The 64,216-nt window shown below is 43.9% G+C and overlaps 4 protein-coding genes across 8 annotated transcripts; 3 read left to right on the forward strand and 1 right to left on the reverse strand.

The window, feature by feature from the left end:
- Positions 1-2,414: 2,414 nt before the first annotated feature.
- LOC307254464 (uncharacterized protein) lies at positions 2,415-4,457 on the forward strand (the record flags this gene model as incomplete). The annotated part of the gene is made up of 2 exons (XM_080032858.1): positions 2,415-2,731; positions 4,220-4,457. The coding sequence occupies 2 exons, from the start codon at positions 2,415-2,417 to the stop codon at positions 4,455-4,457; spliced, it is 555 nt and encodes a 184-aa protein (XP_079888984.1).
- Positions 4,458-8,331: 3,874 nt separating this feature from the next.
- On the forward strand, positions 8,332-11,925 carry LOC307254283 (uncharacterized protein). 2 transcript variants are annotated; one of them, XM_080032590.1, is made up of 3 exons: positions 8,332-8,738; positions 9,014-9,370; positions 11,245-11,925. In XM_080032590.1, the coding sequence occupies exons 2-3, from the start codon at positions 9,126-9,128 to the stop codon at positions 11,402-11,404; spliced, it is 405 nt and encodes a 134-aa protein (XP_079888716.1). In that variant the 5' UTR covers positions 8,332-8,738; positions 9,014-9,125; the 3' UTR covers positions 11,405-11,925. The 2 variants fall into 2 exon arrangements, with proteins under 2 accessions (XP_079888716.1, XP_079888715.1); XM_080032589.1 differs by having other exon boundaries at positions 9,055-9,370.
- Positions 11,926-16,596: 4,671 nt separating this feature from the next.
- usp24 (ubiquitin specific peptidase 24) lies at positions 16,597-49,680 on the reverse strand. Of its 4 annotated transcripts, none has more exons than XM_080032720.1 (67): positions 49,325-49,680; positions 46,461-46,629; positions 46,139-46,206; positions 45,892-46,035; positions 45,438-45,563; positions 45,134-45,169; positions 44,962-45,027; positions 42,245-42,310; positions 41,444-41,518; positions 40,945-41,103; positions 40,717-40,831; positions 40,481-40,584; positions 40,189-40,296; positions 40,001-40,096; positions 39,616-39,777; positions 38,825-38,917; positions 38,048-38,155; positions 37,810-37,959; positions 37,030-37,161; positions 36,352-36,463; positions 36,169-36,245; positions 35,937-36,077; positions 35,663-35,716; positions 35,239-35,354; positions 35,010-35,076; positions 34,774-34,884; positions 34,415-34,513; positions 33,536-33,709; positions 33,351-33,436; positions 32,901-33,009; positions 32,624-32,779; positions 32,401-32,498; positions 32,159-32,254; positions 31,794-32,016; positions 31,539-31,701; positions 31,165-31,326; positions 30,931-31,001; positions 30,665-30,825; positions 30,516-30,577; positions 29,837-30,028; positions 28,908-29,022; positions 28,530-28,674; positions 28,246-28,365; positions 27,993-28,118; positions 27,412-27,510; positions 27,210-27,292; positions 26,970-27,111; positions 26,764-26,883; positions 26,443-26,657; positions 25,264-25,388; positions 25,000-25,141; positions 24,406-24,556; positions 23,954-24,049; positions 23,379-23,482; positions 23,174-23,287; positions 22,051-22,258; positions 21,855-21,944; positions 21,414-21,516; positions 21,091-21,209; positions 20,877-20,990; positions 20,711-20,776; positions 20,552-20,618; positions 20,320-20,398; positions 20,134-20,209; positions 19,897-19,983; positions 19,656-19,766; positions 16,597-19,320 (listed from the first exon to the last, which is right to left on the reverse strand). In XM_080032720.1, exons 1-67 carry the CDS (start codon positions 49,601-49,603, stop codon positions 19,258-19,260), a joined length of 7,866 nt encoding a protein of 2,621 aa, XP_079888846.1. In that variant the 5' UTR covers positions 49,604-49,680; the 3' UTR covers positions 16,597-19,257. The 4 variants fall into 4 exon arrangements, with proteins under 4 accessions (XP_079888846.1, XP_079888845.1, XP_079888848.1 ...); XM_080032719.1 differs by having other exon boundaries at positions 35,221-35,354; XM_080032722.1 differs by lacking the exon at positions 38,825-38,917.
- Positions 49,681-50,932: 1,252 nt separating this feature from the next.
- Positions 50,933-53,449, forward strand: bloc1s2 (biogenesis of lysosomal organelles complex-1, subunit 2). Its single transcript, XM_080033312.1, has 5 exons — positions 50,933-51,116; positions 51,307-51,423; positions 51,572-51,691; positions 51,823-51,927; positions 52,644-53,449. The coding sequence occupies exons 1-5, from the start codon at positions 50,951-50,953 to the stop codon at positions 52,673-52,675; spliced, it is 540 nt and encodes a 179-aa protein (XP_079889438.1). The 5' UTR covers positions 50,933-50,950; the 3' UTR covers positions 52,676-53,449.
- The last annotated feature ends 10,767 nt before the right edge of the window (positions 53,450-64,216 follow it).

The raw sequence follows: 64,216 nt of genomic DNA on the forward strand, positions 1-64,216 counted from the left end.
TTTGGTTAGTATGCGAACGGCTGCAAAGAAGACCAAGAATATTTTGACCAAAGGAATTCCCTAGAATTGAAAGTCTGATGTTCAGGTGACATCATCAGCTGAGATCAAAGGATCTTCAGAGAATAAAGGAATAATGTACCTGAAGCTCCGCCCCTCAAACCAGCCAGCTCAAAAATCAAAGGATTCTGTTCCAGAAGCTCCGCCCCTCAAAACAATGAAAAAAAAAAAAAAAAAAGCTGCAGCCTAGCAACAGTTGCTAAGCTGCAGCTCTTTTTTTCAGCTTAATTTTCATGGGAGTTCGATGGAAACATTGTATTAGCCCCAGTGATAGCTGTCATTTAAAGGTGGGGTAAGCTTGAAACATTTCGGCTCTCGAACTGCACGGCTGCGGCTGCTGTCCATTTTCAAACAGTCCCTCGCATTTCCGTCATGACGTCACATCCTTACGCTAAGGTGCTGGGAAAGTGTAACATAGCAACATAGCACTCATAAACTTAGCTACAACATGTCAACATTCAGCTCGAGTAAACAAAAGATTATAAACAGGGAATGGATAATAGGCCTACATGTGCCCGCAACTGTTCCTCCCCCTAATAAGACAACAAACAAAATATACAAAGATTGTTTCTGATTTTTCTTTCTCCCCCCGCCCTTTTCTGCTTTTATGATTTTTATTTTTTATTTTTTTTATTTTCACAAACCTCCACCTAAAGCCTAAAGTTATTTATAAAACCGTTTGTCCCTTTCGTTTAGACCCAAAACCACGAGTTGTCAACTGGGTATTACATTCAAAACTCTAACCTCCCTCTCTTTAGTGCACTGATAAATGAAAACTCAGAAGAGACACGTATTCATGTGCCTATGGCTGCTAATAAAAAGCACTGAACTGTTGTCTGCATGATTAATAAATGTTGAACATGTGAAGAGCTGTGAATACTTTCCGTATGAACTGTACATAACCATTTGTTTACTGGTTTTAGTAACATTCTTAAGTAATATTTTAATAGTCCAACTAACAAAATATTAATATAGCCTATACTGAAATAGGCCTAGGCTATTATAAATTAACTAGGTGTAATATAGTCAATTTAGGACTAAATACATTGCTACAGACTCTCTCACACACACACACACACACACACACACACACACACACACACACACACACACACACACACACACACACACACACACACACACACACACACACACACAATAATAATAAAAAAATACATGTTGATATCCTACATCAACAAATGATATACTGATCTTTTAACAATGAGTTATTCATGATTAGTTATAGTTAACCAATACAACGCAATTGTGAAATATCAGCATAATGCTTTTAGTCATATACAAATAGCCTATATTAGGTTTCTTGTTGTTTGTTTGCTGTTATTATACATTGTTCATAAAACTTAATAAAGACGATGATATTCAAGAATATGAGAATGCAGGATTTTACATGTTGAAACTGTTGTATGCCAATATAGTAACTACTACATAGTTTTTTTTAGTAATGCAGTAACTACTATGCCAATATAGTAGGCCTAACTACTACATAGTAATGCAGTAACTAATAGGCTATATGCCAATATAGTAACTACTTTTTTTGTAACTAGCCTACTACAAAGTTATGCAGTACAATAACTAGTAGTTAGGCCTACTATATCGGCATATAATAGTAGTAACTATAATTAGGCCTATGTGTACCTTTATGTAAAGTGTTACCATTGTGTATTATATTTTGTACAAATGTGTTGTGTATTGATAGGCTATATTGTTTATTGTGATGGTTGTTTGAGAGCTGTGCCTCTGCCAAACATCCAACAGAGTGATGTTACAGAAGCATCTTATTTTGTTAAAGGACACAGGCCTAAATCACTCAAATCCAATATGTCCATTTAGGTTTAGAGAAATGTATGTCTGTCAACCACGCGCACGCGCGCACACGGGGCTAAAGTGGTACCCTTCAGACACATTAGACAGAGGGAGGGTGGGGCGCCAGTAAAGATTTCTTAATGGGCTCTGCCGTCCTCTCTCCATCTGCCCTGATGATAAACGCTGCGACTCCACATAAACCTGATGCGCACCAGAGCCTCGCCGGGTTTTTTTGCTTTGTATTTAGCTATAAACCGGTCATTTGAGCACTTTTACAGCAGTTTGAGACCGACAGAGGGACGACTGACACTTTGACTTGATGATCAGCAGTTTTTTAACAGTATGGGATATATCTGGGAACCAAATAAGTGAGATTCAGTGAGCTTGTAGCCGGTGTAACTGTGGAGACTTGGATGTGTGGTCAGCATCAGAGCGCATGGGGAGCGCACTCCGTGGGACAGCTTGTGTTTGAGTGACACCATCCAGCCGACAAAATAGCCTAACCCCAGGAACAGTGACGGTCCCACACGAGGATGCCTTCCCTGCACCACGGAGCAATATTCGTCGGATCCTTCCTCATTGTGACCGGGGGCTCCACCGCCTTCCTGGCCTCGTCCCAGAGCCGCCTGCAGGCGTTCTCGCTGTGCTGCGTGGTGCTGGGGGTGGTCTTGCTCATCCTGGGTCTATTCTGGGCCATGAGCAGCAAAAGTGCCACGAACTACAACCACCGGGACTTCGAACCCGATTGTCCACATTATCCATACAACGACTACCCCAACTTCGGCAGCCACGCGCTCTTCACACCCGCAGGGGGCCGTTTCCCAGAGTCACAGTCCGTGTTCCTGCCCAGGTGGGTGAAGGCAAAACATTCTAAATATGCGTCTCTTTTACACAGATACATTTTTAGGCTATTTGTATTTGACCAATTGCATCCTGAAGCCAGAAAATAAGACTTCAACGAATGGAAGAAGTGTACTGAATATTCAGTTAATTTTAAGGCCTAGAGATTGTATGACGATTTTATGAATAACACTGGGCCATATTGTCCAATCCATTCTTCCTGTTGTAGCCCTGTAGGCTATTTGATGATTTGATCAGCCCCTTCTGAGATGGGGCTTTTCGTATCTCTGGCACAAACACTGCAACAGCTGTAGGCCTACGTACATTGTCAAAATAAAATGCCCATTTACACTTTATTTTTCATTACTTTTGGCCTATTAATGAACCCTCAAACTTGTGATAAAAAAAGGACACCTTGCCTTCAACAGGCCATGCTCAGCCCTGGATGACATAGGCTTTGATGGATTGTAGATTATTAACACTGTCCACAGGAAGACACACAGTTAATTGCATATCGTCACCACAGGAAGTGCAGGAAATAGATTGAAATGTTAGGAAACACTTGTATTGGCTTTCTTGGCAAAAGTTGGATGAGAAACACAACTTGATATGCTCAATAAGAAACCAATGCCAGCATGCAGCTATTATAACTTAGCATAATGACTGGCGGAACTATTCCTTTAAAGGTCACATTATGCTCGCTTTCAGTTTCAAAATTGTAATGTGGGATACTGCTAGGAACTGTTTTCATAGTGTGTAGAGTAAAAACAAACGTTATATTTCTAACAGTGCCGATGCTGAATCTCCTCTTTTCAAATTCTGTCTGAAATGCTCCGTTTTAGAGCCTGTCTCTTTAAGCCCCACCTTCCAGAAAGCCCAGTCTTCTCTGAATGGACCTGAATCTAACTGCTTGTTTGAATCTAACTGCCGGTTGGATTCACCGGTATTCGGGGGGGTGCTTTTCACTGGTAGACGTAGTGCCAAGTTAGTTTGTAATGTCGGGGTTTTGCGTCATAGGGAAGAGAAATCTGATTGGTGGTTTTATAGTAAAGGTTTTCAGAAAGGCGGAGTTGGAGAAAAATAGTGTTTTTTTTTCTCATACTTCGGAAGTCTCAAGCGACACCCATATGAATGTTGAAAAACCATAAAAAATGCATTTTATAGGCTATAATAGGCGTCCTTATAACCACATGAGCTCCTCATGTGGTTATCCAAAGACTCTGCAGGCTTTATTTGCACCCAAACAACTGATTAGCTCCTGCTGTTTAGTCAGAGGTGTTAAAAAAACTATTTGGAAAGAGACCCTGCCTTTTTATCACCATGCACAGCTGAAATTTCCATTGTATCTTTGTGGAAAACAATCCCTGTGTTTGGCAGTAAACTCACAGAACATGATCCGATCTCTACAACCTCAGAACTTCACTGTGCAGCATAACCATTAGTGTTTGTCCTGGCATTGGAAAGTGTTTTGACGGGATTTCTTTCTGCCACTGTGTAGGACAATGGAACGCCACCGGCACGGAGCTCGCGGTGAGGAATTCGACTACCCTCCCATGGAGCCCGGTGGGTTTAGTCCGACGCCTCACCCTCCTCCGTGGATGGAGCCCCCGCCTCCCTATGAGGTCGCCATCAAGACCACGTGCAGCTCCACACACCTGCGGCGGGCATACTCTGACTCACACCTGGCCTCAGAGCCTCTGTTCGGACAATCCAGAGAGATCAGCTTTGAGGTGTAATGCTGTGGACCCCCCCATCCCCTGTACTACGTCCCGCTAGAGACTGAGACTCTGCGATAGCTGTCTTTGGACGGCAACAAACTTGATCAAAAGCGTGAAGCATGCTCCTTTCAGATATGGGACCAGTGGGTTTCTAGCATGTTGTCTGTAGTTAATCTAAATATATGGTGAAATTAAAGGTCGATCACACTGAATTCAGCCTTATCAGACCAAAATAAAGCACAGAGACACTTAAAGTGTGTGTAAAGAGTGCGGCCCGCTGCGAGCCACCATTTCACTGTGTCCTGATGGACATTATACAGTTAGTGATGTACACTGTCCTGAGGAGGTGTGATGACATCTCTCCATCACCCACAAACTGCTGATATTATACACAGGAGCAGTTTGACCTATTGGGAAATTTCCCAGTTCATCCACAGTAGATTGACAACACTCTCACGCCTGTAAATTAAAGCTATAGTGCATAACTTCTGTCGCCCCCTTGAGGAATTCTGACTAATCACAACAACAACACTGTCTGCGCATTTACATGAGGTAGTACTTCGGTGATTGCGCCTGGATTTTTTACCTTCTGCTGTACGTCCAGGTTTTTTTCTTTGCAGTAGAATCTACAACTGAAACATTTCTTGGGCGCTTCTTGGGATTTTTCCGAGCTCCTGTGCCAGTGTCAGGGGGCGACACCAGTTTGTAAATGCTGCCATACTGAAAAATACAGAGAGAGTTAATGGAGCAGATACAGTAGGCTTTATCAACGTTGTGTTAACTTGTTTGGCGATGACTTGAATGTAACCGTCATTCAAGATGTGAAAAATGTACGCACTACAGCTTTAAATATGAATTCACATGAGAGTTAGCTTAGCTTAGCACAATGACTAGAAACAGGGGGAAAGAGGTATAGTCCAGTTGATCTCTTTTGAAGATAACAACCCTACTCGTAACCCTAAAGCTCACTTACAAACAGATAAGTTTATCTTGTGTGTGCTCAAATCTAAAAAGTTGTGGTTTTACGTTCGGGACTTTCTTTTTTTTGCAAATTGCAGTGACTTCCAGCTTTATTCTACAGTAAGCTAAGACGGACCAGAAACGTCCAGCACAGGTCACATCTATTTGCACCAAAGAATATTGATAAACAGCTGCAAGAAGACAATCAGGAGATCAGCCATGTCTGCTTTTATAACCTTCTCAGTTCCTAAGCCCTGAACCTTTTTTCGCTGCTGAGATCAAATCCCAGTAAACATCTTTGAAGTATAGCTTAGAATGTGTTTCTTTACACGCATTAAGTCAATTAGTTTATGTCTGGTGGTGACACACTTGATTTCAAATGTTGGAAAAACTGTGTAAATATCATTCAGATTTGCTCCCTAGAACATCTCCTTTCATGTCCTGTGACAGCGTCCTCTTTTTTAAAATTCTTTGATCGTACTTTTGCCGACATGGTGTTTGCAAAGAGACAAACTGATGCAGAGACAGAAACAAATCTTCTAGTGCAGTGAGTAGGTGGTCTCTAAGCTTGAACCCAGTACTCTTTTAATTACAGCTCAACAAATCTGGATCACTGCGTATCCCTCCTCTCTGGGATTCCCCTGGTGAGAGCAGAGGACAGTCCACTCTTTGTTTGCTTCTCCCTTTAAACAGTGCCGTGCTGCAGATTTTTTTTCCCCATCTGGATGAATGTGCTTCATCATCACCAGATGGATGTGATGATGATCCTCTGTAGGAAAAGTAGCGCCCGTCTTTGAGTCTGTGCTCCTCACACGGACTGTCAGCTTGTTGAAAGCAGGGGATCGATGAGTTATTCCCTCTGCGGCTCACTGGCAGCGCTGCCGGAGCTTAAAATATCCCAACCTGACCTGTAACCATAGAACCCCTTCGTCTTTTAAAGGACAATACCGGTGTTTTTGCACATGTCAAGATGCGCAAAGATATCGAGATGTTTACGATGTTGCAAGATTGTTTTTTTTTCCCTTCCTTGAAGACATCTGTTCTTACTCATACATTACAATGCAATGTGCAATTCATCCTGCAGAGACCCCTAGACTTGTCAAAGGGGAAAGAAATGTATCACATTTAAATTATTCATTGTTTCTAGAACTCCTTTGGCATGAGGCATTCTGCTGCTGGTGGGAAGCTCACAGCAAATGCATTTTTTTTTTAAATCAAGTGTGAAAAGTCAAACATGGAGGCTGTGGAATATGATTCACACATGGAAACATGAATCGGACAACAGATCGCTTGAAATGTAAATCACATGTACATGCGCACAAACATGCGCCGAATGAATGAAGTGAAACATACTGTATAATGAATCTGTGTTGATTGTGAATAGTTAAGATATAAAGGACAATGTGATGATGATGGTTTACCAAATAATAATATTAATAAAAGGATTAGAAAATGTGGAAACAATTATGTCATTTAATGTTAATGACTCATGAGAGAGAGAGAGGCCAGCAGCCTTCATGACCTCCAAAATAAGAATCTGCACCGAGCGCCGCGCCACAACCACACACACACACACACACGCACGCACACACACACACACACACACACGCACACGCACACACACACACACACACACACACACACACACACACAGCTGCTTATATGAATCATCCTTTCAAACCTCTGGATATGCCAGCTTCTATGCTTGATGTGGTTAACTCTGGGGAAAAAGCAACTCAAAAGAGAAATATGTTTTTAATGTGTGTCTGAATATCAAGGATATAGTGTTTTGCCACAGGCTACTAACATTAGCATATTTTACCATGTGATGAATGCATCCATGGTGTTTTAATTTCTCACTCTATACCATATAGCTTTCAACTTTTAGCCATGCATGCGTGAGAACATGCAGAGAGAATGTGATCTCTCTCTCTACGAGGTCCATTTAGTAGCCCATGATCTTCAGAATATGGAGTTTTCTTCCAGAGCAATGTGGTGAGACCGTTTCCAAGGTCAAAAAACAAACTGTGAGCCTCAGCTTTTTAACCCGAACCGGCACCAGGACTTCTTAGCATTTGTTTCCCCGACAACTGGAAAAACCCATGTGGTGTGATTGAAAGGTCCAGAACAAACCTATAATGGTGAGACAGAAATATTTATACAGATTTACAGTTTTTCTTTAATTGTGATTTTCCATTTGCACTATGCTCTATGATGGAGCAGGATAGGCCTGTTCTGGTGTAAAATGAGGACCAGTGGCCAGTGCTTTTGCTTTCTACTGTCACTGTTAATAATGGACGCAGGTACAGTTCATGGTTCATGACATTTGTGACAACATTTTGACAAGTGTAGGGGGAGAATATGGAGGAACAGGTGAGGCTGAAACACAATAAAGCTATGTTGTAGGCCTATTTCTAAGGGAGAGGCAGAAGCTTTGACACCATCTCTGTTTTACAGCCAACAGCAACCTGGAGATGTTAGGAGACAGATGCTCATAAAATGTGAAAAAATGCAATGAAGTAAAGAAATCACACCTTTTTTTCACCTAATGTTTTTACATATAAGGAATCAATAGGCTAAGTGTTTTTATGCCCAGAGGCAACATAATTATATTTGGATGCTGTGGAGAGTGATCAATTATTTTTATTGATTGCCTATTAATTAAGATAATTTTCAGAAGATATACTGTAGGGGAGAGGATTAGCAACAGTAGAGTGTTAAAGTGACATTCAACAAGATGGTAGGCTATATCTGATCGGTAAACTGTCAGAGAAATAAGACTCCCTATTACAGATGTGCTGAAGTCCCTCCTCTCCAGCTGATTTACAATCAATACAGTAACATTACGCATGAAGTCATTTTCCCTCCCTGCAAATACTCCTCCTGCTCCACCTCCCCAGCAGAGCTCCACCTCAGCTCAACAACAAGCGGACTTTCATGGATAACTGTGACCAGAGAAGTCTTGCTGCTTGCGGCGAAGTGACAATGTTCGGGGCGCCCTGCCCTCCGATCCTCGTCATTGAAACCCTTCCTCATAAAAACCACTTCCTCTGCGCAGCCAAATGAAAACCACACAGCAGGCAACATCAACCCATACCCTTCACACTGAGAGCCGTAATCACCCCGAACCCGGATATACTCCTTCTGCGGGGAGAAAAGGCGAAGAGCAGCGGATAATGAGAGAGGCGCGGCGGGGACAGAGGACTACCGGACCGACGGGGGTTTCGCCGCCGCGCGTACACCGCGAGCAGACCGAAAGTTAATGAAGAGCAAAAGGAGATGGTTACGCTTCCAGTGCGCGCATCAGCTGAACAGCTCCTCGCCACGACTTCCTATCAGGTAAAAAGGGGATCGATGTCTATCACAACGCGCACACGCAGATCATGAATAACGTGTTGCATAGCTTAGAGTTTTATTCTCACTGAGGTCAGTCTCCTTTTGCTGCTGCTCGACTCGATCCTCTTCTTCCATCGATATCACTCACGCTCTCACGCTCTCTCTCTCTCTCTCTCACACACACACACACACACACACACACACACACACACACACACACACACACACACACACACACACACACACACACACACACACACACACACACACACTCGTAGTGGATGCTGTCTCTGAGTGAGTCGTCTCCTCTCCCCTGCAGACTGGCTGTTGCTGTTGAGGTGTCGCTGGAAGTAGTCGGTTCCCAGCAGAAGGCATAGGGGCTCTCCGGAGATGCCGCTCCCCCAGGGCATGCTGCTCTGTCTGGGCATGCTGCTGATGACCGCAGGGGGGGTCATGCTGCTGTCTGCCCATCTGTCTGGAGTGGGGCTGTTCCTGGGCTTGGGGGGCGTCGGCCTGCTGGTCAGTGGACTCTGCATGGGCATGAAGAATCTCCAGGTGGCAGTGCCTGGACACTTCCTCCTGCACCCGCGCACAGGCACGCGCTTCAGCCCACAGCAGGCCCTGGCTATACAAAGGTACATGTGCAGTGCAGAGAAACATGCGCATAGCCTGTATAGGATATAAGAAGGGGGTATGCTTTAGAAGTTTAGATGCAGAGTTTTGTGGCAAAGCAGTGAGTGGGGGACCAACCAGGGATGGGGGACCCCCAACAGGTTAAAGGGATAGTGACAAAAGAGAAAACCCTATTCTGTTCTTCTACACTATTACATTAACTTTTTTTTTTCCTTTCTTTAATCTTTGTTTTTCTCTATCATGAAATAGTGGCTAGATTCTCCGGCCTCAAACAAACTCTCTAAATAGACACTTGACAACTCCCCCATCACCAAATGATATTACATTCTATCCGGAGGGGAACACAAATTAGTTTGTGGTGATTCATCCAATAGTTGTAGAGTTATTTCACCCAGCAGACCACAAGTCAGGGGAACACCACATTCTTCCTCTGGGGACCATCTGTTGAAATGCGCGGCCATATTTCTGTTTGACCGACTGAGCCACAGCTCATTAGGTCGGAAACCCCGCTGTACAGAGGACGAGGAACTTAGGAAAGCCCGTGTTTTTCCTGTAAATAAGCTGATGCTGCTGGCTTTTAAACATTGGAAGCGAAGTGCGTTTCAGGCTTCCCTTGTGCCGTTCAAGATAAATACACACACATACAGACAAAGGCCAGACCACACCATCCAGGGGGAGAGGAGCTGAGCATTATTGTAGAACAGATCACCACATATTAATCATAGTAGAGCGCACAGAGCAATGAAGCACATTTGGAACTTCTTGTGACACCGAGAAATGGAAAGCAACACATCTTGCGATCACGGACTGATTATAGAAGTAGGCCGCTTTGTGGAGTAAACAGCAGAAAACACACACACAATCGCATGTGGCAGACACACACTGGCCTGAGGTATTCTACGATAGCCTGCACATTTACACAAGACGTGCTCTGCTCATTGTCCAGCAGTGAGGGAGGGGGGTGGGGGGGGGGGGTCGCCAGCAGCACAGTTTCCATCATCAGGGGTTTTTTCTACTCCCAGACACTGACAGAGCTCAGACAACTCAGTGTTTCTAAACTTGAACTTCCCTTTTTTTAAAAACAGGAGACTCTATGTTCAGATAACGTGTTTGTTCGAGGGATTAGAGAATGAGGAAATGAAATCATCGGAAGGGAAATATTGTGCAAACAACAGAAAGCATTTCCTAGAGGAAAGGTGGAGTGAATGCAATGCACTGAAACGAGAGAGGAGGTGAAGGAGTGCGAAGAGTGACAGGGGGCTCTGAAATAATGGAAGGATTTAAAGAAAGACTTTACTAAAATGATCTGAAGTGAAGGGGACGGGTATTGGCAAGGACTTCGCGATACGATACGCATCACGACACATGGGTCACGATTCAATATTAATTTTATTGATACATTTGTGGACAAATATAGTCAAGACAATTTCATTCAAAACTTTTTAGAATAGCCCTGCTAAAGTAGCCTGGTCCTACCAGACCATCGAACTTCATTTCATTTGTACAGAAGGTCTGGAATCACTCAATTGACAAACAAATACTCGCTTGAAGGCGGGTGTCTGTTGAAGTTTAAAACTATTGGATCTGCCCAGTGCCACTCTGGATCTGCCAACCATTCGCATAACGTTTGGTTGTGGCGTATGTCATGCACCGGCTTCTGAGCAACTCGCTCTGTTCGCTGATTGGACCTGCAAAAATCTGGCCGGAGAAAACCTAAGAATATACCGCAGGCCCAGACTGACTACTGAAGGGAAATGAAAATTGAGTGGATGTGCGTACTTAGGCGGGTGGCGCCAGGCTACTGCTTAAATGCAATAACTGAAACACTGAAATAGTTTTAAGACAACCTCTCGTCTAACACTCTTTATCCCTTCAGGAGGTTGGACCGGATCCGTCGGGAGATATCGGAGGACTCGGTCAACAGGAGACCGGAGCCTGAACCCTCCCTTCCTTCCACCCCACCACCCTGGACCATGGAGCCTCCTCCCTCCTACGACACGGTGATGAAGAGCCAGGAGCACAGCGAGCAGCTTTAACCTCTCTCACACCACTGGACAGTTTTCAACTCGTGGTAGTGCCTTTTGTCCTGGAACAGAACAGTTGGTTCTATTGACTATACTCGCTGCAGGAGGGGGGTGGAGGGGACACCTCTTCTGTGCCTTAAGAACCCCAACACACACACCCACAAGCCAGGGAACAGGAAGAGACTGCAGCTGGTTAAAGACTTGATATTTGTACAGACTGAGCCCCAGTGAGGCCTCCGTGTCTACTAAATGTGTGTTTTTGAAATGATTACTACAACCGTGCCGCCACTTCCTACACTATGGGCCTTTCATGAGAACAGCATTATGTAACCTTTAACAACAAAGTGAAGGGATCGGTGTCAACAGATTTGACTTGCGAGCGTATTGACTGAACAGCTCCTCCATACCTGCACTGTTTTCCTGTGATAAATTTGCACGAGATTCGTCGACAGCTCCCTACTCCCACGCAAAGTGCCTTAACCAGTGACATCAGAATGTCAACAGTACAGTGTTGTTTATCTTCCAGCTTTGCATCCCGTGTTTGCAGAATGTCCGCTGTGAGTTCTGTGTTGTGAAGTGACTATATAAACGTGTGTTAATGAAAAGCTGGCTCTCTGTTGGTGATGTCGCTCCCAGAAAGAATGGATTGTATATTCTGGGAACGGCTGTGGGGAAGAGAAATGGCTTCTTATTTGAATACCGTGTCCAAACCGAGAAAACACAAACACTTAATCATCTGAGTGCTGCTCAGAGCAATGGTATGTTAAAGCTCCTTTTTTTTTGCCAGCAGCTTGAGGCAAGGTGACCCATCACACACACACACACACACACACACACACACACACACACACACACACACACACACACACACACACACACACACACACACACACACACACACACACACACACACACACCTGCAATGTTATACCTGACTTGGCAAGGCTGTCTGCAGGCTGTAATAACCAGCAGAGTGGAACCCTGATTTAGCTGTCTCCACCCTCACCTTCAGAGTAAGGTCTTTTCTCGCTACACACCGGCTTCATGGGTTTTAAGTTCCCACTTCAGAGCGTTCATCAGCCCAGCAACAGGTGCAGTAATGGTGGAGGGGAAACCGTATCGGTACGGGCTGATAGCAGCAGGCCTGTGTGTGGCAGCCCTCGGCCTCTTCATCATGACTCAAGAGCGGCCGCACATCTATGCCACCATGTGCGTCCTGGGTGTTACCATGGTGTGTGTCGGGACTGTGTGGAGCCTCTGTCAATGTTATCCAAAGGTACATTACACTGACTGACACAGGATATAATATGTGGTGGTGGTGGCAGAAATGGATCTGGTAACGGAGAGCGTGTGTTTGTCAGGTCATTTTGGCTCCTGAGATTCAGGGGGGAAGTCTGGAGGGTCTAGTATGTACTGCGGTCGGAGCAAAAGATGAAAGGTACTGTCACACACACACACACACACACACACACACACACACACACACACACACACACACACACACACACACACACATTCTTGTACTTCTATCTTTGTGAGGAAACTCATTGACATAATGCGTATACTAGCCCCTAACCCTAACCTTAACCATCAATACTATGCCCAACTTAAACCCTTACACTAACACAAACCCTTACCTAAACCTTATTCTAACATCAACCTTAAAACCAAGTCTTAACCCTCAAACAGACCTTTGAATAAGTGAAACAAGAAATGTCCTCATTTTCCAAAAATGTCCTTACGTCGATGGTTAACAGCTCAAACTGGTCCTCACAAAGACGCCTGTACAAGTACACAAAAAACATGCACAATTACACACAGACAGTCCTAATAGCCCACAGACTGGTGGGTCTCCATTCAGGCCTAAATGATTCCCTGTGGTCCGTATGTATCTCAGGATGCTAAGCGACCATCGTCTGGTGGGCGAGATGCTGACAGCAGCGTGTAATGTGTCTGAGGGGAGGAAGTATTCTGCACTAATACACTGCAGATACTAATGTTATTACCTTTAAGTTGATAGCGATGTAATGGGGTTGCTATGGCAGCAGAACAGAGGAGGGAGGAAAAGGAAAAATGGAATAGCAGAAAGAGGTGATTGCCTGAAGGTTGTGGCTGAAAGGGGCAGAGTAGTTGAAAACAATAGAGCAGAGGCAGTGAATGAGTAACCCCCCCTCGCCCCACCTCCCTAATAAGGGCCATTAATGTTCCCTTGATTAAAGCACTTGGGCCTCTCCGTCAGTATCGTGGCCCGCAGAGTGTTTGTAACACCATGAATGTTCAGCAGCCAGATAAAGACATGCTCAGCAATACAACCCCCAAACAGATTAATGAAAGTAAAAAAATTAAAAATTAGGACAAAATGTCAGAAGGAGAACTTCTATTGCTGTGTCCCCCCCCCTTCTGATTTCATTGTAGGCATGCTGAAGCTCTGCCAGGTTTCTGTGGCCAAACGTTGAGCAGCAGCAGACGGCTGCAGCTTCATCCAGAAGCCCTGAAGCACCACAGCTGTCCCACGCTGCACCTGGTCTGAGGGAGACCACATCTCTGTTCCAGTACCCATTCGCAATACTATTCAACATGCCTGAAAAAGATGTTGGATGACAAATGCAGTATGCCTAAAATACCCAGATGCCCTAATACAGGGGTTCTAATAATGCCCACATTTGAAGTATGTGAGAGTACAGGACAAGGCCCAATCAGAACAGTGATCTCCGGTCTTTCAACAAATGACAAGATGCTGGTTACCTTCTTTTTTTTTAAAAAGCTAATGGAAGTGACTATGTATCATAACAGTTTTAATGAAGGGGAATATGCAGTGCATGGTAGCTCCACAAGGTGGCACTATCTATCACATGAGAAATAGTGAGAAGTGGGATACAACCAGGGAACAGTGAGACACATGGCACAACCATAGTATATAGAGGGTTTTTATAGACACACATTTTCGTCTTCATTATGTGAATAAAGGGATATTCCAGCAATTTATTTTTTGCTCTCTCGGAGTTGAGAAATAGCACAATGTAGGTTTCTTACACAGAAAGAATACACATAACAGCAAAACAATGACAACAAATCACCAATATCCGATTACACAAATAAAAGTGTCTATATTCAAGTCTAGTTTGTTTCTGTAAGTTTTAAAATAAATATTAAATGGATATACATTGAGTGGATGATTACGTGCAGCTTGTGTATCGTTCAGCCTGCATGCTTTATATGGACAGTGAGAGTGCAATGTTGATTTGTACAAATGTAAAAACAATGCATTTTAAACTGCTTAAATCTAACCTACAATAGTATACTGTGTGTAAGGTCAAAGTCCAATGTAGTTGAATTTCTTAATCCTGAAAGTCTATCTCAATTGAAGATAAGGCCCACGTCATTTTGGTGGAACCTCATCAGACCTCCTGCTGCATTGTAGCATGACAACGTTTGACAGAGATTTTGAATCTTTGGGGTCTGTAGCTCTAACTTCTGGAGCCCAAAGAAGCCCTGACTGCAAGGAGAAAGAATGAAGACAAATCTGAGCTGAACGTGAATCTTGAATCACAAGAATCACTTGTTCGATTATTTCCTTTTTGAAAATTTGATTTCAAAAATCAGAAAAAGTTGCTTGGTGTCATCACAGAGGGCGCACGGAGACACCAACGATCAGGATGAGCAGGAGCCAGGACTGAGATAAAGAATGCATACAAGTATCATAGGAGGCTACGTGTCATTATAGTGACCCCGATTATTTTTTTTAACTTTTTTTTTATCTCCTACTGTAAACATGTTTGAGGTTTGCACAATGCGTCGCACCGCTGGCTGGTTCTGCTTCTGGACGCTGCGTTTGTGCGCATGTGACGGTTTGACGTCACATGCCGTGTGCTGCCACGCTCCGTCTCTGCAGTGTCACCTGGTGGAGAAGACGTCGGCTGATGTTCAGGTAGGCTAAATATGTTTGATAAATCTACAAAGACATGTCAGAACCTATCCCTGTACCATTAGCTGCTGTCCTCTGCTCCGGCAGGTGGAGGTGTCCTGTCCCTCCGGCTGGACTCTGACTGACTGTAGCGCCGTCTCTCAGGACCCTGCTGCTGCTATCCTGGAGCCAGTTGCTAGTGGCCACAGTTGCCGTGTGCGCGTTGCCACAGGAGCCGATGGGGCAGCAGGCGTCGCTGTCTGCTGTCGGGTCAAACCACCAGAGCACACCAACACAGACCCTCACTGATCCGGTATATCACACCAGTTTGGAATTGGAATTTGGAAACGAATGATTGAATTCCGAAGTTCCTTGAGTTATAAGGAATAGCATTTTTTTTTATATTCGTATTTGTACATTATGTGTGATCAAACTATTATTCACAATAAGGGTGGTGGGGAGGGGGGCAAATCCGGCTAAGGGGCTCTTAAATGTTTGGGGCCGGCCCTACAGCAGCACACATACAGTATTAACTCCTCAGATTTACATGTTTACTTCTTAGACCTTTTTAAAGCGTACACAGATTGTAAAATGTAACCAAATATTTTTGTATCTATTACAAAACAATTAAAATAAAAAGAGATTATAATATATAATTATATTTGTCCATTTTGAATTGTAATATTTACACTTGGATACCCCTTCTGAGCACACGCAACTCACCACAAACCTTTCTATGAATGTGTGTGTGTAAGAGTGTGTGTCCACACTGCTATGGAATTAGCCTGATTTAAAAAAAAAAAACAGTTACTTTGTGCTGACATTTTTGAATTGCAATCTGGAACTGCAGCTGCCTAGGTGCACACAAAGCAAGTTTAACGGCGATATTCAAGCTGCATCTTTCACTCTATGGTCTCTGGTTGGAATAAAATACAAACATTGATCAAACTTAAATCCTAACCCCTTGAATGGAACTCAGCCAAATGTTATCATTTACACCTCTGATTCTCCTACTTGACATGTCAAAGCCCTGTTCACTGTCTGTAGAATGAAATATTAATTAATAAACCAACATATTAAAAACAAAAACAATGTTTACAAAAGGTTGTGCATTCCAGTTTATTTTATATCAAATTTCCCCTTAATCAAACTCTGTTGTACAAATTAAAACTGAGTTTTAACATGCATTACAGAATCCTGCAGATGGCAGAAGTGAATTTTCAAAATTGAATGACAGTAAAAACCTGTACAGATGCCCAACCCCCCCGCCCCCCTCACTTCCCCGTCCCTCCCTCCCCGCATCCCAGGATTAAAACTAAAGAGGTGGAAGTTTTTTAATTTTTTTCGCTTGAAGTCGTTGAGGTGATGACGATGTAGCAGGTGGGGCGAAACCGAGGAGAGACTCTTGGCTGAATGTAACTCATGTTGTGTCACTTGGCACCAGACTACACGCAGCTCCATCAGAAAAGCATGTCACCAGCCGGAGTAAGGGACCGCATGTCTTACAGGTAGTGCTTAAAACCAAATTACACAGCAAACAACACATGGGGGATAGGGGGGCTGTTCCTTTTTTTCTCTGTCACACAGAAAAGACAAACTTCACCACCACTTTCTGCCACACATGCAAACGTGCCTTGAGAGCACAAAGTGACATTCACATCTAGTGAGAGGGGAAAATGGGCAGGGCAGGGGAGGGGGGTGTGTGGACTGAAACATTAGCCTCGTTCGACTAGGAGCCGTCTTGCTCAGACCTGCGCAACTATGACGCGCGTCTTTCTGAGCGCACAACAAAAATGCTGCATAAATGCTGTGCGCTCAGCGAGCCGCACATCATAATTGCGCAGGTCTGAGCCAGACGGCTCCTACTGAAACGAGTCAAGTGTCTTCCATCTTCTCAGGCTTTGAGGAAGCAGATGAGCCCCAGGTGGATTGATCGCATGACGACTCCCAAAAGAAAAAAGCATTTTTGCATGATTGCTTCAGAGGTCCTCACGCTGTAAACATTTACCTGTTAAAGCTGAGGGCTAAATAAGTACTAAGCTAGTTTAGGCTCTTGTCTTCAGAAAATCTTTGACAGGAGGTGTGGATTCCTTTAAAACTATCATAGCATAAATCAGTATCTACAAAGAGTGTAGAGTGAAAAGAAGCAGCATTTTACCATCACCCAAAACACCCATCCTGTCCCTTAAACCCTGTTTTATTAGGGTAAAACTTACCCCCCTCCCCCCGTACACACACACACACACACACACAGAATCAACAACCAACAGTTACATTCCTACAATTCTTTGTCACAACACACAGAGGACATTTTTTCCGTGTTCTAAATGGGGATGAAGAAGCCCTGTTGCTTTCCTACAGTGAAACTATTACCACCACGGGCGGAGCGGACGTGAAACCCACCTCCACTGCAGATGTGAGCGTGTCAGAGGTGGGGACAGGGTCGGGAGGTTAAGGCACTTCAAGTCTCCCGACGACTGGGGGTGTAACTAGGAACAATGGACGCACACTGTGGAATCAGATGAAACTATAGAGCTACATTTGGGCTGAGCTCCTCTGTGTGTGTGTTTCCAAAAAGGTAGACACAAGTAAAATGGCAAAGCAAAAAAAAAACTCAAACCTGATAAAGCAGAGGTAACAGTGTGGGCGAGGAGGACCGGTCCTGTGTGTTTGTGAGCAAAGTGATTGAGTGACACACGTTTACATGTTTTTCACAAGTTCTATCATAGTGTACTATTGTGTGTGTGTGTGTGTGTGTGTGTGTGTGTATGAGCGTGTGTGTGTGTAACCTTGGCACCTAAACATAAAACATGCTCCTGAGCTCTCCCCCCCGCCCCCCTCAGTCGGCACTGACGGCCCACCTTGACTGATCTGTGCACTTCCAGATCAGCCTATATTCTTGCATAAGGCTTGAGTCCCTAAACCTCCTCTCCGATAGTCAATCCATCCAAAGAAAAAAAAATTGGCAACGAAAATAATTCACAGCGACAAAGAGAATAAAAATCCAGGACATGAGGCTGCCTGACAGCGAGGAGAAGAAGAAGAAGAAGAAATAGTAGAAGAGGTCTTGGGAGAGCACTGACCATGGCACTGCTTGTTTCAGATTTGATGGATGCGGGGCCGGGACTGAGTGCCCTCCTGCCCCGTACTGCTTCCCCCCTCTCCCCCATGTGGCTACACTGCGGTCACCGGTTAAGTCACAGGCAGAGTGGCTTGCTTATCAGGGCTTCCATGTGTCTGCATAAGTGGCACTGAAAAATATAAGTTGATAAAAAGCAAAAAAAGAAGAAGAGGCCACGATGGCGCTGCGGCTCTAGAGGAACTGAGCAGTGGACTGGGCTGGACTATAAAGTGCATACTTAACCCCAAACCCCCTCCCAGGTGCTCCTTTGAGTGTGTGTGTGGAGGTGTTCCCTTGTACAAGGTCGCACGCTCCTCTAGAGCAGCTCACGTGACCTCTTCCCTAGTTTGCGATGGCTGCGGAGACGAGCTTTAAAATATTATCTCACACTGGAAATTACACCTATGGAACAAGTCTTTACAATATGAATATGTCTATGTAGATACGTTGGCAAATATGAGCAGAAAATTGTTAAAACACAACCCAAACCCATCCTCCACCTTGCTGTCATTCTGAGTGAATGAATGAATAAAAAGGATAAACTTGGGAGTCATCCGCGATTTTTGGGGGAAGGTTTTTTCTGCCCTTCCCACCGTAATCAACTTCTGCTGCCCCCTTTAATGATAATGCATCTCCATCAGCGCCTCGGCTGCTCTGAAAGGAAGTAATTCATGATTTATTCATAGCTCCTTCGTTGCCGTGGCCACCGAGACAATAAGTGTTCTGATTGGCTTTGCTCGTGGAGTCCTAAATGTCCCAACCAATCGGAGGCAAAGTACGGCCCCATTACGACTTGGAGCGGTGTTGCCTCTCCTTTCTTCTGCTGGCCGCAGAGAGGGGCTACGGGTCCACGTCTTCTAGATCGCTCTTCGAATCGCCGAGCATCATGGGAGACTCCGAACCCTGGGAGAGGGACAGAGAGTGTTCATTTAAAATGAGAACAAGGAAATGTGGTGTGAAGAGGAACAAATGGTGGAACATTGATGTGCTTAGCAGTGGCAGTGGGTCTGTGTGTAGTGTTGGTGCCTGTGCTTTTACAGGTCAGCCCTGTGCTGTGTGTGGGCTTCCAGTCAGGCCCAGCAGGAGAACAGAGTGTGTGAGGGAACAAACTGCCTCTATGGCTTTGACAAGACGCCTGTGAGATGTTCCATTTTGGTTCCATTCTTCTGGTTTTGTGAGTCATGTAAGAAGCCTGCTGTGCTGATTAGTAGGCTTGGTGGGGCAGAGGGAGGCCATACCTGTCTGAGGGAGCGTTCTGCGTTCTCATTGGCTGGGCTGCCGTCGGAGCCGTTGCTGCTGCCAGACGCTTCCTTCTCATTCAAAAGCGCTGTGGCGTAGGCCAAAGTGTCCTGTAGAGGTTTAAAGACAGTGAACAATAAGTGAGTGTTTGTGTAGCGGTTGAGGGGCCATACCATGCTAACTTGTAGTAGCGATATTTGAGTGTTGGGAGTGTGTGTGCATGTGTGTGTGAGTGCGTACCTGTGCAGAGATAGTACGCTGGAAGGTTTTGTTGGTTGATGTCTCATTGGAGACGTTGCTCTGCGGAGTCCAGTAATGTTCTGTCATCTGAAGGAACATGAAGCAAAAACCCAATGAACATACAGGAGGACTGAAAAGTATTCTTCACAAAGTATCAAATATGTTCCTCTGTAGAATGTGTTTATGTGGGGACAGTTAAATATTGGAACAATGGCGGCTTGTATTTTGACAGCTTGCCTTTTTCTGCAGCCACTGTACGGCCCAGCTCCAGTGACCAGACAAGTCCTTGAAGTAGTCCTTGGCTGGAGCGCACCTGTGAAAAACATGAAGTGAAGCTCAGGATTCATGTTGCCCAGTTCATCTGTCAAACCATCTTCCTGTACAACCCACTGTTGATATTTCCACTCTAACAGCTGTACTCACTTCTGGGCCAGTGTGACCAGGAACTTGACACACTGGTAGCAGCGTCTGCTATCCACATTGTTGCTCTGGTGCATCAAAGCTGGGGAAGAAAAGCTTGAATTAGAAAACTTTTTTTTATGCACTCAGTGAATCCATGACTACGACGACGTGGTCAAGTGACATGGCAGTCAGAGAAGAGCACAACAGCTTATGTGAGAGAAAAAAAAAAAAGAAAAAAAAAAAAGTCACTTACCCAGAAGGCCTTTCTCTGACTCGAAGGCGTGCTTCAGTCTCTGGGTTTGCAGAGGGTCTTCCATTACCTGATGTTAAAGGTTTCCATGATGTTAGCAAAGCAGATCCTACTAGTGATCAGATTGAACAAAGAGTGAAGGAGTTAACGGTTGTCACTCACCAGGAGCTCCTGCAGCATCTGGAAAATGTTCTTCAGCTCATGAGGTGGAGCCGACTCCAGCTGGGTCTGTGAGAGACAAAAGCATTCAGAAGGGTAAGACTACTAATAGATTGAGAAAAATAATGACTAAATGTCTGTCCACTCTCTCCTTTTCTTTTAAATATACCTTGAGTAGCTGCAGCACACCCAGGGAGAAGGGCTCGTTACAGTAGGAACAGTAGGTCACCATCTCTATGAGGACAGACAGGGCGCCGGAGAGCTCACGCATGGCAAACATCACCTGGTGGACATTCACAATAAAGAGGGTGAGAACATAAGAGTCAATGGATGGACTTGATCCATTATGTCCCCTATATGGTGGACAATGACTGTGAGCTTACCTCCAGCAGGTACGGCTGTCCCTCTGGAGTGAAGAGCGAGGCCAGGACGTCTGAGTGGAGGGGGAGCAGCTGGGTGGAGGCCGGCACGTTGCTCACACACAGTTTGAACCCTTCTGGAGCTACGCAGAAATAAAAACAGGATCAGACCCCAGTGCCTTTTTAACATGGTGGGTCCAGGGGACTACAGATGAAAAAAAAGTAGTCTTTCCGCCTATTCTGGCATTTTTTTAACCCATGTATATTTCATGTGATTTATTCATTTGCACTGCCCCCTTCTCTAATAAACTGAATTTGATATAATATTTGATTGGAGAGTGTCTCACCGTGTGTCCGCTGGGGGCCGATTTCAGAGTGCAGAGTGATGAGAGCCAGAGTGCTGTGGAGGTGAAGGAACTCCCGAGCCTGAGCCGGACTCCAGCGTCGGTTCTGCACAGACACAGAAACATCCGAGTGAGCTACAGTCACAACAATAAGTACTGCTGTGGGCAATACAAGCTAGATATTTGTCAAGCTCGCATGTATAATTAACATTTAGCAATTTTTGAATGCAGACCATATTCAAAATATATCTCAAAGAGTTCACAATTTAAAACTAAATTTGTGTTTTTTTGGATGCTTATCAAGTGACACGAAATGAGAGGGAAGAAAAGTCTTACATTTGAAAATGTTCTTCTTTTGTCTTTGTTGTGTGTTTGTTTTGTTAGTATAATGTTAGCATGCATTTGTTTAGTTAATAATATTAATGATATATACTGCAGTGCTACCTGGTTGTTTTGCCTGTTGGGTCCCAGCAGGAAGATGAGCATCCTCCTGTAAGCCGAGTGTTTCAACAACAACTGGCAAGGGCCGTATCCCTGAGGGAGTGACCAGAGAGACAGTGAACAGACAGACACAGCAGTGTGACGTTTGTACTACAAACACAAAAGGAGTGCAGGAAAAGTCTAAATCATTTATCATTACCCTTTGAGCCAAGTTGCTGAAGAGGCCAAAGTACTGTGCACAGTTTTTCACATTCTCTGGGACATCTTTGTCCAATAGGGAAAGCAGGGCGTCGGTCAGGTTGTCCAATCCCGGGTCTCCAAAGTGAAGCGCGCTCTCCAGAGTCTTTTCAAGGATGGACGCGACCACCACCCTCACCTCCCTCACACTGCACTCCAACAGACAGACCCTGAGGAGGAGAGAGAAAAACAATCAATGTCAATGTTGCAGAGAGAACTGAACATGTGACTATGAGAGGTACATGATACCCTCAGGGTGATAGGACAGAGAATTAGAAGAGCAGCCTAAAACACTATATTTGTTAATGTTATAAAGAAACACTTTGCTGTTGTGTAGGTGGCTTTGGCCTTTAAAGACACACAGCTGAGTGTGACAATCCTCCAATATCTGGTCCCCCAATGCCTAAAACAACCCTCTTCTCTGGCTATTACATTCAAGAAAGTGACTGGTGCTTTCAGCCAATCAGCATCCAGTTATTGATGAACATGTACGCAGGTGTCTTTAATATGGCTGCTGTCAGTGTAGCTTGTCCAACAGTTTCCAGAGGATCGGATGGTGTGTGTGTGTGAGTGATAAGTTAAAACTCTAAATTCTATAGAGCTCTAAGAAGGTACCATATTGAAAGCTAGTGAGTGAGTGAGTGAAGCTGTAGTGGCTGCAGCAGCATCACCACCAGGGAGGGATAATTTGACCCTGGACAGAGAGTTGAATGTGTATTGATTAGAATGAGGGAGCAACGCTGTAAGCTGCCAAGTCTGTAGTATAGCACATCACAAGGACAGCTACAAAAATGCTGCAGTGATTAAACCCTGGCTCTGGCACCTGCACGCATACAGTATTGACCAGGCCTGATGTTTCATGAAGAGACTCAAATTTTTGCTGCAAAGTTAAGATTATAAACGTCTGATACTCTGCACGAATGTCAGGGCACTCGCTCGGTAGGTGACAAATTAATTCCAATTACATTCTAATCAGAACATATTTATGAAGATTCTAATCCAATTCCACCAAGTCTGTTCTGAGAAAAACACCAATTCCCTTTTACACACTGCACCTTTAAGCAGCCGGGCCAACGAGCACTAACCTGGTGATCTCTCGTCCCTCTGGTCCGACCAGGTACTGCACCATCCACTGGCAGGCTTCACAGCTCTTGGACAGCAGCACGTCCACTGTGGCCATCCACTCCTCTGTGTCCACCCTGCAGGAGGTACAGGTGTTATGTTACAGCGCTGCTTGTGAGGGCTGTCGGTTATTGACAGGTGTGGATGTGAGTGTGTGTGTGGACATACCGCAGTTTCTTTTTGGTGTGCAAGTAGGTGTGAAGGAGAAAGTGAACAGCCAGCTGCAGACTCTCTTTGGCCATGGGCTGGTAGACCGGATGCTTCAGCTTTGTCTGTAATGTTAGGCACAAAGTTCATCACTGACTATCACACTGTATGTGCATATGAATAAGTCCCAGTGTGGTGTTCTCTGTACACATCACCATTCAAAAGGTTTAAATGATATAGGGCACTTCATCATTTTAGTATTAAGGTGAATTGAATTTTTTATTTATATTTAAGGTGTGGGAAAAAAAGAACTGAAAGAACCATCGCATACAATGTGAGTAAATATTGGGAGCACAGATTGTAGTTTTGCATATAAGTAGGAAAGACTAAATTCTTTAAAATAACATAATAAAAGTTACTATGAGATATAGATATATTGGTCGAAAACAAGGAGTATATTGCATGTATTACAAAAAGTACTGTACAGAAGGGAAATGAGTTGAATCAATATGATGTGTACTACAATATATGCTTCCTGAAATCTGAGAGAAATACATTTCCCTTGCATGCCTAACACAAACAGTAGAAGCACTTACTGCATTGACCGAGGCCAGGGACAGGGTGAAGTTGAAGTAGTCGCTGTTGTAGACGTCTCTGTTCCTCATGAACTTGAGATTCTCGTCCCTCACCATCTACACAGAACAACAGAAGAATATGTCACTTTGGATATCAGGGAAAGCAGACAAATCTAAGCAGATATAGCAGCCTTTCCTGGACTATAAAGTGACCTTCATGACACCTTTTTGACTTTTTATGTTTCGCTTAACATTTACCATTAGTTTAAACAATGTCTTTAGAAACCTGTTAAGTAGAGTAGGCCATGAGAGTTGTTATTTTATTTTGTTTTGTTTGGGTGTTCACTTTTACAGTTGTATGTTTGTATTCTATTTATTTTTTATCCAAAAATGAAGTATAAAAAAAAAAAAAAAAGGAGCCTATTCTTTCTGGGTAAGTCCCTCGCCGGCAGTTTGACGGTGCAGCTTCCTACCTGGTAGATGCTGGCGGGCATCTTCTCCACAAACAGACCCTTCTTCTCCCCCTTGCGGACCAGGCGGGTGAGCAGGGTGAGCCGGTCGTTGTTGGCCCTGGGCGGGCGAGGAGAGGACTGCGGTGAAACGTCAGGAGAGGACGGGGCAGACCTGGGGAACAGAAGAGACACACGGGCTAGATAAGAGAATGGCTTGTTGGTGATGTTTTCTGGAGGATGGTCCTGAATGCTGTTTTTTTTCCAAACACACAATTAAAAGGTGGAGTCAGTGATTCTGGAGAAAGTTTGTTGTCAAAATCACTTTGTCAAAATCAGTTAATAACTCCTTGTGTATCTGCTACCTGTACGTACTGTTTGCTGAAAAAAATATCCAGTGTTAATACACAGCCTAGGCTCTGTAAACTGGTTTGTTAACAAAGGGTGTGTAAACAAAAGGGGCCAGCGCAGCTAGCGTCATACCCTCTGATGTCTGATGTATAATACCGGTTCCAAACAGAACATCAGGTCGGAACCGTCAACGGCATATAGACGACCTACAGAGCTATTAATCTGCTGGTGGGGGAGGTTGTTGTGACTGATGTGTGGTTGACTCACAGTGTAAGGTCTTCAGCCTCCTGCCTCATGATGCTGACTCTGCTTTTCTTGGGCAGGACAGGCGAGTTCTGGTCGCTGATCTTCTGATAGAACAACATGTAGGCGTTCCAGTACCTCCTCCGCACATCAGGGTATGGGTTGGCTACACACACAAACACACACACACACACACACACACCAAAGTGACTTATGGGAAAACACTGTGTGAGCGACTGTACAAACAGTGTTACAGTTAAGCCAGAGTCTGTGCAGTTTGTCACTTACATTGGTCGTAAACTTTGGGACGGTACTCTCCACCGAAGCACTCGTACTCCAAAGTTTCATCGTTCATGTCAAACTCCTCCACCACGTTGTCGTTGAACTTGTACCAGCGTCCTCGGGCGCTGCCACTGAGAGCAGAGGACAAGAGGAGGAACAAGGAGAACGTCAGATTACAATCACTTTACCAGCGAGACCACGTGGAAGTTTGTGCTAAATATGACAAGAATCCCTCAATGCATTCTTCAAACATTGTGCTCACAAGATTCGAGGTCAGAGTGACGTTGACCTTTGATGAATTGATTGACCTTCATGTAAAAGTGAATCAATTCATCCTTGAGTCAGAGAGGACATTTCTGCCGAGTCATGAGATATAGGGTTAACAAGAATGACCCTACGTTGACGGACCACAGGAAAAAATAATGCTTCAGGCCTCTGGCTATTGCTGGCATGGAGGCAAAGCAAATATTCCAAGGCCCAAAAACACACAGATCTTTTACTGACATAAAGGATAAGCAGCTCCACAATGTGTCAACGCCTCGGGAACAAACTTTCTTTGTTGTACTCTTAAGCTTTGGATTTGAACAAACGAGTGAGTGAGAGAAGGAAGGGGGGCCAGATATTAGCTCCTGTGGTCTTTTTACATTCCACATCTTCAGTGATCATTGCTGCCTCCCAGAGCCAGACATCTGGAGATGCTTACAAACTCAACCCGGGACAAACCACACAAAGTCTGAGGCTGCATTTGTGTGCCCCGAGGAGGTCCTCTGAAATCTGCCTGGAAAACTAAAACCTGAAGCATTAATGTGCTCCACTAATCACCGGTTATGTGCTTCTAATGTGGAGTAGGAGCAGGAAAATACAACAACTTCTCAGCACGTACCTCTGGCTCACACATGAAACTATAAATGTTTTGGATTTTTTAGAACGCCATGTTCACACTAGAGGCGACAAACTGAACTGCTGCCTCTGGCACCCTTTTGTGTTCACACTGCACGCGTCATCTGTCGCGGCACTGGAACTGCAAGGCCTATATTCATTGACTTTGTCAATGCAAAGACACGCGAGCAGTATGAACAGTCTCACCCGTTAACATGGGAACCTAAATAAAAAAGACGCACACCACACTCATGCGACCAGTCTAGTCTGAACAAGGCCTGAGGGCGGGTGGGGTGTGACTCTTACCGTCTGTCTTTGATGAAGGAGTAATAGTGTCCGGCGTGTGCCTGGCCGCTGTGGACTACAACTCCCACCAGTTCGTAGTTCTCGGAGATGGTGACTTTCTTCCTGGGAGACCCTCCGGAGGTGCCGTCTCCCCGCCCCTCGCCACCTTCTCCGCTGTTGTCCTGACGAGCCATTCCGGCAACGGTGTAGGGCTCCATGTTCAGCACCCATGGGAACTGTATAACATGAAAAAATATATGATAAATCAGATTTATGTTTCTGCAATATGAGGTGATGTAACAATATAGAGTCGTGATCTCGGTAATAGAAAAAACATTGTACCTTTATCTGTTCGTCGTATTTGATGGAGCGTCCGCTTTCCCAGTCGAAGCCGAAGCGCATGAGGTGAATGCAGAGAACGCTGGGCAGGGATTTGATACATGTCCTCTTCACCGTGGTTCTCTGTGTGCATGGACACATTGTTAAGTACCCTGGATGTCAGTGTAGTAAGCAGTATAAACACACGCAGAGCTCTTGTCTATACACACCTTCTCCTTGCATTTCTCACAGTAGTAGGCGTTGCTGCCCTCCAGCACCTCTCCTCTCACAAACTGGTCCAGAGAGATCTCCAAACTCTGACAAGATGTCACCCCGAGGTTCAGAGCCATGAAGGTTTCTTCACGCTCGTACCTGTATGAGAGAAGAAGGTGAGGAGGTTGAACATTGTTAGTGATGAGTCTCGAAAAAGGAAACTTGAACGTTTTGAGGAGGAGCTTCTTATTGCTTACCGGTGAGGACAGTCTTTACAAATCTTCTGGTCGGAGAAGATTCCCTGAAATGTGTTTTTGAAGATCTGTTCTCGACCCATTTTCTGTCGGAGAGGAGTTTCATAATTTATCAAGACATCAGAAGCAATAAGTTATAATACACACTGTGAAGACTGGTGTGTGTGTGTGTGTGTGTGTGTGTGTGTGGGTGGGAGGTTTTTACCTTGAGATGTTCGTCCAGCTGGTCCACCAGGCTGGTGAAGAACTCATAAGCATCCTGCTGTTCTCTGACATACAACTCCTTGTTCCACATCTTGAAGATCTGCAACAGACATGACAGATTTCCCCGTGGATACCATGTTATAGTCTATACATTGGGTCATGCTGATCATACACTGGACATCTTTATGGCAAAAAGAAACCAGATTACTTTTTGATTGTCTGCTCAGAGACTCAAGAGATCATGGACTTCTTTGATGTTGCAGATAACGATTGTAGTTACGGAAGGGGTGGATGTATATGTAGAATGATGTTACTGGTGTGTGTGTGTGTATGAGTGAGTGAGTGAGTGAGTGAGTGAGAGAGAGAAAGAAAGTCTAAAAAAAAAAAAAAGAACGTGACAGCTAAGAAAGTTTGTGTATGTGTTGTTTAGAGCTTGAAGGCATAATGTACAGCCCAACATATTGAATCCACACCTTTTTGGTTCTTCATAAAAATGAACATTATTACTTTGCAACTGAAGGACAATGCCAATACGTGTGCATTAGGTTACAGTATGAAGTTGAATGGTTGAGTGTCTGTTACCTTCCAGAAGTTCTCAGGTATGTAGTACTGCAGCTTGCTCTCCATCAGGTGGCCAAACAAAGACTGGACCTGGTAGAAGACACTCTCTTCTGGCTGATCGGTGTCATCCTCAATGGACAGGAAAGCCTTAACAAACAAACACATGTAATCAATGATACAGGATTCAGTGTAGGGCTTAAAGAAACAATGCCCTCTGGTGGCTACAGAAGAAAACAGCACATGGAAAAAAAAAGAAGAAAATAAATGATTGTACCTCTGGCAGGCCAGGCTGCATGTAGAGCTGCTGAAACACAGCGTTCATGTAACACGTGGCTCCACCGTTCTTCAAGCCAACGAAACCTGAGACGGACCGGCTCTCTACGGGGGGCAGATACTGACACACACACAGACACACAGACACACAGACACACAGACACACAGACACACATACACACACACACACACACACACACACACACACACACACACACACAGTCAGTTTCACAGATAAATCATTATGATGGTAAAGGGATATTTGGTTTATAATTAGAAGCTTACATCGAACTCCTTGCAGAGGGAAGGATCAGACTGGTGGTGCATGGACATGAGCTCTCTGGTGATCAGTTTGAGGTTTGAGACGGAGCTGTCTGCCAGCATCACCAGCACCTCATAGGCTGCCAGTCTGCTGCTGGCTGTGCTGCACCTGGACACACAGACAGACAGACAGACAGACAGACAGACAGACAGACAGACAGACAGACAGACAGACAGACAGACAGACAGACAGACAGACAGACAGACACATAAACGATTAAAAAGGTTTGCAGTGGTGTTTCTATTCCAACAAAAAACAGCAAATGGCAGAAATTGTATTAATTTTATCCATGTGAAAAAAAAATCAAATGCAAGTGATGGATCAGGAGCAAGGTGCTGTACTTTGGGTGGAAGTCATGGCTGGGGGCCGGGGAAGGCGTCGGGTTGGAGCTGTTGATGATGATGCGCGAGGCTCGAAACAGAAAGTCATCCAACAACTGCTGGATCAGAGATGGACCTGGAGAAAGAGAGAGAGTTACACATCCCTCACATTACATATAAAGTGTACTCAACTAGTGATGCAACCATCATAGATTATTGTGAGAGGAATAATCCCGGTTTTATGGTTTTCACAATTTTAATGCATTCATTCATTTATTATACGACACCATGGATGTATAAAATCCCAAACGTATTTTAAATGAGGCATGATTGTTTTTGTTTGCTCATTTCTTTATCGGCTTTTTCATATTTAAAATATAGTCCTTTTAATTATCGTTCAATATTAATATAAGATAAAAGATTTACTTTATGATTCTGTGGTGGGAAATATTGCTAATGTGGGTGATAAAGTGATTTATTATGATTAACTATCATCCATCCATGCCCATTTTTAATTATCTAGTGTAAATAACCTTTTTTGTTTTGTTTTATCATTGTCCCTGCTGCACATTAATGTTTACTTCCTTTCAAACCCAGTGCTACAAAATGAATGATCTTTTATGGTTTTATAACTTGGTGTATTACTTTCATTTGAGCATGTGCTGCTGGACAGTGATCCTGATTGGGCTGCAATATATTGAAAGTGTTGGATGTTTTGGAAGCGACTTTCTTCCTGCACATTTGTCATACTGGATGCCTGTTTTTATAATTGATGGCTTGGCCATTCTTTGGTACCCAAAATGCTCACACCAACGACTTTATAATGTTTTGGGTAGGAAACAACGCTTCGGTGTTGGGTCCATTGTCAGCCATTGTTGATCTAATAGTAGATGCCTTCAATTAGCGCACGTCAATCGGCAGACTTGCACGTATCCTTTGCGTGTGCTCACCCAGATGTTCCTTCTCACTGCCACAGAGTGACAGCAGGGTCTTGATGAGTCGGAGGTGCCCTGCCAGGAGCACGTTGTCTGCCTCGCTGGTCTCCATCTCAGAGCTCCAGCTGGGCTCAAAGTTATCCAGCCAGGAGATCTCATCCTCCAGCATGGTGGCTGCACTCACTTTGCTCACCTCCATCTCTGACGCTGGGGGAGGTGGAGAGAAAGGAAGGGGCTTTATGATATTATGACTTTAAAGGTTGACACAGGAGGCCTTAACCTCTGCATCACAGCAATTCTTACATCTGGGTCAATAATTGATATCCACAGGGGCGTCTCAAATGTTTGAATATCAATGCAAAGTTAATTTTTTCCCGTAATTTAATTCAAAAAGTGGAACTTTCATATATTCTAGATTGATTAAACATAAAGGGAAACTAATTTAGAATAAACATACTTTTCAGAAGGTTGACATTTCTGTATTATGAAACCTTTTTTTATTCCATGATTCATACGCCGTAATCATCAAAATGAAAACAAAAGAAGGGCCAGACATATTTCACTTTGTGTAATGAATCTAGACATTTACGAAAGTTTGACTTGTTGAATTAACTTTTTAAATGACATTTACATTTTTTGAGATGCACCTGTAGGCATTGAAAGAAGTGAGTGAAAAGGGAATTTGTCGGCTTACTGGTGAGGTCATCCAGAAGCTGGCATCTCAGGTCAAAGTACTCTGTGCACTGGGACAGCAACCTGACAACAACAACAACAACATCAACACGAGACCTCTGCTACAGTTTCATTGCTGTACACATGTCATGTGTGTTCTCTCCTGTGTACCTCTGGTTGACTCCTCTCATGACGGATGTGGGACTCCACAGGGGCAGCTGGGCAGTGAGAATGACTGAGAGCAGGAACAGGTTGGGTTTCTGGACTTCAGGGAAGCCTGAAGTGTCAGACTGGCTCAGGGTGTAGAACTGATCACAGGCCACACGGCGGATCTGACAGAGGGCAGGGACAGAGGGAGAGTGTAAACAGGCACACTGCAACACTTGGGATAGATTTATTATGTCCACTGTATCAAAGCAGAAGTCTGTGTTGTTTACCTCTCCACTGGAAGAGCCCAGCAGAACATCAATGATGAAATCATTGACCGAGGGAAGGTTGTAAAAAGAACCTGAAGAGAAATAAAGTGTCACTGCGGGGCTCTGGCAAAGACAGCAATTACACAAACTACATACTAAAGTCAATCTATACATTGCAGTATTATACCAATGCATAGAGAGGCTTAATTATCAACACAGTCGAGTAGTTTGCTTCTTCTCAGGTATGGATCTTACATAGCTGCTGACAGCGTAACTGCAGACAGGTGACCAGCAATGACAGAGCCTCGCGGGCGATGATAGTATCCTTGATGGAGACACTCTGCTGCCTGACGCATATCCCAGCATGCAACGCTGTTGGCGGGCTCTCGCCCTCACTGCTGGAGCTGCAGTTACTTCCTGCAAAACAAACACAGGGCATGTTTCACTTTTTTACTTTTGTTTAGGCATCAGACAGGCTTCGACCATGCTGTAAGATACAAATGAGGAATTAAGTTTTTCAGGGTAATTGACACACCTACTGATCATGAAGAATCCAGCTGTCACCACGAAAACTTCTTAGCCAGTAAACTAGTACAACAGCAATTAATAAGTGTGTGTTTCAGTGTCACCTGTACTGCTGACTCTGGTGCGAACTCCCTGTGGCAAAAGGGAGCTCTGGGTCTCTCTGATTGGCTGAGGGCTGCCCACCAGATCCAACCGGCCTGCTGCGGCCGCCCAGGTCAGACGCATGAAGCAGGCCACGGTGGAGGTGAAGTCACCCACCTCCATGGTCTGGAAAAGAGACGGAGCAAACATTGTACTTAAGTATTCTACACCTAAAGATGAATGTGGTGCAGAGGGTGAAGTGTGTGTGAGAGCATCACCTGAATAGCTACGCGAGCAGCAGGTATGATCTCCTCCACTCTGATGGAGGAGCGCTCTGACAGGGACATCTGTCTGTAAGAAGACTTCTCTGGAGTCCCACACAGAGACAGCTGCCGCCCGGCCCGACCCGCGTTACGGAACGGACGAGAAGACAGCGACTCCCCGTCCCTGATGACATCATCATCCAGCGACGCGGGCATGCTCTGGCCGACCAGGAGAAATCTGAAAAACACAGAAAATTTAGTCAGATGTCTTAAATAGGTACGTCTACCTGTGTGTGTGTGCGCGCGTGTGTGTGTGTGTGTGTGTGTGTGTGAACAGATGAGAGAGTGTGTGTGAGAGAGTGAGAGAGGCATTTAATCACCTGGCCAATTGAAGGCAGATTGAGTAGACTCCTTGTCTGGTCTCATAGTCCACCTCTGGTGGGATGGAATCTCTCTGCATAACATTCACCACCAGACTGCAGAGAGAAACACAGAAACACTGTTAAAACTCAAACAGAAACAGTAAAGCATAGAAAGCTTATGCTGAAGGCTCTTCCAGTGCGTGGTGATGACAACAAAACAAAACCCCTTTCCTCTAGCAGGTGTGTGTGCTCTCTGTTACCTGAGGCCTCCTGCTTTAAGGAAGTTCTCACAGAAGGACTTGCTGCTGGTTTTGGCCATCTCATCGTCCGACGTGGGCATGAGCTTTGAACTCAACACCTGACACAGAGGAGAGAGAGGGAAACAGACATCAGAGTCACTAATCTGCTTTTAAAGTGTGAGAATAGGTGTTGTATGTTGGGGGGGGGGGGAAATTTGTGCGTTCACAAGTGTGCATGCCATACCTCCAGGTTGTACAGCACTCTGAAGGTGGACATGCCCGGGGCTGAGGATCTAAAGAGGGACTCCAGGATGGATGCGGCGCTGGGCTGGTGCTGCTGCTTGGAGGCCGTCGACGGAGAGCGTGAGCCTGAACCCTGGCCCAGGGTGAACAGCGTCTTCTACGGGGAAAAACAAACACATAGGGAGAGGATGTGTAAGACCAGGGAGTAACGTTCATGTAGACTTCAACAATCAATCCGTGTGCACTTTGACCAGAAGGTATCACAGAGGCTGGTGTACCTGGTGGCTCCACACGCTGGATTCTTTGGGAACAAAGTTGTCGAGAGCGTCCTGCACTTCTGGATCGGTCGGGATCAGCAGCAGCAGCTTGCGGACACGGAGAGTGATCCTGGAGAGTTGGAAAACGTTAATAAAATAAAATAAAACTGATTTCAAAAAGGCTACCAGTCACTTTGTTACATTTAGCTTAAATGGTTTAACTCAGGAGCTAAAAAACATATGCAATCAAAGCATTCACTATGTAATATTTCTGTCAACACAATTGCTCTCAGACAGGAGCTGAGTAGCATGAATATGAGCTGTATCTTATGTCATAAAGACAATTATAGCTGTTCCTGGGAAAAGGCAAAAACTGGTGTAGGGAAGCCTGTCTGGGTAGCAGTGTTTTTATATACAAATGTTGTCAAAAAAGATGTATGAATCTTAAACTTGTAGATTCTTGTATCCTACCTGGATTCATCTAGGTTAGCCAGCTGGTAGAGCATCTCAAACACATTACACACCAAAGCCATCACCACACCGGGCAGGGACTTCTCCTGCAGAGAGAGGAACATGGGGACAGTGTGTCAGAGCCCATGTATGCCAGAGGGGGTTCACACTTTAGTTAAGCGTTCAGTCACAGTCAGAACTGTTACCTGCTCCAGGGCGTAGGCAGAGTTGAAGACAGCAGAGCTTGAACTGCTAGAGGCAGAAGCAGAGGACTCGGAGCTGCCAGAGGGCGTGCCGGTGCCGGAGCTCTTCACAGTCAGACTCTGCTCATCACTGAAGCCCAGCTGGGACAGCAGCTTCTGGTCCCGATTCATGGTCATCTAACACACAGAGAAGGGACGGTGAGTGAGAGACTAAATGGGGAGTGAGGTATGTTGAAGCTGTGTTTCCCCTGGATGCAGCCGGGCCAATCCAACAACTTTAAGGCAGTGGGTCAAAGTACCCCTCCAGGGAGTTACATTTAAGACTTTTTAATACCTTGTTAATGCCACTTGAAATGAAATGTAATGCTAACTTCAGGCCACACTGGGAAAGGTAGGAAGGATTTAATTGAAATTCTAACGCATTTGAGGTATTTTTAATAAAGAAAATGTGTGATAAACTCACATTAATATACTCACATTGACACACTGTAACAATAGCTTGACGTAAGTGTATGCTCTTAATAACAAAACAAAAATGTGCTTATTTGTCACATGACGACCCCTCTCCAAGTATTTAAAAGAGCAATCAAAAATTGTAAGACCTTTGCAGAGGAAGTTTAATCATTTGCAGTAAATTCAATACTGTTAAGGCCTTATTTTGAGAATATTAAATTCAATGCTTTTTTTTTTAAAAGCTTTAAAAGACCCTGTGGGTGGCACGCTGCCTACAAGACTTTACTGAGCGGTTATTGTAGTGGAAACACATTATTGGGCAAAGGGGTAAAATACTTTGATGAGGGAAAGACAGGAACAATTGTATTTTGAGGGAAACCAGTAGGGGAACACAGAGTCCCAATCCCATACAGATGCTTTAACACTTACCACGCTGTCATTGGCAAAGATCTGAACGTTATCCACCGGGCAGCTCAAGTGCTCAGCAATCTTCCAGCGGATACTCCCTATCGTCTCATTACTGTGGGTCTGCAGGACACACACACACACACACACACACACACACACACACACACACACACACACACACACACACACACACACACACACACACACACACACACACACACACACACACACACACACACACACACACACACACACACACACACACACACACACACACACACACACACACACACACACACACACAGAGCAGGGTTACTTCATCTGGAGAGGTGACTGTGTTACACTGATGTATTACAGGCCACTTGGTAGGCTTACAGTACCTCTAAGGTGAAGGTGTCTTTGGTTGACTCATAGGTGATGTGGAGAGTGACTGGGTGTCCATTGTACGACGCCCCGTGAGGTAGAATAGTGCGAGGAACTGAGTACATATCCTAGTACAAAGGCACACACGAAAAATAAAAATATTTATAAAAATTTGTTTTTTTAAGACAAATTGTGTCCTTTTTCCTCATGTATTGAAAACTGACTCACTGTCAGTGAAAAGGACAGGGCCTACCTCTATAGTGATTACGTAGCGTTCGGCCAATAGCAGCAGTCTTTCGATTATCACCAGCTTAGTGGATCTAAAGATGAGCATACACAGAACAATTTAACATTTTTATTTGACTTTTTTCATTATTCAGTATAAAGATACTTTCTATGTGTTAGTAAAGGGCTCAGACAGGCACTGATACATGTTTTGATAGGTTTAGTAACCATGTTCTTACCCAAACCCCCCTCTGTACCTGGATGGTGATTGTACAGATGTGGCCACGGTCGGCATGGCAGTGGCCGTCAGCATCTTGGTTGCCCTAGTAACAGCATGTGTCAGAGTAGGTCCGCCCAGGGCCGAGCTGGCCGCCTGAGAGAGAAAGAGAAAACAGAAGTGAACTTTTCAGGGGTGGATTTCTGTGTAATGGCATAATCCCTCCCAACTAGGGCTGAAACAATTCATTGATTAACTTGATTATTAAAAATCCTCTAAGCCTAGTTTGGAATAACTTTTATTAGTTTTATTAACATGTTTTGGACTAAATATTTTACTGAACTGGATCATGTGGGTCTTTGCAAAAGTGAGCAGGGCGTTTCTGTCAGGGTGTTCTCAATCGATGGATTACTATAAGGCTTCATAGGCGAGTAGTAAAATAATGGACATCTGCAGCTGCTTACCTCTAGTCGCTTGTAACAATCAGCAATGAACTTCTTGTGCAAAGACACAGAGTCCTGTGAAGAAGAACATTTATTATATGTGGTTTACAGTTTCAAAAGGGGACACAAATGATATACATTGTTCTTTTGCTGTTTTCAAACACAAGTAAACTCAGAGCAATATGAAGCTATGTATGAACCAACCTTTCACTGGCAACATGTCAGGTAACACTCAAGAAAGTCACACACACACACACACGGCTAGAAGAGTACGTGTGCGCAGAAATGTACTGACCTTCTTCATTTTGGGATTGAGGTTGGTGTAGCTGTATGTGATAATGAGCCCGATTGCTTCATTAGCTATCTCTTCATCAGGGGTTTCCATGGCGATGCGCCAGATAAAATCCATCCCTGCCAGGTCAAGGCGTTCCACACACTGAAATCAGATCATATGATGCAATGAATATAAAAAAAAAAACGGCAACCACTTTTACCAACATTACGGTACAATAAGAGTGAGGACTGACCAGCTGAGTTCCCTGGCGTTTGAGACGATGGTCGCACAGGTTAACGTTCTCAAAGAAGGTCTTAAACAGATTGAAACCTGGAAGACACCATAAACCATATTAACTGCTGCATCATATCCATAAACTAGCGCTGAAAGGCTGTAAAAGCTGTCAGTGGTGCACGTCCTCCTCTGTGTCTCTCACCGTTCATGGTGATCTCATAGGGTTCCAGTTTAAGGATCTTCTCCTTGAAGAGCTGCTGCTGGACATCACTCTCCAGGTCGTGTTGTCCTTTGGTGAACCACTCAAAACACAACTGCACCACATCATGGAACACAGAACATGTTTCAGCAAAACAATCAAATTGAACTACACATACACTGAACTAGGCAGAGAACAGATTCCAGACAGGGACAGAGGAACACTTCATGCTTCCTTGTGTTTTCTTAAATGTTTTCGTTTTGACACTTAAGAACACTGTAACTTTATTATTGAGAAGTGCTATAAATCTTGACTAATTAAACAATCTTCTCAAACTATAGTATGGAGGATCGACGTATAACAATAACTGAAACTCTAGCATACTTATCAACTACTTCAAATGTATTTTAATGCCCTATTCAGGGAAAAATCCTTAACCAGTATCTTAAACCTACATATGAATCCAATGTGCCACCGTTTGGTCAAAGTTCTCATTTTGAACTCATTTGAATGTTATGTTTTTGTACCGGCCTTGAACACTGATCTAAAAAAGAAAAAATGTGGAAAACAGAGGGCCAACATTATCAGCAGTGTTCAGCCTTTGTTTGCTCCAGGCTACTGCAAATCGCAAACAAACGGCTGACGACAAAGTAGGTTTCATTTGCACAAGTGTTTTCATACCTCGCGGTCCTGTTCGCAGACGTCGGGGCCCGACACCAGGCACTCCCACAGCTCCTTGGCCCTGTTCCACACCAGGTAGAGGCTGGCCTCCTGGAGGAAGAAGGCCAGGAAGCGCAGGTGGCTGTCCAGATACTAAACACACATCCACAGAGAGACACGCGTCATTTTCACCCTCAAGCACGCACTGATGTGATTATTAAATCAATCAATCAATCAATCAATCAATCAATCAATCAATCAATCATAATTAATCGTTAAGCCAAATGTTACACAACAAATGCCTCCAAGGGCTTTACGACATAAGCAAAATACAAATATAATAACACAACAAACCATAGTAAACAAGATAATTACTTTCTAAGAAGCAATATGAACAAGAAATGATATACATAGGGCCATACTATAAAATGCATGAGCATGAGCAAACCCCTAATATTCACAGTGACTTATTACATTTTTGGTAACTTTAGTGAGGTATAAGGACAGAAATTAAGCGATGTGAAAGGTAGATGCAGAGATGGGTTTTTAGTTTGCTTTTAAAAGAATGGACTGAGCTATTTTCACGGATTTTAATGGGAAGACCCTTACATAGGAAAAGGAGCTTGGTAGAAAAAGGCTCTGCCAGAGCCAAATAGTGATGATTTATTAATTCTTGGGACTGAAAGTAGACTGACATAATGGGATGGTGGATTACTTCCTGTTTCCTGTGTAAACCGACTCCCGATACAACAATGACATTACAGCGTCTCAATGTCAATTCTGATGATGTAACTGGCTGACCTCCTGGTATGTGTATCGTCCGTCCACCAGCGTGGAGCCCGACAGGCCGTTGTTCCCCGAGGCGGTCACAGCCAGGCGGTGGCAGCACACCAGGGAACCAGTGACCAGTTTGACTATCTCAAAGTTCTTCTTCAGGTCCTGGATGATGCTCTGCACAGAGAGAGAGGGGGGAGGTTACATCACACCAACTGCACAGTGGGTCATATGGCTGACGTGGCTGGTGCCCTGTTTGCGTTACCTTGTCCTGTTTCTGATAGGTCTGCTTGATGAAGGAACGGGTGATCTCGTGCAGCTGGCGGAGGGCGGGAACAACCCACACCGCCTGAGGACTGCTCTGCTGGGACGCCTGTTATGTTACACACACACACACACACACACACACACACGACAATGACGTCAACTAAAGCGGTGTGTGCACGGAAAAACACGTGCTGCAAAAACAGAGGTCTGTGATGGTGTTTGCTAATCAGATTTGATGATTACAATGATAACATTGCTTTGTCCTCACAGACACACTGTTCTTGTAGTTGTGTAAACACTAAGAGGGGAAAACTTCAGAGCCAGGGATATAAAACCTTAGGCTAGAGAGTCTAAATGCGGCTCCAGTTTATATTATGTTCCCTTACAACAACTTTAATAGTCCAAATCAAATATGAATCCAGGCCTTCTTCTTATGTATCCATGGCTCTGATCGAATCCCCCTTTGCATGAGTAAGTGTGCGAGCACTTCCACCAAAGCTGAAACATTCATCCAGCAGCTCTCAACCCAATGGACAAGATCAACACCGCTGTGTAATTATTAGTCAGTGCCAAGGCCCTCTTAGCGAGGCAAGCAGAGGATTAACACACACCTGGTTTGAGTACCCGATAGTTCAATCGAGTGTGAAATTATCAACGCGTGACCAATGAAACCCCCCTTTCGATTGTTTGGCAGGCGTGAAGCAGCAAGATTGGATACACAGATTTCTCAGTGGAAGTATATATATATACACATGAGGAGGGCTTCTGCTCTTACTTTGAACAGAGAGTTAGCTTTCTTCTTGCCCCAAGTGCCCGTAAGAAACGAGCTCTGACTGTCGCTGCCTTTACTGTCCTCCTGAGTGTGAGTCTAGAAACATACATTTGATTTGAGGGTGGGACATTTTGGGACACACATCCCCATTAGACACCCAATAACAGAGAGAGATGTGTGGCTACAGTTAAAACAAACTATATCATCATGTAGGTGTACACTAAAAACCTGGACGATCGCTCTGTTGTACCGGCTGGTCTTTCCTTCTATATAAGTGGAGTCCATTTCCTTCACCTTTATCTGTGACTATATATATATATATATATATATATATATATATATATATATATATATATATATATATATATATATATATAGTGCGCACACTAATATGACAGCATTATGTTTGGGAGCGTTTTCATAAATGATCTCCAGTTAACACTGAGGCAGAGCTATGGAACAACAAAAAGAAGAAGAGGGAAAGAGTACAAAGGGAGCAATGGGCGAAGACAGTTTCAATTTACCCACAGAGGAATTTCAACCTTTTACTTGACTTTGTAGAAAAAAATAATGATGTTTGAAAATCAAACTCAACGCAGCTCCATGGATGCTATGCTGGGGCCCATTGATGGAAACAAACTAAAGCTGAGGGTTAACACGCAGCACTAACAAGGCCATGCTAACTGCAGAACAAATCTGTCACAGCAAACAGAGAACACGCTTTCTTTAGACGTGTGTGAATGGTCAAGTCTGGACAATACGGACAGGACAATACTGCAGCACGTCCGTCTCACCTTCTTAATGTCCTCAATACATTTAATGATGTAACTGCGTTTCACGGTCTCCTTGACAGCGTAGGCGTCGCTCAGAATCCCCAGGTGCTCCTCCAGCGCCTGCTGAACGAGACTGGTGGGCAGGCTGGGGAGGTGGGCCAGCTCCCACAGCACCTCCAGCACCTAAACACACACACACACACACACACACACACACACACACACACACACACACACACACACACACACACACACACACACACACACACACACACACACACACACACACACACACACACACACACACACACACACACACACACACACACACACACACACACAATTATGAAACCTTTAACACACCATTGACTTTATTGTGTGTTATCCTACTGATACTCCTACAAACCTTTCCGGTGGTGGTTTCGGAGCGAGCCTCTTTGCCGATCCTCCCGATCAGACTGAGCAGCTTCTGCCTGACGCGGTCGCTCTCCACCTCCCAGCTCTAGACAGCAAACGCAGACCATGTCCTCATTAATGCCGTACACGGACTAGACTCGCCAAAGCACTTTGTCATTGAGCCCGTGTGTCACTGACCTTCTGTATGAGGACGAAGAGGTGGGTGAGCTGATCGAAGCTGAACTTCACGGCAGCAGCAGCGATGATCGTATGAATGTTTTCTATCACAGTGGAAGACTGGCCCGCCTGCAATGACATTTCACACACACACACTCACAAAGCTGATACGCGCTTACACATGAACACAGACAGTAATCTGTATGTATAAAAATACACTTTGGCAATTAAAAAAAAGCAGAAAACGTGGCCGATCATGCTATATACCACAGATATTGCTGTGTTGTTATTATTGCGATGTAGTGCTGCTGACCTGTATCCTCCAGATCTTGGAGAGTTCGTCCAGCGACAGTTTGCTCCCCAGCAACTCAATGATTCCCTTAATTCTATCACAGTACTGAGCCTGGTCGATGTTGCCTGCAATACAGTGAACACAGTCAACCCTCCACACAAAGCCTGATCATGTTGTACGCAGTGTTTAGCAAAGCACTGTGTGACAACACCTGGTTTGAATGGGTTTGTGGCATTAAAATGAAGCGTGCTCTTTACCCTCCAGTGCTATTGAGAGGACTGAGTTCTCCACCAGCCAGTCCAAGAGTTTATCCGTGTCGATGGCATTCTTCACCGTCTTAGAAACAGTGCTCTCCTCTATCAACTTAGTCACCTGAGACAGAGCAGACACAGTAGAAAGAAAAAAAACGAGATGAGATCAAAAACCCATTTAAACGAACAAGAAAGAGCGTTATCGTACGAAATCCTTGAAAAAAAAGCTCTGACCTCTTTCAGGGAGTTCATCTTGGTGGAGAAGTGTGGGGTTTTGAGCATGCGCAGCAGTGTGTCCAACCGCAGGTCATCCACCACAGTGACCAGCTCCCTCTGGAAGCGCATACACAGTAGCTTGATGGCCGACAGCAGGTCCGGGATGGTCACCAGACGCTACATTTCAAAAAAGGAGAATATTACAACTTCAAATTCTAAAAGGATACAGTAAAACAACATTGAAAATAACATGACCTAAACCCACCACTCCCTTTGTTAACTGTTGAGTAGTTTTATAGCAAAAGTCTTATCGCAGCTCTGCAACCTGCTGTGATCCAATCAAATTAAGATTTAAATTCCTCCCGTTAACTGAAAACTGACACCCCCCCCTCCCCCGAATATCACATTCCACAATAGAAGTGCAGCAACAATGAAAATATATTCCTCACTGGCTTCCCAGACCCAGTGCACATAAAGCTGGACGTATCAGTCATGGTGACAAAACAGAAAAATCTACCTTGTCTTTAAGGTCCTTCTCCTCCAGGTTCTGCACGTATGTGATCATCTTATGGATGACTGGGTCCAGCATGGGCTAGAGAAAAACAGTAGAAAAACGTTATGGATTGCCGTGAGGAAAATGGACCAACTGAAGCAGCAAAAAACAGTAAGAGGATACAGCACATTAAAAATAGAACCGAGCACAAAAGGGCCACGTCAACAAAGACAACTGATTATTTCAACACTGGAACAAGGTTATACGAGGGGGAAATAGGGAGAATGTCGACATATACATACAGAGTAGCAGCAGTTAATAAAAGTTAATTAAAATTATAATTTTGTTGATTCTAACGACACCTTTGGAGAAGAGCGGTGGTGTTTTAAGACCCCAGCACCCAAGCGCGTGCTTTTGTTCATTTGTTGAGGAAGCTAGTGAAGGAGACCACAGGACACGACGAGATGATGTACTTATACACGACTATGTACGACAATGGTGAAACAAAGTCAACTTTGATTTAATACCGTTCATAAACACAGGATGTTCCGGTCTGCCTGCCGTAAATCAATTTTTATCCAAGTCCCCGTAACCGAGCAAAACGCATTAATAATAATAATATAACTATATAAATCATAGCGATTTTTTCGGTGATGGTCTCGTTTGCTGTTACAGGTCATTTATGATCATCAGAGGAAAAATAAGACTGTTTCATAAACATTTGGAAGTTCCTCGTAGGAGGTTCAGACAAAAGAAAGGACATACAAAAAAAAACACAAACTATAAACAAAACTAGAATTCCATTATGAAGGTAAGATCGCTCACCTGGACGAGACTGGAGTTGAGGTATTCTGCCGCGACCCCAAGAGGCTGGACCAGAGCTGACACGCTCTGTGGAAAGAGAGAGAGAGAATAGCTGAGGCATGACACAAACAGAAAAGGAAATCAACTTATCCGTACCAGCTGAGTATGACCAAGTAAGAAGAAAGTCTTGCATATTAGCGAGACTGGGCTCCTCACACATTTTGAAAAGTCAGAAGTTGAGCTGTGCTTGAACCGATACTGTGTTTTCCCTGTTGTATGCGAGGGAGCGTAAACAGATGTGTGGATGACTTTCCAATACCGGAGCGCAGCTGTCATTTGTCATTGGGTACTAAATCACAGGGGCTTCATGAATAGTTCCAGTCTTTTCTTCATGGCCCTTGCCATCTCCTCCACCTTCCTCCTCTATTCACTCAGTTAATACCCCCTCTTGCACTCCACTTCCGGCTCAAAGCAGACAAATGAATGAGTCACCCATGGGAGGCAGTTGAGGAGGGAGCACTCCTCCCATTATCTTTTCTCCTTTCACTTTCACTCTCTCTATCTCACTTGTGCTTGAAGAATGTTGGGTGTCTATCTGACAGCTTACACACCCTGTTGAGCTAGCGGACAGTGCAAACGCTGATCTGAAACCAGTCACTGCCTTATTAATATGCTAAATGGCTAGAGAGAGGGGAGGGCGCTCGCATGTGTGTGTGTGTGTTTGAATCAATGGCTGAGCGTTGCCGCGGTTTCCGGCCAGGTTCCCAGAAGGAAGCGTCAAGTACAAGGATGCCTCAGAAACACCTAACACAACAGAGCATTTCAACCCATCGCACAGCGGGAGGATGACAGGGAGTGTTTGTGTGTAAGTGAGTACTAGTGAGGAGGAAAGAGAGAGAGAGAGAGAGAGACATTCAGCACCCTGCAGCTGAGAGCAGTGGGAGTGAACACGGTGACCTTTTGCCTGTATAGGCTTGCTCAAAGTCTGTCTACGAGGCCCCCCTCTGCATCCATCACAAGGGTGGGAACTTTTCACTAGGCTAAAGATACTTCAGGAAAACAGCAAAACAAGACTAGGTGAATACCTAGCATATGGCTGGACATTCTACATTATAATGCAGTGTGTCAGAATATAAAAAATATGGTTGGTTTTTCTTATATTTGAGGTCATTAAGCCTATGTTATCTACCACTTTCTCTAGCCGGTCTTCTTTTAACGAGGCTATTTAACCAGGTCGGCATGTGGTCAATAGATTTAAAAACACATTTTACATATTTATTTTGTGGTGTCAGTGGGCTCGCCCTGACTGTCGGCTATGTTGGTGAAATAACTTAATATTTCACTCTGTGCGTCTGCAGGCACATGAGGGAGAGACACCACTCACAGTGTTTCCCCCAGGAAATGTCTTAGTCAAGGTGGTCACTGTCTAGCCGTACAGGAGGCGCGGCGCGAAGCGCTGCGGCGAAAATTTTGGGGGTATTTTGCTCAAAGATGCCAATGCGCCCTAAAGAAATAGTTCTGTTTATTTGAATGACACTGACCTTACAGTTGTGCAATTTTGTTTGCTATGTGCACATTTTGTGCAAACATGCAGACGGTACAAAATACAATTAAAGAAAAGTTCTACTGTTTTGGTGCAATACCATGCAGACACACTAAATAAAAATAATGGACCATACACTTAACATGTGTATGCACATCAAAGTGCTTTTTAAAGTTCCTTTTTGGATGGGGGGCTGTTGTGAGATTATTGTGGACAATAGGCATACTGTGATGCGATTAATTCATATATGGTTATTATTAGCCTACTTGCTTGATTTCTTTTTAAATACAGAGGTTATTGGTTGTTTTGGAACATGTATTTCCAAATTTAAAACATAAAAATAAAGCAGCATTTAAAATTCAGAAAAATAAATCTTGTATGGCTACACTAGCATGCTGTTTGAAAAATAATTCAATAATTGAAATAATACAATGTGTTTTCCCCTTAAAATTACTAAATGCATTTCAAAGACAGTTACAGTGTGCACTTCTGTAAACTTACTGAAAGGTGCCTGGGCCATCACTCTCATGCATGTATCAGACTTTTCTCTGCGCTGTATGAGCCGATAAGTTGTGTTGCCACGGTGATGTGGAGTGTTAAACTAGTCTAGCTTTGCAGAGCACTTCTTTCTGTTCAGCTAAATATCCCCATAGAACCGCACTGCGTTTATTATCGCCACAGGTTAAATGTCGGTTTGCTGCTGCTCGTTTCCCGCGTACATGCCGTAGTCGCGCGCAGCGCGGGACGGTCGCGCGCGCAGAGCCCCCGACACAGAGCAGCTGATAGTCTGAGCAGAGAGAAACGCTTGGAGACATATGTGCACATTTATTTACCGCAAATCACGGCCTTTCGCGCATTTCTGACCATGAAAAATCACACATCGCGCTTGCTAGTACATTAATTGTGCAGCACTAAAAATAAAAAAAATAAAGATTTAATTTTTTTTTTTTTTTTGGTCGGTCAGTAGTCAAGGCGGGGGGCTGGTTTTGCTAAGGCGGCCGCCTTAACTATAAAGCGCTGGGGGAAACACTGACTCATATACAGGCTACCCGCTGTGGCATAGCAAAGCCGCTTTCATTAAAACACTGTCTTTCTTAAAGTACCGGTAGGCCTACTTATACAGCATGGATTAGTCCTGTTTGAGCCTCGCTCTGCGGTCCAGCCTAAAGTGAAAGTAAAGAGGGGTTCTGCTTACAGCGATCTCGATTTCGTCCATGTTGAGCTTTGCCTGGATGGCAGTGAATCCTCCCAACTCTCCAAACTTGAATAAAAAAACAAAAAGAGCAAAGGAGAGGGATGAGGATAAACTGATACAACTATGGCACAATAACATGTAGGCAATATCTGGGTGAGCGCTCATTACTCACTCGATTCACCAGATCAACCAGCCAACCGTGAGGCTCCTGAAAGAGATTAAAGCATGTTTTCAATGGACTTATTTGGAAATGACACTGCAAATTGTCGTCACACACACACACACACACTGTTTTTTTTCTGACAGCTGCTGTATGTCAGTCACACATGTTTGGGCCGAGACGCCGTGGCTCAGTTACACAACACATGGGCGACTGTGCACAGTACACATAGGCTAAATAAGGAAGTGTGTATATTAATACGAGCACAGCTTTACATACTGGCTGGATATAATGGCAAGCCGGGGGCATCCCTTACTTTCTGATAGGTGTTGCTGGGAGAGACGGCAAACATGTTGGCTTCTTCTCCAAAGACCTCAGCCCAGTTCCTCTGACAGGCCTTCATCCGGTTCTTAAAATGGTACTCGTTGTCCGGGTTAAAGGCCTAGACACATACAACAGGGACGCAGAACTTAAAACACATATACTCCACACATACATTTCAACCATGTACTCTCACATGCCTGAATTCCAAAAAGGACAGACAGAAGAAGTATTTCTTTATAAAAGTGGACCAATATTTTTTGATACACAGGTAAATTATTACTCAGGAGGAAGATAAGATTTAAACATAAGCTCAATAAAAGATGTGGCTTGGCATTGGAAACAATCCGATTCAGAGCACAAGAAGTATTGAGGTTTTGAGAATTGACATTATTGCAATACAAAAAGACAAATATTATGAAGGGCGGAAAGCGATAGGAAGTACAAACCGTAGTCAGGACTCCCATCAGGCTTATAGGCACAGGGTCCTGCTTCACCCTCTCTGCCACCAGCTCCACCAGTAGCATCAGCATGTTGTAGATTCCCTCGTGAATCTCTGTGCCCCATTTGTGAACGGCACTGCTGGTCAGCAACTGTTGGCGGTGAACAAGAGGAAAAGTCGGGTTTGAAATATTTTTTGTGGAACTTAATTAGTTTAACGCGGTCACTGGGGATCTCAGCGTCTCTGCTGCTCACCTTTTTAAAGGCCTCCGGCATGCACCGCTCAATGAACCGTTTGCAGTTCTCATCAGCGTCGGCAAGACCTGACAGAGAGGGAGATGTCTTGATGATTTACAACCAAAAACATGGAGGGGAAAAAAAAACATTGGCTGCAGACACAGACGGAGACACAGATTGAGCAATGTAATACAAGGGCCAAATGTCCAAAATAAAAAACACCCAGCAGTCCAAACAAAACATGCTGCTGCCTACACAATAACACTGACTTGAGAAATCAGTTCAGTGCAGACCTTCCCAAAACCGAGATGTTCACCCAAAACAAACGTAGTTGTCTTACCGTGCCGAGCGAGGCAGGTGGACGCGATGAGACACTTGCCCAGGGACTCCTCTCTCTTGTAGGGAATGGACCAGTGGTCGGTAAACACTCGGCTCTCCAGCTCGTACAGGTTGGTGGTGGGGAACTCCATGCTGCCCCCCGAGCAGTTCCCGTTCTCGTCATTGCTCCTCTGTAAACACACACATACAGGTGACACGATTAATTTCCTAATAGTAATGCTTTGGGAGACTTTACTTCACACAGCCCAGTCCCCTGCTTCAAACGCTGCTTTATCAAACTGCAGCCTGTCCTCTGAGTGGGGATAATCCAAACGGCGTCCTCCTCGGCATAGATAAAAGGCAGACAGGATGAGCATGCTCCACTCTTTCCTCCCTTGGGAGGAGAGCGATAGCAGCCATTAAAAAAAAAAAAAAAGTCTGTCCTCTCTCCTCAATGATCTACCCTTCATCTCCGCATCTTCCTTTGTCCATCGACTTCCTCCCAAGAAGCTTTCAAAAGAAGACTTGTTTTCAAGCGTTTCAATTAGCGATAAAGTCAAAAAGGGTTGTGAGGTGTATAACCCTGCCACACAATGTGTCAAATTATGCTCTCTTGTTAGCGGTATGATGCTCCCCGTGATTGCATATTTCCTGAAAAGGGTAAGTAAGCAAGATAACATACCACTCACTCAAAAGGTGACTTGCCTCCTCCCGCTAAGAGAACACAAAAAGCCAATCAATGGCAGTGAAGTCAAGTCTATGAGTCCGTGTGGTGAAAGCCACAGCAGACAAAGGATTTGTGAATTATTTACATCACAAAGTGTTTACATATTCATGAGGTCATCTGACTCTGAATATTCATGATTAAACTGCTCAGTGCGGGACATTTCAGAACACGGCGCGTGCAACACTGTGGCAGCACGTCAGATTTGACACCTACTAATGATATACGTTTGCGGGGTGATTTCTCTATTTGTATGAAAACGTACCTTGAGCTATGACTGAGCCCTGGGCTGCAACTCTCATTCCTTAACCAATGATTAAACTATTGCAAGTTCAACTCATTTGTCCACTTTTTTTAAAACCTGTTTTTCTCCTCTACAGGTAATAACCCAAGAAGAGACATTCAATTAAATCAGGACTCACTGAAAAAAGGTAACTTGAGTATACAAACCAAATCCATTGATTAAATAAGAATGTATCCGACCAATACACAGATGAGGTAACTCAGCGCCACTCTGTTACCATGCACCCGTCTGCAACCCTCCTGGGACTCCCCCCTCCCTTCAAAAAAAACTGCAATGTGTTTGTGTGTGTCCAAGAAGCTGCAGGGCTATATTTAGGAGAAAAACATGGGACCGATGACCTATGACACGGCTCGTGAGCACAACTACAGCGAACAGAGGGAGAGAAGAAAGGAAACAAATAAACGATAATGGCTTCCTGTCAGGACTAATATGATTTGTGTAAACGTCTCAATAATACACATGAGAGGGCAATAAACCGTAGAAACGTCATGCAGTAATCCTTCATGTTTGCAAGTTGGTTTTAAAAGGAATGATAGGTTCGATTAAATTTCTTAGGCATGTGGACGCAAAGGAAAGGGGAATTCAGCAGCTGTTAGAGGGATTGGTTTGAACCAACAACACCATTATTGGCATACGGAAAGAAATATGCTTATTATATATTAACAGGGGCCTGCAAGTGAGTGCTATTGTCCGCATACTGAAAATACCAATTGTTGTTTATATTATACTTCTTATACCAACCTGTATATCAGTGCTTGGCAGCAGTGGGAAATGTATGAGGAGGAAACGAGATGAAAATGATTGGCCAAAAGGTGCGACAGGACTATTTGGCTTGTTCCTATTCTGCTGAGCCAAAATCTCAGCAGCTCAAACAGTGTCTCCATCAAAGGGAAACAACAAGTGGTTGAGTCTAAATCAACAATCTGACGGATGAAATGATTTGAGCCTTCCTGAGAAAGCTTTGCTCCCCATTGAAGGTTCTAGGAGATCTAGAAATCAAGCAACAGGTTTTAGGTCAAGTTGATGAAGTCAATCTTGCCATGTATTATGAAGGCAGGTATTTATGAGTAACCCATGCAGAATATGCTTACAACATTACATAAACACAGACAACTAGGGCCAAGTCATAGCACATGTAGGTAAATCACTGACAATATGTCATATCGCTGTCAGAGCAGCAATAATTAGTCAAAACATCAAATGCCACTCTTTATGATAAAATCATCAAGTGACACAAGACAGTATTATTTTAATAGCTGAAATGTGGACATAGGAATGATCAAAATGGCCACGTTTGCCAAGGACATTGCGAAACCGCTTCTGAGACCGGTTCTAGTGGACTCTAGTGCATGGTGCCACTGTCAACTATCCTGCAGCTAACGGGGTCTAACCATGTCTAACCCATGCATAGGAGGCTGTCCGCAAGCAAACTGTTCGCTCTGATTGCCAACCACTACTACTCCCAGTTCAAATGAAATATGTGATTGCAGCCCCTCTAGTGATGCCTCTGTGCCGCTACACCTGGTCCAGTTACTGGCGCTTCCAGCTCCCAACTAACGTTAGCCAGCCAGCTACTAGCTAGCTGGGTTAGCTAGTAAGTTAAGATGAGCTATTATGCTTCATCATTTCAGTATCTTAGCTTCATGTAGGCGGACAACCTTTCAGTCTCTCTGAGCCTGTGGCATGCCCTGTCCCGCAGGACCGTTGGGCATTTCACCTCCTGCTCTGACAGCTCACGTTGGGCTCGGTGCATGTAGCATTGAAGCTGCTAAGTTTAGCTAGTTAAATGGGCGAGCCCGGTCTCTCCCAGTGAGCTCCAGTAAACCATGCTCTTCTCCCTCGCTCCATTAGGTCTTACCTCGCTGTCCACTACATCGTGGTATGCGGGCGGGGGGTCAAACCCTCCCGTCCCGGTCCTCCCGCTGTTTTCCCCCTCTCCACTCGAGCCCACGCCTGGGGCAGGCCCACTCTCCATCGGCTCATATCCATACCCGAGTCCGGGGCTTTCGTTCGTCAGGAGCGCCACTGCCTCGTTGATGTCGTTTTTAGCTAGCCGGAGCGCTTTCCGTATCACGTCGGGATCCGGGAAGCCCATGCAGAGGAGCGTGGTTATGTGCTGCTCCTCCTCGGTCTCCATGTTGGGGTGTCTCCGTCTCTCAGGCTAATAGTAACGGGGTTTTCGGCACAGCCCTGTAGCTGTGCACGCCGCCATGTTTACAGTCCGCTGCTACTAGCCTGTCACGATCTGGCTTCCTCCACCACAGCGCAGGTGTTACGACGAGTTCCGTCTGCCAAGAACTGCATGCTCCCCGCGTGAACGCGCACAGCCAAGAATCCTGCACGGTGTAATGAATTCTAAGCATTACTGTTTGACAACAGTTGCCTATATAGGCTAGTGTTGTATGGTGTCAGTGTTGCATAGAATCCCAGGAAATATGTAGTTTTATTAAGAATGGAAACACTTTTTTCTGCTTCCACAATGAGGATATAGTTTATAAAATAAATCTCATGTTATTTCAGCCAAGGTAAGAGTTATGACAACTCACACTGTCCTAAATGTTAATGGAGAATCTTAACAGGTTGTTCGGTGCTAATGTTATTTATTTAGAAGAGGTGCTCATCATTGTGATTGATAACAGTAAATACCTTGCATAACATTGGTAATAGTATGGAGAATTAAATTGTTGAGGTTAATAATATATTCAAAATATATTGTTGCCACATGGTCATTTGGGAACAAAACAGAAGCTTAAGAATTGGTTAACTCTTCAGTTCATCATTCAAGAACAACTTTGCTTGTGGAGTGTCACTTAAAAGCAATCGCGTAATGAATGGAAACAAAAAATGCAAAAGCCATAAAATCCCTTATTTTAATGAAATATGCAATTCAGATAAGAAAATGGTATGATTAATAGGCTGCTATATTACATTAAATTATACATTAGGTTAAATTAGGCTATACATTAGGTTAGTTCATAACGATAAAAGTCTGTAGCCTAATTATAGCCTACCTGCTGTGGCACACTGCAGCCCCCTGACAATGTGCTAATTCGATAAATGCCAAGAATCTTCTTATTTTCAAGAACAAGAATTTTCTTTTATTTCTTCCTTTTTCTGTTAATTAGCCTAGCCTTCTCATTTGAAGGCGCCCATTATGAATCAAGTAGTCTCGCGCAGCCATGAAGATTCAAGTGTAAAAGTGGGAGAAGCTGCTAGGCCTATTTTTTAAAAAGGCCTTTAACTCCGTGTACATGTTATCGATGTATTAACAGCTGCACATGTATACTTTTTTTAAAGTTTGGTTTTCCAGCTAACATTTGTAAAAATATTCAATATAACCGTCTAATTAAACCCGCATGCCTCTCACACAGGCAGCAGGGCGTGGCAATGCGCGCGAGTCGGGTAGTGGTGGGGGTGGCGGGCGGACGTCACGTGAACACTCAGCTCAGCTCATGTGACAAAGAAAACTCAAAACAGGAACAAAATGGCTGCAACGGGCGACGAAGCCGCAGCCATGGACAGCATCTCCAGGATACCAGCGGCCCAGTTAGCGGCTCTGAACCCCACTGGTACGTCCAGCGGCCCAGGAGAAGCCCCAGTGGATGGGGCGGAAAACCCGGCGGTTGTTCCCAAAAAGCCTAGCACAAACAGTGAGTGCTGTCTCCTTGCAGCTTCCGTAGCGTGCTAATGCTAACGTAGCATACAATGAACAAAACATTACTATTTAGTGTGGGTTATATCTTTGTCAAGATTCTCACTTTTGTATGTTTCTAATATTTGGATTTATTTTGTTTTCCATTGAGTAAACATGCAGTGTTGAACCTGTTTACCTGCCCCCAGGTGACGGAGGTGTAGAGACAGCAGAGGAGGCTGTGGAGCCTGCAGAGCCTGATATCAACGAGCTGTGCACTGACATGTTTGAAAAGATGTCCGTCTTCCTGCAAGGAGAGCTAACAGGTATGTTAACCAACGGCACACATCTTCGTTTCTCTTATGTTCCCTGCAAAGGGGAAACACAATACCAACACAGTGACGGACTAATGCTCTCCTTTCATTCCTTATTTGTTCTTCTCTGTGCCTTCTCCCTGTGTCCTTACCTGTTCAGCTACTTGCGAGGACTACTGTCTGTTGGAGAACATGAACAAGCTGACCAGTCTGAAGTACATGGAAATGAAAGACATCAGCATCAACATCAGCCGGAACCTGCAGGATCTCAACAACAAGTGTGAGTGAGAAACTTTTAACTGCACAAACACTCAGAAAGATTGCACTACCGTTGGCGTTGTTATTTCTAGTTCATGCACTACTTCTACTTCTCCATTCTGAACGTCTGGCTGGTTTGTCTGTTTGCTTTAGATGCTAGCCTGCAGCCCTACTTGGACCAGATAAATCAGATTGAGGAACAAGTGTCGTCACTTGAACAAGCTGCTTACAAGATGGACGCGTACTCCAAGAAACTGGGTAAGTGTGCATGCATAAAATGTTCAGTAGCCTCATTGAGACTGATTCTGTAGACATGCTTTCTTTACCTAAAGGTGGAGTCAGCGATTCTGGAGAAGTCAGAGAATATCTTCTCCTCACAATCTGCTACCTGTCTGTACTGTGTGCGCTGAAAGAAAATCTGGTGTTAACATACCCAGGCGAGGCTCTGTAAACTGGTATGTAAACAAAGGGGGCCCACCGTAGCTCGCAACATGTCTGTTTACAGACGGAGCCCAGGCTTAATATTAACACTGGATTTTTTTCTTCAGCGCACACACAGTACAACAGGTAGTGAGCGGATCGTGAGGAGTTATTCACTGATTCTGACAAAAGGTGATTTTGACAACAAGCGTCTTCCAGAATTTCTGACTCCACCTTTTTAATTGAGTTTGGTAAACGTTTGAGAGTGTACTCTTCGGATGACGACAAACATAAGTCTCTTTCTTTAAGTGCTGGATATTTTGTCTGGGAAGTGTATTGGTATTGTATTTGCACTGCCGCCTCATGATCCTATACTGAAAAACATCCTGAAGTCCACCAGCAGATGGTGCTGCTACTCTACAGACAAACCCCTCACCTAAATATATCTCCATTGCATCTTACAAAGACATAACCTGATCATGTTGCTGTTGCACTATTAGCAGCCATTCGCCACAGCGTGAAGTTCAAGTCCCTGTCTTTCCTTGTGTTCACAGAAGCCAGGTTCAAGAAGCTGGAGAAGCGATGAGGGGCTAGAAGAGACTTATGAAGCCTTCTCACCTTCTGTAAACCCGGCCTCGACTTATTCCCTCCCTGCCAGCGGAGCCCAGAGCTGTGGGGAGGATATGAACTGAGACTGAAACAACAAACAGTCAAGAGACAATTTGACACAGAAATAGGACCAAGGAGGAATCAGCTGAAGGCACATGAATTAGCACTACAGCGCTTGGCTTAGATTTAACTCCTGTATCGCTGATTTTGGCTGCAGTCGTGCGGCCAAGGTGTTTGAGTGTTTGGCGTTTACGCACGTTCTTCTGCAGATGCACTTAGAGAACAAATCTTCTTAATTACCAGCATAACCTAATTGAGTGGCGGAATCAGAACTCGACAGATTAAAAGAAACTTGTATGATCGGAGTATATAACAACACTGTTGTCACATTTACATGATGAAGCATGCTTGTACATGTATTTTTAATGATGTCCCACCCCTTTTTATTCTGGTCATTTCGGGCACCTGAATGCTTGACAGACAGATTTTCACTTTACAATCGTAGCCTCCTGACATAAGCACTCTTTCTTACTATATTTATTAGTCCGGCAGTGTTGACATTACCACAACTTCTAGAGAGTTTGCATATATGTATAGAGCAGCCGAATCTCACTGTCTCTGTAGATGGAGTTTGCAGTTTTAAAATGAAATATATTTAATATGAATGAATTATTTGTTTTCTGTCTTTTGGGAGATATTGACATTAAAACTGGATTTTTAAGAAGAAGAAAACAATAAATCTTGATGTGCATATCATTGCATGACTCTTTAATTCTCAACCTGTTGCTGACAGCAGGTGGCAGACCTGCACCATGATAGGGACTTGAAGTGATGCATAGTGGATTGATCAAATATTGTGTAGCTCTGAAAAAACTGAGCCACTGCTGAAGGAGGTTTGAGTTTAAGCTTTTTCAGAAGATGAGAAACTCAGCAAACGGTGAGACCAGCAAAGGAAAACGGGCAACTTATATACTTTAAAATTCAAAGAAAAGGGGTAATGGATGACTAAAGATGTGTGTGTGATGCCCTCTCCCCCCTTTTTAAATGAACTGTCTCAGAACTTGGCCCAGAGATATTTTCACCGTGGGCAACAGATGATCTAAACTGACAGGACCTCCCTTAGGAGCATACGTGGGGTTGTGTGTTTTGGGTCATGAATGCGTATCCGTGTGTGTATGTTTGTGAAAAGTCCTAATCTAAAACAGGTCTCTGTCATTAGTCCAGTTGAGGCCCACGGCAACGGAGGGAGCTCATTATTCATACTGTAACATTATTTACTGTTGCACTGTGATCCTTCCATCTAGCCCTATCCCTGCCTTTTTTCCAGGGCCATGGGGCGTAAATTCAGCTCCCCTCCCAAAGGCTCTCAAATCAGCTCTATTAAATGATTTTGAGTTTGTTTTCGAAAAGCTAAATGAGAGTGCCAGGAGGCAGTCGAGCTTGGAAGAGAGGGTAACATAGTAATCATAGAAAAACCTGAGTTGCGTTTGGCATGTGCATCAGAAACCTGGCCATACAGTATGTACTGTAAACAATGTAGTTTATTTGTTGGAACCTGTAATGTTCTGTAACAAGGGACTATTGCTGGGTTTTGGGTGAAAGTAGATGTAAGGAGAAAAGGAATTCATTGAATGTACAGGAGAACAAGGTCATCACAATGGCATCCTCTCTGTCTTAAAGAATGAATGTTATTCTAAGGTGGTGCCTGAACAGAAGAGGAAGCACGGCAACAAAAGAAAATTGCCTTAAAAAAATGACGTAGGGAAGATGGTCATTACAGCAGTTTATCTTTAACTTTGTCTCCATATAGTTTCAGTTGAGGCCTAATATGGAAAGTGTTCCCTTGCGCTGTATACTTGTGGAGACCTGACTCTAAAAGCTTCATCCAGCAGACGTTCACACCATGAACAAAGTGAGTGAGTGTTTCTCTGTATTCCTCTGATATTTGTTATTGTTTGTGCACAGTATGTGTGTGTGTGTGTGTGTTCACTGTATCTATACAGTGTTTGGTTTCATACAGTTCACACAGAGTATACATGGGGATCATAGGCTCAGTCACTTCATGAAGTCTAGCTGCCACCGTGCTGTTGACAGGAAAGTGGCATCCTCCACATCCGGCAAAGAAATAGCCTAACACATTACCTCCAGTTACACTGCACATACGCAGCCTTGCTCAAAGGGCCATGGTGTTATTGCTGTTTAAGTGATAGTGGAGAAGTTTTTCTCAGACCTTATACACACTCACCTGGTTTATCACTTTGCCCTCTGCGGTTTCTCCATCCTGTACTGTATATTCAGACTGAGGATCTTTGAGCTGCACTCTTTGACCAACACGCCTTTTTGTTCAGCCGATTACTGTTATAACAAGAAAACATATGCTTTCCCTCTGTTCCTCAGACAAGGCGTCTCAATTTTCTCTCAAGTTTTTTCATTTCTGATCCAGATCCACAATGTAAATGCTGATTCTCAGGATTGAAATACACCACAAACAGCAGGGGACGCGAGACAATGAGTCCTCTGCAAATATGCTCGAAAAAGGATTTTGCAAACCTCATCGCTTTCCCACTGTACGCATACACACAGAGGCAAGGCTGAGACAATGCATACATACATCTTAACATGTCACATACAATGCCAGATTATATATCAGTTACATAGGAATCATCATGATTGAATAACATACACTGTGGCATCAACTGGGATATATATATAATCAACTTAAAATACACACATTACGCAAAATGGACCAAATAGGCCCAACTCAACAAAGAAATTATTGCAATTGAGGTCTCTTGAAATGATATGGCTTAAACTTGATTTGCTCTGACGGACCTCTGGAGGTTCCCAGAAATGTGACTGAATGTGGAAGAACTATCAAACACATGTCCATCATCAGCTGCAGCAAAGGAGCTGTTTGCTCCACAAATCTGAACTGGAGACTGGGCCAGTTAACAATAACAGGGCAGCGTGCCACACCGCAGTGTTGTGTAACTGACAAGCCAGCACGAAGTTTGGGAAATTTCTCTTCTCTTTCATGAATGAGAGCGAGCGAGCAAGGACACTCAAAAAGTCATCGTCGAACCGCAATTGTTTTGTGTTTGCGTCCTTGCTCAAAGTTAGCATTTCACATAATTGGGCAACCAGTTAAGTAGAATTGGGAAATCTCTTTTTTTATCCTCTTTGTCTTTCACTCACTTTCTCACACATAAAACTAATGGGATCAACAGCCTTCCATAGCTGCACTCACTGCGAGACATTTTAAATACCTCGTGTGCCCCTGTAAAGTGGCGACACTATAAAAGAGCAAATGGCCTGAGAAAAATAGCAAAGAGGTCCGTGTTTACATCCATTTCAAAGCAGCCAATAGATCTGGGAGGCATTTCGCTGCAAATATAAGCCACATGTGAGATCTGAGGCACTGAGACCAACTTCAAATACCTTCTACGAGAAGGGCATGAAAAGCCACATGAGGTCAACTTTTGGCACCGCGATCCTTCACTTCAAGTCTGCTGCTCACACCTTCATTATGCGCTTGAGGACACATGTGAGGGCGAAAGAACACGCACAAAACCTACACACGTCACATCTTAAACCCCTTTGAAACACGAACCTCCCAAGGCCAGCGCGCCTGTCAGGTATGTTAGTTCTTGGAACAGTTTGGGTCAATGCTAGATGAATCCAATCCAATTTGATTAGACTTTAAAGCTCCACACCATATCTCCATTATTAAAGATGTCCAAAATGAGACCAGATGGGATCGCAATCGCATTGTATAGGTGCAGCGTCATTTTCAGATGTGAGACGGGAGGAGGCCCAGACGCTCTCAGCAGGTGGACCAATCAGTGGTGTCAGACTCCGGCTCCATGCCCTCAGATGCAAGCTCTGCTCCTGGGGTCAGAAAAGTGGTTGTTAAGGATGCAGACAGTCATAACCAGCAACCTGAGAAGTGTCCTGTGTGATCCCGTGTCTAATTTGATATTGGTTTAGTCCTGGCGTGTCTGCTGTTGTTTGTCTTCCCGTTTTGACTTTTGAGGAGTCTTGCTTTCATGTCCGGCACATGTCTAAATGGACTCAGCATCTCTTAGACCCCCCCCCCCCCACACCACCCCGCATTAGAACAACACTCAGACTCTGTGGCACCAAAGCCATCAGTATTTGTGTCTGTAGGTCTACATGTGTGCATATAGCACACACAGTGGCCACACCTGGGAGGAATGGCCCAGAACATTTTCATTAGGGGAGACATGCTGCAAATGAAACAACATGCTGTAAGAAAGTTTAAGCACACACATGTTTAAACAGACACATGTTTCATATCCAGTCAACACAATAGAAAGGCTCCAGGCCTCTAGGGGGGAGCACAGAGCAGAACAGATTGATTTTCGATTCGACAGAGAGAAACCAATCGGCCAGAGCCCTGAGCCCTGAGCCCTTTTCAGCCACAACACAAGGAAACTTTTATATTCCATATATATGATACATTATTTTATTGGGCCTACACTACATAAAAACGTGTAGGTTTAAGCTGTTCTGAACACTGTGTATCACTTTGCAACACATGCATTTCAGAAGGAAAACATAGATTTTTTTTCAGGTGTTACCTTTAAGCTATAGCCTACTCCAGTCCCCCACAGTTCCCTCGAGCCTTTTAGCATCTTTCAGCTCACTTTTTGGCTCAGTTTCTCAATGTTTCCACGTAGCTGGAACCTGTTTTTCAGAATAAAGCTCTTAGCTCTTGTTCTCCTGCCTAAAGTGGCCAAAAAATACTAATTATGCTGATTTTACAGTTTGTCTTGTATAAGAAGCCAGACTTCCTGTGCTCATTTAAATGTTATTCCTGTAAATAACTGCCAAACAAATGCAAATGATCATATGCATTATAAAGCAGCCATGACCTCATTGTTCTGATAGATACATCTAAGACCACCATGTTTGCATATTAAAGGGCTCTTCAGGCTGGGGCAGTCGCATCCTGTTTATATAATGTCAGTAGTTCACAGTCAGCTCGCAGTTAAGAATTTGATCCAAAACGGCTTTTGTGTGATGTGTAGCAAATGTGTTTGTGTGTGTGTGTGTGTGTGTGTGTTTTTCTTTCAGCATGTGTGCATTAGCTCATCCCAATGAGTAATAAGTGTCCCGAAGCCAAAGAAAAGGACAGGGTTGACTCAGTTTAGTATTAAGGCCCTAAAAACTATCCCATTACGGGACAAGCAGAGAATAACTAACACTACACCAAAACCATCTTCTCAGTAATGTCAAAAATGTCATGCTCACTGTCTAGCAGAGGCACACATCAAAACATCAACCCACTTCTACTGCACTACTGATTCAACAAGATTTACTCATTGGGCTTTCATGAGTGAACCCTCAACAACTTAAACGCAAATTGCAAATTGCAAGGCCTGTGATTAAGGGTGTAGATTATGCAGAAGTTCTGACCCAGGGTTTAATCTTGTGTGTCAATGGTTTTCGCAAATTCATATAGGATTCCTCGTGCACCAGTCACGCTCAACAATCAGACGTGGCTCAAGGCGACTGCGTATTCGTCCACCAACAACGAGCATGTGAAACACGAGGAAAACGTTAAACTCGGCCTGAAGCAACGTTGGACAGTTTTTTGGTGTATTTGGGGTTCGAGATGACAGATGAGCAACGAAAGAAGGGTATTGTATAAAGCCTCTTGTGGAACAGTCGCGAAATCACGAGGCAACACCACAAACCTACTGTAGCCTATGTAAGCACTTGAGATAGCAGCACATGACGAGTGTATACGGCCAAAAGGTCCTTGTCTAGTCTAGATAACAAGCTACTAGCTACGGACAAGTGTTGCACCGTATTGGAAGCAGGGCTCACCAAGACACTGTGAGGAAACCAATGCCATAGCACATCATCCCACTGAATACATGGAGTCTATGAACGCCATGACGCAGTGAATATTGAACTGAAGCCTGATTTATATTGCAAATGAAATTGCGATGTCTGTCAGCAATATCGAGAATTAGAACAACTAAAGTTACACAAGGTGAATTCTGACAGAACCGTCAAACAAATTATTATAATTAAACAACATCAAATTCAACATCATACTTTTGAATTTCCCATAAACATTTACAGTTGGACTATCATACACTGACTCATAATTTCTTTCTAGATCGCTTATGTGCAGCTGTTTATTTATTTTTTTATTAATGGTGGAAGACAATATTAGTATTGATAAACTCCAATCAGGCTTAGTCAATTGTCACTCATCAAAGAAGCTCACTCCTTTGTGTATGATTTCATACAGTATTTTTGGAGCTGGTATGTGTACATTCTTTCTCTGTTTTTTCTATTCCTGTCATCTTTAAACCCCCTTTAAGCTTCTCTTTTTAAAAAGTGCAACATAATGGTTACTTATGTATTTGTATTGGAACCAGCTCAAAGCTTTCACCGTGTCTCAATGAAATCCAGAAAACTGAGGACATGAACATGTTCTGCTTTGCGTTAGCTCTGAGTGCATGTGAGCAGTTTGTGAGGGAAATTCAACAGAACATTGAATTAGCCATGCTTTTATTTCCCTCTGCTCGCGGGCAATATGAGTAGTTAGGATGGGAGAGAGCCAGGGGACAAACTGTACAAAGACACACAGTCCTGACTTCAACATACATGTACCTAAGATGAAGTAATCAAATCAGTAATGCAGCTAAATCCATTGAATGTTCAGTCATATTCTGTATAACAGCTTATCTGCCTGTGTGTTTAAAGGCTCTGGAGTAAACCATCTGTGTCCTCTGTCTCTCTCTCTCTCTCTCTCTTTCCACTGGTCCCACACTGTGTGAATGAGCTTTAGCCATTTGTGCAAGCGGGAGCGCACCAGTAAAGCTGAAGGCTGCAATAATATTTGGCAAAATTACCCAGAGAATATAAACATATAGCTGCACCTGGCTTGGCTGGGCTACCTGGTCATTTTTATTTTCTGTGTATGTGTGTGTGTGTGTGTGTGTGTGTGTGTGTGTGTGTGTGTGTGTGTGTGTGTGTTAGTCTGTTCCTGGTGGTGCTACAGTAACCCTGTGCTCAGGTCAGGCTGAGTCTGCCAACAATATCAGGTGCTTCTTTTGTCTCCTGACGGGCTCCCAGCACCATCTTTCTTAATGTATTTTTAATGGTTTGGAAACATTTTCCATGTCAAAGGGTCAACATAACATCATGTACCAGTGGGTGTGGCTACATGACACAAGAAGCCAAGCCATTTCTGTACGTGAGTCATTCAAGTGTGTCAAGTGTGAACCAGCAGTTGAGTCATTTGGACGTCTGAATGCCAGCTAAGGTGAAGCCCAACTGGCTCAAGAGACAAGAGTTTCCTTTGAACGCCTGCTCAGCTTTCTTGTCATATCATCATCCGTGCTTATCAGATTTTCTAGAAGCCAGCCATTACATCAAAATCTTTCACTACATTCTATGAGGGTCCCATGGCTCGGAGAAGGCCGCACAGTGTCCGCAAGTCACACAAAAAAAAGAAAATCCGTTATAGAAGTTGGTTGTGGTAGTGTAGACGTATCCGGATACACATGAAGCATGCAACCAACCACGCACACAACTCCAAAGTCCAAATCCAAGAGAAATCAACAGTGTGGATCCTTATTTACCCTCTACTGCACTGTGTGGCTGTTTATTACATTTTACAGCCTCCCCTTCCCTGTCTCCGAAACCTCATTATCCTATCAAAGCGGAGTCTATACTTTACATGGCGGGCCTGTCCACAGATTGAGTTAGGACGAGTATGCAGCGTGTCCTTAAATCTGGAACAATGAGGGAAATGTTGTTAACTCTGCACCCTTTAAACACATGCGTCACCCAGGAGCAGTTCTGTTGCCCCTTTGTGAATCATATGTAACTGAATCTCCTTATTTACCCCTTTAGACTATAGAGTCCAGCTTACCCTGATTACCTCGTGTTACCCTGTTGGCCATGGCAGTCCCCTCGCTGTGTTTCAGAACTCTGCATGCGTTCACCTTCGACCAACCAGCACACATGCAGCTCCCCTTTTGGTTCTATTTTTGAGTTGCGACAGGGAATAAAAGAGCTTCAGCTATTATAGCCTACTGTCACAGTAAACAGAAATAATATCTTTGTCCTGGTAGCCTCAAGCGTCATGAGAGAAAAAGAGACAGGGGCAAGCATGATTGATGGCTCGACCCCCCCTCTGGTGTCCAGATTCATGCACTATGTAACAGATCTAACCGACACCAGATGTGAGAGGTGTGTATGTGAGTTGAATGTGAGTTTTTTTTTTCATGTGTGAGGAATAGACCTGGCCTCAGGTATCAGGCATCTCTCTCCCAAGAAACAATCTACTGTATATAATTAATAGTTATCACAAGGCATCTGCAATGAGTGTGTGTGTGTGTGTGTGTGTGTGTGTATGTGTGTGTGTGCGCGGCTTGATGTCTCTTACACTAATGCACATGATATGTTCGACAGCAGAAATACGCAAGGTAATACACGCAGACACTTATGGTCTATTCCCGGCAATAAGTGCGGTCCACTGCTATGTTTAGATGCACGGGAAGTGGGTTGGTTGTGCGTCGGAACACTTCCCGTAAACACGACAACAGTGTCCAATTTGAAGTGAAATGTTGTAAAAGAGCTCATGGGTGCAACCAGAGCCAAAAATGATCGACTGCTTGAGAGGGATCTCACATGGTGTTCCCCTCCCGAGTAACATCACAGCTTATCACAGGACTACAGGTGCATCAGGACTGATGATCAAAACATCCCCAGAAAAGACACGGTGGACTTCTTGTGGATTCTGCCAAAAGGAAAGAGAACGAGGATACACAACATCCTCACGGTGCTAATATCAGCAAATAAGAAGGGAGGCGAGGAAATGGCTATTTTGAAAGCAGCGCAAAGAACCTTGACTATGTTTATCAGATGTGTGTGTGTGTGTGTGTGTGTGTGAATTTGAATTGAGTATGTGAATGCGTGTGTGTAAGTGAATGAGACCGTTCCATAGGCGTGTCCGCCACCGGTGACCCTCAGATTCCCTCCTGTGCGACGTCATGTTACTTCCCCCCTTTGTCTCTCCGCTCAAGAGGACCTTTCTAAAAATGTCTTTTTGTTTAACAGCCCTCCTTCCTCCTTTGCTTGGCAGCGCAGTGTGTGTCTGTATGTGTGTGTGTGTGTGTGAGTGTTTGTACATTAATGATACCCTATATAGCTGGTCCCAAAACAGGAACTGTTGAGATGCAGATGAGGATGCCGAAAGGGTGTGTTTTTTCCTCTCCGGGGTTGGTACCTATGTATATACAGTTGAAGGATTCTTGTTTCATAACACCCTCTGGATGTGGTGGTGAGGTACTATTGTTACCACACTCTTTATTTGGAGTGACATACACTCTCTCACCCATAATGTTACCTCCCACGCTGCAGGATTCACCTCTACACACAGTGACCTTCTGGTCCTGACCACAGCGGAGTTGGGACAGAGAAGTGTCTCCTGAGGCTCTTTAGGAACTGCCAATTATATTCTGACAGGCATGATGTAACCCTCTCTCTCTCTCTCTCTCTCTGGGTCCCCATGGCAGGGTTTGAGGTGTAGCAGCAGCAACAGTGCGTAATAGAATTATAATTTTGTGGGATTTCGTAAGCAGGGATGTGAAGCGTAAGGATTTTATTGATACCTGATGGCGAATACTATTTCTCCAACAATGACGATATTGGTACTGATACTGCTGTCGATAATGATACTCATTTATCCTCTTGTTGATACTACCTACCCTCCCTCATTTGTTGCAAGAAATAAAGACATGACATAATGAGATGTTAAAAGCTTCAACAGTTATCGTGATGTTACTTTTTGGCAGAAATAAGTTAAAAAGCTGCTTGATTGACGTCTATGGGATTACTTAGGAACATAAATTATTAAGTGTTTTAAACTTTTAAACCATGCTAACTGTGTTCTGATTTAATAGATAGCCTATTTATTTTGTTTCTTTAGTCAACAATTGTTATCTTGACGAAATCAAGACATGTTAAGCTTGAATCCACACATTTAGAATGTTGTATCTTTGAGTGTTTCACGAATCTGCTGCTGTTACTCACTTTACACACACAGCTAAATATACCGCATTTAGCCGCATTTTTATTCAATTTTGTAAAGCCGGCCCACAGTTCTGAACTGGGAACGTCAAATCACATGACGCTAGAAGCTTGCTATCCTAAAGTGATTCACTATGTTTGAATGAATTTGTATCACATAATACTACTAGCAGCTTCATTTGTCCAGGAGCTTTTATATATTTTGGTACTGACCAGTAAGGAACCCCTACCTATTTACTGTAATACTTAACCACCTTTATTTATCACTTTGATTGTAGTCAGAATCTGGCTTTCACATACTGATGCTGAAAGTACACACAAACACATACACACTTATTTGAAGTCCAAGGAAGGGAAGCACACATGCTTTCCTCCTCAGTGGAAAGTGGCTTCCGTCCAGGTAAATAAGTCACTTCCAGACACCCAACACTTTCAAAGCTTTATATCCTCGCTGTAGCGTTGCAACAATAAGAATCTGTGCTGGCCATTCAGAGGCCGAGGTTTAGGACGCACCAGGCCAGAGAGCTGATAAGCTAACCTCAGGGGGACTGGCCTACCATGGACCATGCCAAGGCAGGAACCATGCAGGGAAAAGAACGGCGTTGATTAGAAACACAGATTGGAGTTGTGTGTTTGGGTTATGCATTGTGTGTATGTGTGTATAGTTTGGTAATATTCTGACATTTCTTGTTAGACTTTGTTCATATTCCATTCTCATGTCAAGTCCCCAAGGCTAATCTGCTTGATCTTCATTTTGTAATCATGTCTCACTTGCAAAGGAGATCTTGATCTCAATGTGATGTCCTGATCACCCCATAGTATATTCATTTCAATTTCTTTGCAGCCAATGTCAGAGTTTTAAAACTGATGCTTACATCAAAGTTTACTCAAGACAACGCATCTTCCATCATGGTTTGTTTCTATTAAGTTTATACAAGTGAAACAGGGGTTGCATATTTATAACATATATATTTATGCACATGCTGGAAGTGTGTCTATAGAATTCAATATAATGCAATTTATTTTGTTAATTGCATTAAACCAAATGTGTTCTTTCATTTACCATGAGTATCCTACATTATCGTATACATTTTTTTATATGTTAGATGTTGATATATTACAACACCTGCCCTTTTAAAAAGTAATGTTGTCCCAGAATACATTTTAACCAACCTATATGTTACGTTCTATGTGCTTTTCACAGTCAAGTACTTCTACTTTAATTGTCTTGAAAGTAGGCACATTTTACTAGTGTATACAATCCAAGTACTCTTTCCGTCCCCGGTAGTTACTGTCTACAGCCATACTGGAGGCAATACTCAAGACCAAACATAGATATTATGAAACCAGAAAGAGGAACCTCATGTTGGCGCTGGAGGAAAGGTCAGGAAATCTCCAAAGTGATTAGGATACGACGTCTGGGAAACATAATTGTCAT

The sequence above is a fragment of the Ammodytes marinus genome (assembly GCF_949987685.1).
Source record: "Ammodytes marinus genome assembly, chromosome: 8".
In the NCBI taxonomy this organism is placed as follows: domain Eukaryota; kingdom Metazoa; phylum Chordata; class Actinopteri; order Uranoscopiformes; family Ammodytidae; genus Ammodytes; species Ammodytes marinus.

Excerpts from the sequence above, each read along its gene's own strand:
- LOC307254283 (XM_080032590.1), top strand. The coding sequence starts at position 9,126 with ATGCCGCTCCCCCAGGGCATGCTGCTCTGTCTGGGCATGCTGCTGATG. Across the intron at positions 9,371-11,244 it reads CAGGCCCTGGCTATACAAAG|GAGGTTGGACCGGATCCGTC; the intron begins GTACATGTGCAG and ends TTATCCCTTCAG.
- usp24 (XM_080032719.1), bottom strand. The coding sequence starts at position 49,603 with ATGGAGACCGAGGAGGAGCAGCACATAACCACGCTCCTCTGCATGGGC. Across the intron at positions 33,437-33,535 it reads CTGCCTACGCCCTGGAGCAG|GAGAAGTCCCTGCCCGGTGT; the intron begins GTAACAGTTCTG and ends CTCTCTCTGCAG. Across the intron at positions 27,511-27,992 it reads TACCTGAGAACTTCTGGAAG|ATCTTCAAGATGTGGAACAA; the intron begins GTAACAGACACT and ends TGTCTGTTGCAG.
- bloc1s2 (XM_080033312.1), top strand. The coding sequence starts at position 50,951 with ATGGCTGCAACGGGCGACGAAGCCGCAGCCATGGACAGCATCTCCAGG. Across the intron at positions 51,117-51,306 it reads CAAAAAGCCTAGCACAAACA|GTGACGGAGGTGTAGAGACA; the intron begins GTGAGTGCTGTC and ends ACCTGCCCCCAG. Across the intron at positions 51,424-51,571 it reads CCTGCAAGGAGAGCTAACAG|CTACTTGCGAGGACTACTGT; the intron begins GTATGTTAACCA and ends TTACCTGTTCAG.